Here is a 72,089-nt window from a genome sequence, read left to right on the forward strand (position 1 = left end):
CATTTTTGCCTAAGCCGCCCTTTCGGGTTTTCAACTTAGCGAGCTATTCTTTTTTTCATTTGCATATACTTTTTTTTTTAGGCAAAGTATCTCTTGACTGCATCTGAATTCACAGGACGAGTGAAATCCTCCCCATCCATTGTTGTAAGCATCAAAGCTCCGCCTGAAAAGGCTCTCTTAACAACATATGGACCCTCGTAGTTTGGAGTCCACTTGCCCCTGGAATCGGGCGCGAAAGACAAAACTTTCTTGAGCACGAGGTCACCTTCTCGGAACACACGAGGCTTGACCTTCTTATCGAATGCTTTCTTCATTCTCTGCTGATATAGCTGACCATGACACATGGCAGTTAAACGCTTCTCTTCAATCAAATTCAGTTGGCCGTAACGACTCTGAATCCACTCAGCATCAGTCAACTAGGGACTTGAGGGTATAATTTTTCTTTTTTCCCTTGGAAAAATTTTGAAAAAATTTTCCTGGTTTTTGATTTTTTTCATCTTTTTCACCCTCTCTCTTTTTTTTTTTTTTTTTGATTTTTTTCTTTTTTGATATATATATTTTTTTACATTACATTTGTAATGCCCCAGTTTGACTGTTTTGCTGATTTTCATGATACAGCTGAATGATCTCCTCTTTGTGCTCAAGAAGACGGGTAATCTCATCAGGAATCCCCTTCAACATCATCTTCCTCTCCCTCAGATACAAGGAATTCAAGATTGGGAGATGGCGTTGGATCATTATGTTCAATGGGTTTAGAAATCCCTGCATAATGATTCTGGATAATGAAAAGCTTTTGAATTTTAAACAAACAAATCATTGATGCAGATGAAAAAGCTGTTTTTGTTTTTCATGGTTTTTTTGTGATCACTGATTTCATGCAAAAAGCAAAACGTGAAAATAAATGGAAAAACAAATGTTTAACAATGCATTAATTGAATGAAAACATCATTGTATTAAATGCTGCCAACAATGTCATCACTTCTCCTTTTGGCATGGGAGAAGGGTTTTGAACAAAGTGAACAATTTACTCAGATTTATGAATGACCGTAGGAACATCCACAGCGACCCAATTGTGGCAGACACCACCAGGAATGATGAAATTGTTCAAGTCCTCTGCATGCTCTTCCAAGATAGCAGCAGCTTCTTCAGGTTGATCATCATGGATGAATCCTCCACTTGCGAACAAACCTTGCTCATTAAGTGCCCCAGAACAGCAGCCAATGCCAGCCCGGGATCGGTTAACCAGGAATAAATCCATCAACAGTACTAAGTCTGGCAAAATCCTCTGAGTTCACAGCTCTAGCTCAGGATGATCCATCAATCTGGCAGAGTTGGCTCTGGTATAATACCGGCAAAGTGCGTCTTCAAAATAAATGAAGGTCGCAGGGTCAGACCACAGGACGGGAGACCGGAACAAAACACCTGCTTATACAAATGATGCATGAAGTGTTTATGCATATGCTTGTTTTTTACTTCAAAGGAACTCGAGGGTTTTATTTGCAAACCTTGAAATATTTAAGCATTTTGATCATACATGAGAATATCTCATCAGATATATAAGGTAAAAAAATTTTCCCGGTTTTTTCATGTTTGAAATTTTTTGCAAATAAACTCCTTTGAGTTCCTTGAAAATTTTCTTTTTATCTGATGATATGGATGCTGATGAATGCATGAATGTATGAATGCAACAAACACACTCAAGGATCAAGCAAGACACACCAAACAAAGGTCGTGGGAAAGCTCTATGTATCCCTAATATCAATCATCCATTTTGGTGGATTTAGGTTTTCACCTTATCGACACCCAAGTTCCATTGATATTAACGGTACATGAACCGGCTCTAACATTCTTAATATCAACCAGCCGCTTTGGTGGATTTTAGGTTTTACACCTGATCCGGGTTCCATTGATATTAACAATGTTTGAACGACTCAACCACGAATCACGGGTTTGTTGAGAGTCACGAGCATGGAGTCTCGGTTAAGAACCACCCAAAGGGAGTGTACTAGGGTTTAAACCTGCCAGACATGTTCTATCAGAGGTTCCCATAATCATCGTTCCATCTTTCGAGTATTATCGGAGGAACGAATACTCGTATTCCAAGAATATTCTCAAGAGAAACTCTTATGAGTGTAGTATCGCGTAACAATCGTATCAGAACTGACATCTGAATGACCTCCGCACTACGGTCCTAAAAAAATAGGCCAAGATGGGTTTGGTAAACTAAGGTCCTTGGCTTCTGCGGAACATGATTGAAAGAATAATGCCTAACCACAAATAACTTGTGTGACATTATTAGTTCAACATGACCTCCACCAAGTGAATGTACTCGCAAGTCAACTGGCTAAGGAATACTCCACACCAATCAACAAGACTATGCCATTCTCCTATCCTAGAGTGCACTCGAGTTCGGGTATAGAACTCATCTCACAGATCACCAAAGCAAACAGCAATTGTATATCAAGCAATTCAAACATTACAATCAATACAGTGATCCCAAATTGTACAAAAATATGTCATATAACAGATAACAATATAGCACAACAAGGGTGAAAAGTAGGCAATACCACCAAGGATCGATATGCTTCCCCAGCAGAGTCGCCACTTTTCTGTGACATCCCCAGCAGAGTCGCCACTTTTTCTGTAGCGGTGTATTCGTCGCTATATGATCTATCGGTTAAATCATAAGCAAGGGATACAATGATTTTCGAGTCGCCACCGCACTTTTATTTATCCAAAGGACTGGCTAAAAAGCGAACAAAAGCCTAAGAAGTTTTACACGTAGAAAACTAATAAAAAGATCAGAGAGTCTGGGTAAGGGGTAAATTACGCAATGGGAAGGTGTTAGGCACCCACTACGTCCTAGGTACTCCTAGGGAGCCCTTTTCACACTTGTTGTATTAAATTGTTATTTGTTATGACATAAACATTGTGCAAACATGATTGGGATGATGAGAAAAGAATGTACAAGTTAGTTATTTTTGTGTTATTGGGTTTGAACGGATGAACCCGCTGCCTACGTACCTTCCATCAAAGGTAAGGATCAAAACGCCGTAGTTCGGCTAAAAGATTTCCAAAAGTTGGTGGATTCAATTTTAAACACAAGCACTGAGGCTTTTCATTATCAATGGGAGAACACTCGACCAAAACCAACATCCACCATGCGAGGATAGCTTCGACGTACTAGAGGGGTTAGCCCTGTTTTCAGTACGGAAGTCTTACTGTCGACTCACTAAAGATACGGTGAGGTTTACATCAACCACAATGATAATTGAAACCTATGGCTAATGCATGAAAAGATTAACAATGGACAAAGCCAAAACAATTGAATGAGTGAAGTTAATTGATTGTGATTATGAAAATGGGGTCAAAGTATGATTAAGATTGATTCAAAAGAAGTGTTATGAAATGGAGTTTGAAAAAAAGTCAAGGACTTGGGGTCCAGGTTTTTAGTTTGAAAACATGAAGATGTTTGCACAATATCTATGTCAAGTTTGAAATCAAAGTGTGAAAAGGTTTAGGACATAATGGGGATGAATGGATGAAGATGGATTGTAAAACTTCTTAGAAGGTTCACCTCTTGAAATCATATAGAAGATGATTCAAGTGTGTCCTTTGGAATAAGCAATGGATAATAACAAACAAACAAGGAAGCCAACAAAAGCGGATATCGGATGCCAATCACTGGGCTTATACCAATCTCCTAAAACAGAACGGGATATCAGAGGCCACTCTATGGACTTACACTAATCTCCTAAAACAAAAAGAAACTTGGATACCGGATGCCAATCTGTCTGGACTTACACCAATATCCAACATATGATCATAGGAAAGCAAATGCCAACTTACAGGGACTTATAATTGCATCCTCACATAAACAAAGAAAAACAAAACATGGATGTCAGATGCCAATCTGTCTGGGCTTACTCTAACTTCCACAGTATGGTCCTAGGAATACAAATGCCAACTTGCAGGGACTTACAATTGTATCCTCACATACAACAAACAAAACAACATGTGATCATAGGAAAGCAAATGCCAACTTGCAGGGACTTACAATTGCAACCTCACATACAATCAAATGCATCAAGCAAAGATAAAATGAGTGGCCAAGGTGATAGTCTTATACTCACTTCCATATCCTAGGAACAATGGCCAATGGATGGTCTTACAATTGTCCTCAATGGGCAAACAACAATGATAATGTCACACAGACAAATGAGATGATTATGCACTAATGAGCAATTAATGATGATAAATGCATAGAGCATACAAGCAAACATGTGCATATGAGATAAACAATCAATCCAATGAAGTCAATCAGCACACACTATAACCAAACAAGGAGGCTCATACAAAAGGGTTAGGCACTGAGGCCAACTGGAATAGGTTCAAAGGTGCTCTTAACCTTGCCATTGAGGGGCTAAGGTGAAGCAGATGAAAGGAGATGAGGGGTGTGCCTCATTGCTCTTATCCCTGGTCAGGGAGAGCATTAAATATCAGAAAGTGTGGGAGTTCAGAAAGTAGGAACTCTCTCCACATATTATTGACTCGATTGATCTTGGGTTTTGATCTCAATGCTACAACCATGTAATGGGAGCAAGGAGAAGACTCACAGAATAGTAGGGGATAGGTTGCTTATCCCTTTGATCTACCAATTGCCTTATTTAAAGGACTTTTCCTGCTTGGGACAAATATAAACACACACAAGCATTGCCTCTTAAGGAGGACTTCAGACAGTTGCCTGGCCAAGTAACAGGCCAGGTCTTCCAGACTACATGAAGAAAAAGGGATTATACCTCAAAAGCAAGTTGCTAAATATCAAAGCAAAGCAAGTTCAAAGAACTTAAGCAACTAAGGGTACCTGAAATAGTCAAACAAATCAGTACACAGTTTAACAATTAAAGCAGAAGGAGGTAGAAACCAATCAATCAAAACAGACAGGCAAATGTGCAAAGCACAAGACTCAAATCACATGAGTCAAGCCACCTACAAAACCAAGAGGTTAGCACATGATAAACAATCAAGCTTAATCAAATTTGTATGATCTCTTTGAAGCATTGGTGCTTAACCTGAAACAATGAGCTCAAACATAAGCAACAGGACCACTAGGACAAGCCTAGGGTCAAAATGAGATGAGAAAGTCAAAACAGCAAGGGATAGTCAACCAAAATCAAGTTTAAACAATCAAGAAGCAAACTCAATTGGTCCCACATGCATATCATTCATCATCATGATTTCATAAGCAAAGGAAGTCAAAGCATGGCAAATGAAGGCTCATAGAAGTCAACAGCAAGACTTAGCTCAAAAGCAATCATAATCAATTCCAAAAATCATCAAATAATTCATGCTCAAACATAATCCACATAATGACATGCATAAAATTTCAGCTCATTTGGATCATGGGAAGATGGTCAATTAAAATCAGGAAGTCAAAACAATTTCAAGCATGCACAAAGAAGTCAAACATACATGTATCAACTTCAAAAAATCATAACTTCATGCCAACAGATGAGAAATGGACGGGATCAACACCAATGCAAAGATTAAGATGTCTAGTATGCACATGTAAAATTTCATGATCATTCAATAAGGTATGAGAATTTCACAAAGGAAATGGCAAGATGTATCACACAAGTCAACATTTTGGTCAAACAGGGGATAAAATCTCAAACAATTTGGAAATGCCATAATTAATTCCCAGAAAATTCACACACAAACTAGACATATAAGAGAAGGTTCATGCAAAAATTCACATCAATTGGAGGTCAGGAAGCATGTCAACAAAAATCATGAAATTGCATATCAATGGTGTGATACAAATTGTCACACCCTAGTTCAAAAATTCATATCTTAACAACCACATATGATAAATCCAAGAACTCTACATAAAAACAAACATGAATGAGTGTAGATTAACCACAAAAAATTTCAGGGTCATTGGATACATCATCACAATTTCACAAAAGAAATGGCAAAAGGTACAAAATGTGCATACATGTCAAGAAACCTAATACCATTTAAAATCCAGCCAACCAAAAATTCAGCAAAAATCATGATAAAATAATAGACATTCATGTGAATATGATGGAAAAAATTTCATGATTTTTGGAGTTGAAATGAGTGAGAAATGATTTTTAGAAGTTGAGTAACAATTTGGAATAACATGAACAACATAACATGATTTAGTGAGTCAAACAAGTTGACCAGTGGCAATTTCGTGAATATGGCCTCATTAACCAAAATGGTGCGCATCAGCAAAGGCAAATGAAATGTTCTGATTGGCTATCACCAATAGAACAGTAACAACACGTGAAAACACCAAGTTCTGGAAATTCAATTAGGGCTTGCTACAGTAACAATGACATTCATCATCTCCAACAATCGTGGAAAATGAAATCGCCCAGAACATGAAATCGATTACACTAATCTCATCAGCAAACCAAACATGATCATAATCCAACATCCATTTTAACAAAATCAGTTTCAAACAGTGTGAATCGAGCAAGACATCATTTCACTTTCAAACTTAAAAACAACATAACTCAAGAAATAATCAACCAAATCAAGTGATTCGAGTTTCAGAATGACCAGCAAGAAGAGATTTACACAAAGCATAGCATCACTTTAAGAAACTAGAGATTCGATTACTTACTTGATTTTGAAGAAACTCGTGAAACAGTGGTTCTTGGGATGTTTAAAGCTCAAACAGATCCTCCTTGTGGTTGATATTGATGGATTCTTGAAGAAATCGAGCTCAATGATGCTTGGAATCTTTCAAATTGAGAATCACCATTGTTGGTCCATGGAGAAAACAGAGCTCGATGCTGCAGTACAGGTGATGAATGATGCTTGAAAAAGCTTCCAAATGTTGTCCAGATGATGGAACAAACAAAGTTGCTCGTGGTTCTTTGGGAGTTTTGTGCAGAAAAATGCAAATCGTGAAAATGCAAGTTGAGAGAGAATGAGAGTTTCTGATCGTGTTATGGCTGCAGCTAGGTTTAGAATGACAGAAAATATCTTTAAATACTTCTGTTTATTGTTGGTTAATGATGTGCTAAACTTGTTTAACTCAAATGGAACCATTTGCACATTTTGCTAATTTGAACCAATGCACATGGAGGGTGTGAGGTCTGGCCGAGTTTGGGCCTTGAGCATGCTCCAAATACCATCTAAAACAGATCCCAAATGGCCAAATTGTTTAAAAATTGCTAAATCAAAAAGTCAACTTTTGCACACACTTGAATTTAAAGAAGTCAAGTCCAAAAATGGCATTTCGCATGGTGAGGTTTTGGTGAAAGATGAATGTATTTTTGGAAAGAGGGGAACAAATAGGACTTGTAGGAAAAAACCCCACCAAAATTGGCCAAATGGTTCATGAGATATGGCCTTTTGAAGTTCAAGAAATTGTGAAAATGAATTGATCATATCTTGCCAACAATACATGGGATTTGAGAGTTCTTGGACTTTTTGGAAATGGGAAAACAAGATCTTCAACTTTCATGTTGGGAAAAAATTCATTTGAAGCTTGTATCATGATGCAAGTTTAAGATCAAGAAGTTTCCATTTTTGGCAGTTTGAATTACAGGTCAAGTTTCTATTTCTGGAAATTTTCTGTTTGACTTCAAATTCTTCCATGATGAGGTTGGACATGATATATGAGGCTTGTATAAGCATGAATGAGACCTCTCAGACCAAATCCCATCATCAAATCACTGATTAAATGGACAGTTGACCAAGTTTGACTTCAGTTGACTTTTCTAGGGTTTTGCATGATTGAACCACTTCTGATGAATTCCAAACCCTAATTCCTTGAGACCTTGACTTCAAATGATGTCCCAAGTCATATGAACTCTTGATTATTGATCATGGTGCCCAAATTCTGCAAGAATGGCCACCATCCACTGCTTTGACTGACCAAAGACTGACTTTGACCTATTTGCTGATGATTGTTTCAACTGCAAGCAACAAGGTTAAACTGACAATATTTTTGTACTTTTTGGTTAGTAAACATATGAAAAGCAAAGATATACAAATGCAAAACAATGCTTGGTGATCAAGAACCACACTCACAAGGCAAACCACCCACTAGGAGGGAAACTAGGGCATGCAATGATCCTTGAGGCCATGATATGATATGATATGGGCCATGAGGGATCTTAGGGCCAAAATTGGGGTCTTACAGAAAGCTCCCCAGGGACCAATACTACTCAACATATCCTATCTCAAGCAAGCTCTGAGACTCGGATGGAGAGCTTATCACACAAGGTTTTAATTGCAATCATTATTAACCATTTTTGTCCTTCGTCATAGAGCCAAAGTCAGAGACAGACAAAGAATAAAATATGCAGGTTAGTATAGTAAGCAATATACAAATATAAACACAGAAAAAATAAATAAACAAGATAAATCCTCATATATGCCAAAAGGATAACCTAGACTAGGTCCGACTTGCTTAAGGAAATCGGGTCCCAACAGAGTCGTCAGTTGTCACCACTGGGGTTTTCGGCAACGAGACCGGACTGACTGTGAAAAGGTGTGCCTCTTCTAAAGAAAAAGGCAAACACAGAGCCGCCATAGAATTTTATTGGATTTCCTCTATGAGAGAGGAGAGGGAAAATAGTCGATAAAACCCTCAAGAAAAAGAGAATGCACGCAGGAGGTGTAAAAAAGTACGGATAAAGAATCGGTATCGCAATCGAGACTTGGGTTCGGAAGTCAGTTACGTAAGGGAAAGATATTAGCATCCCTCACGTCCATGGTACTCCATGGGAACCATCTAAGTTGTCGGTGCATATGGGTATTTATCTTATTTATTGCTTTAGTTTTCTAATTAGTATGAAAGAATTGGGTTTTGAGTTTTTTATTATTGTGCTCTTCAAGGATTGTGCCCTTGTGTCTACGTATCATTCATCGGGTGATGAAGAATCAGAGCTCCGTAGTTCGGAGTAGAAAATGTTTATGTGTTAGTTGATTTTACCTTTGAGAAAAGGATTTTCGGTGTGAAGCCCTAAGGCACAAAAATGAGGTTTGATGGGTTGTGTTGTTTTTACCTTGAATAAGGGTTTATGAAAATAAAGTGTTTGTGATTAGATTGCACTAAAGTTTTGGGGCAGAGGTGAATATTCTAGACCAACAAACCAACCGTCTTGTGTCCAAAATAATTAGAGTAAGGGTAGGAAAGCTCTATTCTTACTCATTCTCCACCACTTAAGGCTCGTGGCGCACAATACTAATCTTAGTTTTATTATTTTTTGAATTTGATTAGGAAAATGCCACTTGAAGATGAATCAAAGGTTTGTTTATTTGATTATGAAATTGGTGATGTAATGGATGTACAAAGTAACCAAACAAGAAAGTAAAAGGTCTCATTGTAAGGTAGCCCAAGAGAAAGCCTTGTGTGTGCAAAAGTGACCTAAGCTAACAAAGGATAATCGTATTACAATCATGTCTCCCTAGGGCAGTGCCATGATGCCATTCATATAACAAGTATGTAAGTTACAAATGAAATCCAAAGTTGAAACAAAGTATCACAAGATAAGGGTAATGTCCTCCAAGCAAACGTCCTAAGATGAAATCCTCTAAGTCCAATTTGATTACAAGTGGAATAAGTCTTTTTGGTCTTATCATTTTATCATGTTTTTTGTTATTTTTAATTGTATGATGATAATAAGTAAGTGACAATAAATGAACATGCATGAGGAGTTTATACAATGATTATGATGATGATGAATACTTGAATGTAAATTATAAGGTAAAACATAAAAGTGAATCACAAAGTAATACAAGTAAACTACAAGACAATGGTAACAAGATCATAATAACAATGATCAATGGTAATCAAAGTTAGTAAAGTAAAGTTAATGGTTAGTAGTATGTTCAAGTTAAACAGTTGAGGATTATCTATCCTTTGGTCAAAAGATTCAAAATATGGTGCATCATGTGATAACTTATTACTGATACAAAGTATTGAAGATGATCAATGATCAACTAACAATAGATTTATAACAATGAAAGTTATGCAAACCCTAGGTCCAACTATCAATAGCTTGACAAAAGGAAGATTATATCACTCTAGGGTTAAAGATTAACAAGTTGATTAATAGGTTAAACAAGTTATACAATGATTAATGTACAAAGTAAACAAAATGGTTAGAGGGTTAGTATATATAATGGAAACAAAATGAATCAAATGGAACCACAAGTTAGTACATACAAGAAAAGCCTAATCTATGTGTCAAATGATCAAATTTGGATGATATAGAGGCAACCTATCTATGCCTCAAAGTATCGTGAATGATCCATTGATCATTCATTTATCGACTTGAAACATAGAAGGTTTAATCAACCCTAATCAATCCATAATCATGACCTAATGGACCTCATTAGATGTCAATGTCCAAGACATCAAAAATCAATAAAAAATGCTCAAATGAAATGAAACAAAGTTTAATAAAATAAAAGAGGAAAAAATAATGAGGGTTTATGTTGGAAAAAATTTAATCAAAATTAAAATAAGTGGGAAAAAAATAAAATGAAAATGAAAATAAATAGGATTAAAAATAAGAAAAGAGAAATAAATAAATAAATAAATAAACTCTAGAGTACCTTTGAGTACGGGACGTAGGCCCTAACAACTCAGAGTATTCGCCTTTATTCATAGACTTTAGTACAACTCAAATCAAATGATTGTCAAGTCTCTTCTTCACAAGCAATATTGCATCAACAAGATCAACAAGCAAATGGGTATCAACACTTGCCCGTCATGATAAGAATTGTGCGCCACGAGCCTTAAGGAATGAAGAATGATGAAAAGGATTTTTCATATCCTTGTCTAGAGTACCTTTGAGTATGGGGTGTATGCCCTAGCTACTTAAAGTATCCGCCTTCGTTCATAGACTTTAGTGCGGTTCAAGTCTAACAACTGTTAAATACTCTTCTACACAGATGAGGCATGTAGATTTAAGATCAAGCTCTCAACCTCCAGGGTTTCTTTTTTCCTCTTTCTTTTCTTTATCATGTAAGACTAAAACCATTTTGTACGTAAAATCAAAAACACTTAAATATACGGTTAGAATTGTGCATCACGAGCCTTAAGTAATGAAGAATGATGAGAGTGGTTTTTCCTATCCTTGTCTAGAGTACCTTTGAGTATGGGGCGTAAGCCCTAACTACTCAAAGTATTCGCCTTCGTTCATAGACTTTAGTATAACTTTAATCAAAACAATTTCTTTTCAGAATAAAAGCATACTCAACTCATCAAATTCATTTTTGCCTTTGGGCATCCTTTTCTTTTCAAAACTTTTCAGAAATGACATGTTACTCCCGTTCTACCGTGAATGGAGCTTAAGCCTTCATGCGTGAGCATACAAGAAATGTTTAACTGCTAGAGTGTGATCCAAGCGTATTCATTCTATCTCAAACAAACAAGCGCTTAAGCCTCCCATGCCCGAGCATACAAGCAAGTTGACTATAGAACGTGAATGTTAACATTGTTCATTAAAAATAATTAATGCATCCGTATTTTGTACCACGAACTATGGAACTCTGACTTTCTCATTGCACGATGAGGATACTTAGGCACAAGGGATTGAATCCTTTGCGAGCACCCTAATTATTATCTTCTTTTCCCTCTTATTCAAACCTTTTTCTCCTTTTGCGAGTAATATTTAGATAGTAACACCCATTCTTGCAAAGAACAATCGAAATGGTTCCCATTGGGTATAACAGATGTGAGGGATGCTAATACATTCCCCTTGCATAACCGATTTCCTTACCCTTTTTCTCTTCCCCCAGGTTTTATCGATGTTTTCCCTTTCCTTCGGGAATAAATAAAGTTCGATGGCGACTCTGTTGTATCTTCGAACGTGCGATGTGCTCGGGTATATTTCACGTAGCTTCACTTTCCACTTCTTAAACGCATGCAAAATGCCCAGAATAATTAATGAACATAACGAAAGTTTATAAAAGAAACTTATACATATCTATAATAGATAATAGTTTTAGCACAAGTCCCACTCGGCGTGCCAATTTGTTTACGCTGAAAATTGGTAAACAACCGCTAGTCTCTTATTTCAAGGTTACTTGCAAGATCAACTAGAGAATCCTAAGACATAGTGCTAAAAAACTGTACTTTTATAGTGTTGGTTAAGAAAAGGTTAATTTCGACGTAGTCGAGATAGGGTTAGAAAGATAGAAAAAGAGTAACTTCGACAGTAATGAAAAACAAAAGTGTTGTATGAACAAAAATAAAGTGACAATGCAGGCAAAATAAAGATGAAAGCAACTGGGTAAAAATCATAAAAGGAATTGAAAACCTTGCATTGAAATAAATGTGGTGTTTCAGGATTCATACATTCTCTCAGTCAAACTCTTTTCTCTAACGCTGATACTTTGAGTATATGTGATATTCTATGATGAAATCAAATGAACACCTCAAATTCTAACACTAAAAACTCTATTTATACTAGTATGAAATAACTGCTTTCTAACGTTCCATTCTTCAACTTTAGCCAGGTAGACTTCTGCATGCATTTTGTCCTTGAATTCCCTCCACGTGTCTTCATGATAAAACTAAGTAGTTATTGATTTTGAACAAAACATCTTTGCACGCTCAAATAACCGGCATTTCGACACGCTTGGCAATGTCGACATGTTGTTGTCGAAATATCTTCCAAATATATTCCAAAAAATACTAAGTTCATTTTTTCTACTTGAGACTTCAACAATGTACACGTCACCAGACGTTTAATTGCCCTTGACTTGTGCTTATGCTGGAAATTTTCCTTTGTCGAAAATCTTAACTAACAACTGTCTGATACTGTTCTATCTTGTCTAGTAATGTTCTGTCAAATACTTATGATTTTGCAAATCAAACGCCATTCTAGAAGTTACCGAAAATATTATCCAAATCGGGCTAATGTTGACAATTAGTATGGTCAGAAAGAAACTTTAAAAGTGTATCCAACAACTCCAATATAGCCCTATAAATGACCTTCATTTTATCTTTTTTTTTAATTATTAATTTACAAATGACCTATTAAGCAATTTTATTAAACTTAAACGGTTATCTTGCAAAATTAAGTAAAAAAATGGCAAATATCAAGTCTAAAACTTTTCCACCTACACCCGAAAGTTGTGGGAATTTTATTAACCACTTTAACAATCCGGTTTCAGCGCAAAGAGGGACTCTCCCCAAACCGTTACTCTTAATTAACATCCGCGCATATAAAAGAAACCACCGTCAACAGAAATTCCCACAACTTTTCCGTTTCTTTCTGTGACAAAACGCAAACAACAACCGCTTTTGGTTTGAACTTGTTCCTGTTAAAATAATGGGCAGTGATGCAATGAGAAGCAAAGAGTACTATACGCTGAAGGATTTAAGTTTCGATTTTAAGGAATATGAAGGAACTTTCTCTTTCTGCTTATGGGTTTATTTCATGAATTCCACTTCGTTCCCTTCTGTCATTCTTCACCAGGTCAATTTTTCTCTTCTTTTCTTTACGATTTCATTTGCTTTTTATAAAGGGTTTAACATTTTGATTATAGCTGTGTATGTAGCTTTAAATTTATATGCAACAATTTGTACTCATTGTTTTTCTTAACAGTAAATTGAACATTTTGAATTAGGTTGATCAAACTTGCAAATCATTAATTTGTTATGTGTATGGCATTCTCACTTGAATATCGATGTCTATGTTTAGTGTTAGAAGAGCAGTCCAAGTTAGAAGAACAAATTCGTATCTATTTATTCTCTCTTTTTTATTCATCTCTAATAGCTTTTCATATTATTATTATTATTATTATTATTATTATTATTATTATTATTATTATTTAAACTGTCTTCTATTGTAGAGATTTAAACCCTAAGCCTCTATCTTTTTACTTTAATTTTAATTTTGAATGTACTCAAGAAACACAACCAAGGGCTAGTACCAAGATCATGCTTTTTACGGATGATATAGTCCTTTTTGGAGAGTCAAAAAAGGATTTAAATGAGAGGTTGGAGACGAGCTTTAGAAACGCTTGATTTTCACCTAAGCACAAGTAAGACGGAGTATATGAAATATAAATTCAACAAAAGAAAAAGCGTTTCTCGCATAGAGGTGAAAGTTGGAGACCATATCATCCCTCAAGTCACATGGTTTAAATATCTTGGGTCTGTAATACAAAATGATGGAGAAATAGAAGGGGATGAAAACCATCGAATTCAAGCTGGGTGACTGAAATGGAGAAGGAATTTATGTGTATTATGTGATGCGAAAGTACCACTCAAGCTGAAGAGAAAATTTTTTCGGACTGAAGTAAAACCTGCGATGTTGTACGAGACAAAATGTTGGGCGATTAAGAATCAACACGAGAATAAAGTAACTCTAGCAAAGATGAGAATGTTGCGGTGGATGTGTGGTAAGACTCGACAATATAAGATTAGAAATGAAAATATTAGAGAGAATGTTGGAGTAGCGCCTATAGTAGAGAAAATGGTGGAAAATAGACTTAGACGGTTTGGACATGTAGAGAGAAGACCCATAAATTCTATGGTAAGGAGAGTAGAACAGATGGAGAGAAGTCAAACCAGAAGAAGAGGAAGACCTATAAAGAGTAAAGACTATAAGAGAAGTTATTTAGATAAATTTCAAGATTAATGATTTGAATAGAAACATAGCTCTTGATAGAACATTATGACGATAATTGATTCATATAAATGATCTTATTTAGTGGGATAAAATTTGGTTAAAATTTGGATGTTGTTGTTATCAGGTTTATGTAATTCCCAAGTCTCATGGTGGAGTATTTAAGTTATTTAATTCTTTTATCAATATTCATTGATGGTTAGCTTTTAAGAGAGAATTTCTCAGGGGCTTGAATAATTTTCAATTGGTATCAGACGTGATTGGTGGTGGCTTCCTACAGAGGTGTTGATAGGAAAGACTAAGTAAAGTTTATAGAGTGCAGCTATCGAGACGCCGGCTCTCAGGATAGTGCTATGGGATTGTAGGGTGCTCAAATTGAAGAATAAGCAATGTTTTGGTGGAATAGTTAAGTGGCTTGCTTCTTGATAGGATTTTCGAGGGAGTCTTAAACACTTGAGTAAAGTATTACATTGGACTAAGATCAATCGTATAAATGGATTTAAACACCACATCTTAACTTAAAACTTTCATGTATAAGTTAAACACTATATTTTAACTCAAAACTTTCATATATATATATATATATATATATATATATATATATATATATATATATATATATATATATATATATATATATATATATATATATATATATATATATATATATATATATATAAATTATGCCCGTTCTCCCACTAAGTCAAACTATACTCTCATTCCACTTGGGAAGTCTAAAACATTGAGGTGAATCATCACATTGAAGTAAAAGTTACGCCGGTTCTCCCACTAAGTCAAACTATACTCTCATTCCACTTGGGGAGTCTAAAACATTGAGGTGAATCATCACATTGAACTAAAAGTAACAACACATGTGAGTTTGTACACCATATCTTTACTAAAAACTTCTTACTTAAATATTACGCAACATCTACTTTTTTTTAATCTAATGTTGGACTTCTAATACTTGACAAATCAACATTGTCTCCCTCAAATGTGAGTCTTTGCGTGTCCCTGATCCATCCTTGATCCATCAGTTGGAATCACTCCTGCTCCCCTAGAACCCACCATGTCAAGCCAGACTCCAATACCACTAATGTGATGCCCGAAGAGACTAAAACCTATGTTGGCAATAGCATGCTATAGCGGCACTATGGCGTAGCAGTGGTAAGGTTCGACTTGACGCTTTTGGTCTGCGAGCCACCGTCAGCAATAGCGGTTGTTGTGTCCCTCTAATTGCTGCAAAACTGCAGTTTCAAACAGCTATCGCGTCTACTATTAGGTTTTTAGGGAGAAATTCCTCTGTTTTTTTTTAAACGGTTGTCTTTTTTTAAGGGTATAAATTTCAATCCGATTCCTTTTAAGAATCATGTTCTGTTCTTCATTCTGTTCTTGCTCACAACAGTCGTTTGGTTATTCTTCTTACTTTTATTTTAGTTCTATTATGTTCTTCTTCTCTGCATAAGTTTTATTCTTCATTAATTATTAAGTATGATGGTCTCTTTATTTTTCTAGTTGAGTGTTTTTTTTCCTATTATTCATACACTTTTTTTAGGAGTTATCTCGTTATCCGTTATCCACTCTAACATTTGGGGGGTAGGTGCTACGGAATGCTATCTAACATTAACAACATAGCCTAGAACTCAGGTTGAATCATCACAATGGACTAAGAGCAACCACATAAATGGATTTGGACACCACATCTTTTGAACCAAAGACATATTTAATTAAAATACCTTCCTTCTCATCCCTTCCACTCCCCTTCCATTTGTTGAATCAACGGACCCTAAGAAATTAAGTTTATCTATAATCTGACTTATATGTTGTTTAACACGTGTTTTTCCATTCATTGTAAGACTTCTGACTCACATATGACACATCAACACTAGCTGGATTTTAAGGGAGTGTTCTTAAAGTGATTGAATGCTTATCATAATCAAGGTTTAGTATATCAAATATTTTTAGTTTGTAACATACTATTGTGTGCTCAAATTGAGTCATTAGGAATTTAATGGTCATAGCATTAATAGGATTAGTCCGGCTGCTTTTTTTTGGGTTGACAATAGTGGCGGTGTTAATTTTGTTTGTGTGCATTTTTTATTTATTCCAGACACTATTGTTATGTTTTTATTTTATTTTTTCATTTCTCTTTTGTATCTCCTTTTGTGAATGTTAAAGAGTTCCACATTGAAAAATGATAAGGTCTCAATATATATTTATAAGTGGGACAATAATCACCTTACAAATCGGTTACAAATCGGTTTTGTAGCGATGAGTTAGGTCTAATCCAAATTCTAAGATGGTAACTGAGCAAGATTTAAACTCCGTTGGACCACTGGACCACCTATGTTATTGGGCCACATACCATTTATGTCCATGTTCCAGATATCCAGTCCGGTGCACGAGGGATGTGTGTTAAAAGTCCACATTAGACAGTAAAATTGAGTTAGGCTCAACTACAAGTCTATACATCCCTCACACCAACAATTGAACATCTAGAGCGTGAACGTAAATAGTGGGTGGTCCAATAGCGGATACTTGATACATTTTAAAATTTAGATTGGATCAAACTAATCCCTTTCAATGTGGGACCATATCCTTTTTAATGTTGGATCATGTCCACCGTCTGATGCCGTTTCTCTAGTGCAAGCCCAAAACAGGTTTCGTTATCTGTCTATACCAATTTGGCAATGTGGCTTCCTTAGATACCTATGGTTGAAAACTTTTATAACCAAATTTTTACCTGCGATACTTTATCATCATGTCCTTTTTTGTGGTATTATTCTGTTTTTAATCTTTATTTAATTAGTAAAAGTGCAGGTAGCTAAATAAGTTTAATTGGTTTTGCAGGTTCACGATGACATTTCTGAAAGTGCTCCTTTTCTCGTTATTAGCGATAATAATAGAATCAATGTTTTCCCAGTTCTTTACTTACACGAAGGAGCTCCTGCAACTTGCATGAGTTCTTGGACAGAAGTTCCGCATGCTACTGTTGATTTTGAGTTTCCTTTGGAAAAATGGGTTCATATTGGATGCGAGGTATGTTATGTAACTGCTTGAGGATTAGCTCTTGCTATTTTTTTTATATATTTCTATGTTTTATGGCTTTCATTTCACTAAAATGTCATTTGCACTCTACTAGATTGTTTATGAAGCACGGCCCGAACATGACACCGACACTGACACGGTAATACCGGTAATAATGTAAAAAAATAAATAAACTAAACATAATTGCAAGTGTCGGTGGCGGTGTCCGACATCGACACGGACACGGACACACATTTTTTCAGAAGTGCTACATAGTTTATTACTACTTATTATAAGCTGAAAATAATATTCGTCTCTAATTATTAGACATATTTACATTGGAAATTCCATTTTTATTGCGGTCTGCCTCTAGTCCGTCTAAATTGCGGCATTTGGCTTGTGTTCATTGCAACCTTCAACAACCTTATTGTCTTGGGTGTGAAGTGGTGTATTTAGTCTCACATTGTTTAGAGATATGAGATGTGTAGTGTTTATAAAGCTTGAGCAGCCCTCACTTTACAAGTCAACATTCTAAGGATGAGTTAGACCCGACCCACACTTTCTAATATGGTATCAAAGTCTAGTTCAAGATCCATTGAGCCACCTCCCACATTGGACAATAAAAGACTTGAAAATATGTTTATAAGCGGAGGTAGTTCTCATCTTACAAACTAGTTTTGTAGGGATGAATTAAGCTTAACCCAAATTTTGGTAAACACATGGAACACGTTCCTTGCTGATAATTGTTGATATTACTATTAGTCCATTCCTTTTTTCTTATCAATTTTTTTCGATGGGGGTATATAAGAGGGCTACCTTCTTTTGTCATTACAGGTTTGTCCAAATTATATTCGGCTTCACATTAATGGAGAGGTTGTAGGAGAAAAGTCAATGTCTTCCTTATTAAACAAGGAATCCAATTCAAATAATTTGAAGGGAATAACTTTGGCTAATGTATGTGGAGACAGAAATATTGTGCAGGGTTATGTGCACAATTTTGAAGGATTCCATACTGTTTCTTCTATCAAAGATCATCATTTAAAGGTTGATTATGTGCATGCGATTGTAATTTTGGTTCTTGAAATTCAACGTTAGTTTCTCATTTGTTTGTCTGTATGTTCTTAGATTATTAGAATCAGCACCATACTTCATTCCTGTGTTGACAACTATACTTTATCTTATATCAGGACCCTCCTCTGAAGTTATCAATCGATGAATCATCTGTCTCTGAGGTTGAAGAAGAAAGTGACGGTGTTTGGGGCATTGTTGGTGGAAAAGTAAGAAATATATTCTGTCCACAACATACTGTTAGTCTAATTTATGTCTTCATTTTTATTGTTATGAGCCATAATGACAGATCTAGGGTAAGCCTTCCATTTTTTATTGGAGTTTAACTTGGAAATATGTGATTCACTTTATGCTTGTAGTTTTTGAACTGTTTATAATCGAACCCTATAACTTTATAGATTAAAGTGGAGCTACTTTATTTAGGTACTCACATACTGATTGTAGTTCTAGAAATGTTCTTAGTAATTATTAATGTTCTTGGTGCTCACATACTGATTGCAATTTTAGAAATGCAACTATTGACATTTCACCCTTTTCTTTCCTATGATTATACTTTTGAGAGCTTTACAAATTTTGTCAATTTTTTAGTGCTTTAACTTTCCCATCTGGTTTAAACTTTATTTTCAACTTTGCCTTTTGTATAATTTTGGCACAGGCATCATGTCGCAGGAATTTTTCTTTAGACGTTGTTTTATCAGATGCATTTGGACAACCTGTACATAATGATAACGAGGTTTTTAATCCTGGCTTGAAGACCTCTCAAGTTAATGCTTTCTACTTGAAACGAAGTTGGAATTTTTTTACATTCACATTACCCTTTTCTGATTATAGCAGGTTTTTGCTTCACTTGTATATGCTGACACGGGGGCTCCAGTGGAGAATACAACTGACGATGAAGCTCCTCTTTTGTCTAGCTATGATGGAATTGAATTTTCTTCTTGTGAAAGACCTAGTAAGTTTTTGTTGGGTCGTGCTTCGTTTAAGCTCAGGATATCTCAGGTAAACATACCGTGTATGATCGTTGGTTCTATTTATAATACTTCAATATCTGATTTTATTCACTGATCAAGTGGAGAAACAATGCACTTATTGAATCAAAGAATCCCAAACACTTGGAATAAGAAACAATCAAAACTATATATCAAAGATTAAAAAAGGAAATCATGAAAGAATTATTGAAATGAAATTTCAATCCACTTTCCCTCAAGCTGTAGCATATGTATAATATGTATTTAGCTTATTACATATGTAAGTTATCCTATGACCCCATGATGATTTACTGACAATGTTTGCGGGGTTGATGATCCTTGGAACTTGCTAAAAAGACGTCTTAATGATACTAGAGGGATCTTTTCTGGGATAAAATGACAATCTACTTATGTGTTTATTCCTCTCATAAAAAATTAAATTTGAAGAGAGTTACAATGCGGATTGATTATTACAATCGAGTTCCATAGAACCTGTATCTCGTAAAACATTAATTCTTGAAGCAAGTGTTTCAGCTACCAAAGTTTCCATAGTATGAGCTGTCCAAAGCATGATAGTTGACCACTGTGCTTGACCTAACGACAACCAATTTCTTTTTGCTCTTCTTCGAGATTCATTTCATCCATTAAGTACACAATACCCTAAACTGGATCTCTTATCACTAGCATATCTACTAGCTTTGCTTGCATTAGAATATTAAAAAAATTTAATGTGTCACTTATTCACACAAATGAACACCGTTTCGGATGACCCTTGATATAAACTAGATCTGAAAAACTGTATCACGGTGATTAATTCAAGACAAGTTGATGAATTGACTTACAATGACCTGGTTTACTTTATTTTATTTCAACTTCAGTCTAAATAATTTGTAAATGTAACTTCTTTCTATTATTCTCTGACTCCATCATTAATTATTGTTTCATTTGCCAGCTTTCATCCAAGTGTGATAACAGGTTGTTCCTCATCAGATTTTGTGTGCCAAAATTAGGAAATTATCCTTTCCTTCAGACACATACCCATCCAATTCGATGCATCTCTAGGAGCCGTAATAGTAAATTATCCACGTTGGTGTGGAAAAAGTCAACACATGCTCTGCAAAGACTCAATTTGTCACAGTCTTCAGCAATTGATGATGCGTCATTGGAATGTATGAATTCTAGCCATGAAGAAAAAACCAATCCACTAATGAAGCGGTATAGAGTTGGACTTGACAAGATATCAGTATCAGTTATGGCCGTGCCCACCTTAAAGCAGTCTGGTGTGGCATGTAATTCTCACGTATCGACTGCTAATCAGGTGTTTTTCTGTTTCTTTTTCATTATTATTTAATCAGGTATTGTAAGATTGTGTTAGGCCCAACCACAAATTCTACGAAGCTTTTATGGTTATTACACTCACAACGGAGTGGTGTGATCGTCACCAGAATATCTTGTTTTTCCAAAAGCTTTTCACACATTTTATGTTTGTGACTTCTGTACTTTAATTGTAATTGGCGTTTGGAATTTTGAGAATATTGATTGTGTTAAGAAAGTGTGGTTTGGCTTAACTTAATCATACAAAACCTACTTGGAGAGTGAGGATTGCCCCCACTTATAAACACATATTCAGGTTATATATTGTCCGATGTAAGACTCTTAACAAATGTAAGTGGGGTAACCTTGACATTTTCTGTCTAACATTCTTACTTTAAAAACCTTTCCAGATGTTTCCTTTAGCTATTTCTTTAGGGTATTTGTCTTTCATAAATAATCTGTCTCTTTTAACTATATCTCTAAACTTATATAAAATTAGGTTGAGAATGGGTTTCCTGTAAGCTTGGATGACAGATCTCTTAACTATGAAGAAGCAGACGACTCTCCTTCTGAATCATCAGAGAGTACAGGGGAGAGAAACTCTCCTCCAAATAATATGGAAAATAGAGGATATCCAATATCTGATATGACCATTTTCAAATACTGCCTAGCAGGCTTGGCTGAGAGATCTCATATGCTTAAAGAAATTGCCATATCTGCTTCTGACGAAGACATTTCAATGTTGGCTTATCATGTTTCACACTATTCAGGATGTTCCCACCATAGGTAGGTGATATTTTTCATCCAGTGATATAATTGTGAATAAAGTAATGGGATAATACTTTTATGTCTTATTACTACAGCCTTGAACTGTTTATATAGGAAAGAAATTACAATAATAATGGACCATCATAATTATGCCAGTCAGCTCTGTTAGAAGATGATAATTATGAAGAAAGAGAGAGAGAAGAGAGAAAGGAGAGTTGAGAGTATGTTGGAAAATGAAATGTAGTTTATTGATTCAGATTCAGTTAACAATCCACATATTTAACTTGGTTATAGAAGTCCAACTTATAACAGAATTCATAACTGAGTTCCTAACATAATTCTTAGAATTCATAACTTGGCTATAGAGTTTCTTGGAAACTGAAATGTAGGTTATTGATTCAGATTCAGTTTACAATCTACATATTTAACTTGGTTATAGAAGTCCAACTTATAACAGAATTCATAACTGAATTCCTTACATAATTCTTAGTAGAATTCTGACAGGGAAGGGGAGCGAATTGGGCATCATTACAAGACATCTGGCCCATATTCCTAAAAAAAAAGTGAATAGTGCATATGTGATGAACAGTGATGCGGGCGAACAATATTTTTCTGCGACAAACAATGTTGCGGATGAACAATATTTTTCTGCGAAGAACTGTTCCGTGGACGAACAGTGTTTTCTGTGATGAATAGTTCCGCGAATGAACAATGTTTTTGGATCTAAAAACCAGCAATGAAGGCGGAGAAACTGAATAAACCGCAACGAAGGCAGACAGATACAATGTAGTGCAATGAAGACGGACAGATACAATGTATTGCAATGAAGGCGGAAAAAAAAAGAAAATGTAATGAAGGCGGACAAAAATAAGATACCGCAATGACGGCGGCTAGGGTTTAATTGGAAGCAAGACCCCCTAAGATCAGGAGCTCTGATACCATGTTAAATCTGAATAATATATTTTGAGTATTAATAAAGTACAAGTACAAACACTAATCTCTTTATATAAGACTATTTTAATTTAACGGGCCTAACTAATGGACTAAAGGCCCGAATATAAATTACTACTAACAATAGTGAAAATAACTTATTTACAATAGTAGATTATGCACCTCTATGCCCAAGTAGTCAAGTTGGCCCAAGTTCTTGAGAAGAATCGAGTTTGGTAATTAGTTGTTGGATAAAGGCCTTTGATGTACCTGTGATGATTATGTCATCAACATACACAAGGATAAGAGTGCATTTTGTGGGAGTGTGTAACATAAACAAGGATGGATCACATTTGCTGGCAATGAAGTGTAGAGAGAGGAGAGCACCTTTTAACCTGTAAAACCAGGCCCTAGGATCACCTTTCTCAAAATCAGGGGATGCACCATATAAACTTCTTCATTGAGAAACCAATTGAGGAAGACATTGTTGATCTCCAACTGTTGGATTGCCTAACCTTGAGTGACTGCTAGAGCACGGTTCTCACAGTGACAGGTTTAACATCTGGTGAGAATGTCTCATTGTAATCAAAATCCTCAATGTAATGGAAACCCTTAGCTACCAATTTGGCTTTGTATTTGTTGATGGTCCAAGATCTAACAGGCGGAACAAAACTACTATTCAAAGAGAACCTTATTCCATCAAGGGGAGATTTTCGTTTATTCAGGGTCCAATCATGATTTTCTTTAACTCTAAACACCCATTTTCAACCAATAGGTTGTCTATGTGTGGGTGGAGGAACCAAGGACCAGGTGTCATTTTTCAATTAGGGCATCATATTTGCTTGACCATTCAAGAATAACCAACGCTTGTTTATAGGTGGCTGGCTCAACATGTGAGGAGAAGAGTAGGATGAAGTCTTGGTTGGACAATGCCATCTTTGACTCTGGTAGACATAGGATGTGTTTTCACAGGGTGAATTCTGGGGGCAGGAGGAAGAGCCAAGATGAATGAGGAATTGGCTAAGTTATTGGTTGAGATAGGAGTGACGTTACCAAAATTTTGGGTTGGTGTAGTAGGTATGGGTGTTTCGAGGTTAGGAATTAGACTCCATTATTTTTTAAGGAGGTGTTAGAGGATGATTCAGATTGAGGTAAGTTAGTTGAGGTGTTATAACCTGTAACATTAGGGGTGAAGTCTGCAATTTGAGCAGAACTTTGGGTGGAGGAGGTTGTAGGTGTGTGTTGTTGGGAGGAGTTTGTAGGTGTGTGCTGATGAGCAGGAAATAGGTGTTTGGATTGGTTGACAGAGTAGGTCTGAAAAACGAGTGACATGACAAGTTGTGACTGGTGTGAACTGATGTGGACACACTTGATGATTTGGAGTCAAATAATTCAGTGTAGAGAAACCTCATTTCATTAAAGAACACTTCTTTTGACACAAATATGTTTCCACTGGGATCTAGACATTTATAGCCTGTGTGTAAGAGAATAACCTAGAAAACGCATTCTATTGAATGCATATCAAGTTTATGAATATTGTAAGGTCTTAGAAAGGGAAAGCAAGCACACCCGTGGCAATCTATTGATAAGATATGTTATGTTGCTCTCAAAAAGGCATGGTCTCAAAAGGATAAAGGAAGGTTAGCTTGAGCTATGAGGGTTGGGCCATTTTCAACTATGTACCTATGCTTGCGTTCTTACATAACCATTTTGATGGCCAATGTGAGACATGTGAGTCTATGTGTAGTAGTGCCAAATTTAGCTAGGTTTTGAGTAAAGGGTCTGAACTCACCACCTCCATCAGTTTGAACAACCTTAATTTTATTTTTTAATTGCAACTCTACAAGGGTTTTCAATTAAGTGAATATAGTTAAGGTTTGAGATTTATGTTTCAAGGGATATATCCATGTGTATCTACTATGTGCATCAACACAGGTTAGGAAATATGTAAATCCACATGAGGATGTTACAGGTGCAGGTCCCATAAATCACAAAAAATAATTTCAAGTGGCTTAGTGTAGGTTGCAGTAGAAGGGTTAAAGGGGACTTTATGTGCTTTTCCTAAACAACAAGCATTGCAGAAATCAAATAATTTTTTATTAGGGATTTGAATGTTACAAGTTTGATGTACATGTCTAAGAGTATCATGTTGGGGATGCCCTATTCTACAATGCCAAATTTGGTAAAAATTAGGAAGGGGTGGAGCCAATACTAGTTGAATTGTTATTACAAGGGAATTGAGAAGCACGACATGAATTAAAGCTACTACTAGAGCTGGACTGAGAGGAATGACTTGAGACATGCATGACTTGAGGTGAGGTTAGGGCATGACTGTCAAACTTGTAGAGACCATCCCTCCCAAGAAAGCCTCTTATCAAGATTTTAGAAGTATCCTAACATTTGACAAAGCACACATCAACATGAAATACAAAGAAAAGTGAATTGTCCCTAGCAAACTAACTTACACTAACTAGGCTTTTTTGTAATGGAAGGCACAAGTAAGATTTTGTTTAGTTTTAGGGACTGTGTTAGGATAATACGTGGAAGGAAAAATATTGGAAAAAATAGGTAAAAGTTGTTATATATTATTCGCCAGTCTTAAGTTGATTTATATAGTGAAAATATAATCATTACAAATGATTTTCTCCTTAATGGAGAATAAAGAAAAATAAAGGTAGTATTAAAGGCAATAATAAAACCGGAAATAATATATTTTCTAACATCCCTCCTTAATTTGGTGCATAGATATCTATCATGCCTAACTTGTCTATCAAATACTCAAAAGTAGGTATTGTCAAACTTTTGGTCAGGATATCCGCAGTTTGTTGACTTGAAGTTACGAAGGGTAGACATATGATTCCCGCATCTAACTTCTCCTTTATGAAGTGTCGATCAATCTCGATATGCTTGATTCTATCATGTTGAACTGGATTATGAGCTATGCTAATAGCATCTTTACTGTCAAAGTACAATTTCAATGGAAACTCAATTTTCATCTTAAGTTCTTCTAGGACTCTAAGGATCCATAATCCTTCACAAATACCTTAAGACATAGCTCTAAACTCGGCCTCTGCACTACTCCTTGTTTCTTGCTTCTCCATGTCACAAGATTACCCCAAACATAGGTACAATATCCAGAGGTTGATCTTCTATCTGTAATTGAACCTGCCCAATCGGCATCGTTGAAGATAGACACATTTCTTTCACTAGTCGTCTTAAAAAATAATCCTTTTCCAGGATTTCCCTTCAAATATCTCAGTATCCTATAGACTGCCTCAAGATGTTCCTCGAAAGGAGAATGCATAAACTGACTCACTACACTAACTGAGAAAGCAATATCAGGTCGGGTGTGTGACAAATAAATCAGTTTCCCAACTAATCTATGATATCTCCCCGTATCAACAGAAACATTACCTTCTCCCCAAAGTTTAGCATTAGGATCCATAGAGGAATCTGCAGGACGACATCCACTCATTCCTGTTTCTATCAACAAGTCTATAATGTATTTCTGCTGTAAAACCACAATACCATTCTTTGACCGAGCAACCTCCATACCTAGAAAATATCTCATGAATCCCAGGTCCTTGATTTCAAAGTCTACCGTCAATTTCTCTTTTACTCTTGCCATTTCCATTGTATCGTCTCCAGTAAGGACAATATCATCAACATAAACAATTAGGACAACAACTTTTCCATCGTGGGAGAACTTTGTGAACAAGGTGTGGTCAGTCTGTCCTTGGATGTACCCTTGTTTCTTCATGGACTGAGTGGATTTTTCAAACCAAGCTATAGGGGACTGCTTTAATCCATACAAAGACTTATTTAGTTTGCACACATTTGATCCAAATTTGTTTTCAAAGCCAGGAGGAATGTCCATATATATTTCTTCTTCTAGATCGCCATTAAGAAAGACATTCTTAACATCTAACTGATGCAAAGGCCAATCCATGTTAGCAGCAAGAGACAAAAGAATTCTGACAGTGTTCAATTTTGCAACATGAGCAAATGTCTCTGAGTAATCTATACCATAGGTCTGAGTAAAGCCTTTAGCCACCAAGCGAGCCTTGTACCTTTCAATTGACCCATCTGAATTATACTTCACAGTAAACACCCATTTGCATCCAATTGTCTTCTTGCCATCTAATAGTGACGTAACACTCCAAGTTTTGTTCTTTTCAAGAGCTTTCATCTTCTCAAGTACAACTTCCCTCCACTTTGGAGTTTCTAGAGCAACCTGTACACTTTTTGGAATTTCTCCACTAGACAATTTTGAAGTGAAGGCAGACATAGATGAAGAAAAATTTGAATATGATATAAAATTGGACATGAAATGTTTAGTGTAAGATCTGATAGGTTTTCTAATGGCAACAAGATCATCTTTATCAAGATACAAAATACGACTCTCAGAAACAAAGATAGACTTATCTTTTCTTTTGTTAGGAAGTTGATCATTCTCCGGTTCATATTTCCGACAGTGTTGAGATGTGGACTGATCCTTTTCTTTATGGTGCTTTTTCACAGAAATCTTTCCTTTCCAAATTCTGTTTCCTAAATTAAATTTGTTTTGTTGAAGTGACTCATTATTTTGTGGCATTTCAATTAGATCATCATTATCAGGATTCCCATTGTTTTCTACAAGAGAAAATGTAGGTTCAAATTCACAAGGTTCCTTACTCATAACAGGAGTAGGATCAGATAAAGAATCATGAGCATTTTCTGTTGGTGCAGGTGTAAAAATCTCAGAATTGTGATACTGGCAAATATAAGTTATTTAAAAAATTCATGTCCTCAATTTGAAACTTTTTGGGTTGGGGAGTATCCAACAAAGACACATTTTATAGCACGTGGCTCAAGTTTTTCAACATTTTTATGTTCATGAACAGAGGTTGTGCAATCAAAGATTTTTAAAGTCAAATCAGTTAAAACACGAGTATTAGGAAAACATTCTTTGAAGACATTAATAGGAGTTTGAAAATTGAGAATTTTGGAGGGCATTCTGTTAATTAAATACGCAGCTGTTAAAACAGCTTCGCCCCACAAATAATTTGATACTTTATTTGAAAAGAGTAGAGCTCTAGCAACCTTTGGTAATGGCTATTTTTCCTTTCGGCCACTCCATTTTGTTGAGGAGTATTAGGACATGAACTTTGATGTGCAATCCCATTTTTTAGAATAAAATCATCCAGGATAATGTTAAAATATTCTTTGCCATTATCACTTCTAAAGATTTGGAGATTTGTTTGAAATTGGTTCTGCGCCATTGAAAAAAAATTCTTTACAGCTTGACAAACATCTGATTTCCCCTTTAACAAGTACACCCAACATACTCTTGTATGGTCATCTATAAATGTGATCAACCATTTTTTGAGAGAGAGTGTATTTGTACGGTTAGGGCCCCAAACATCATTGTGAATAATAGAAAAAGGTTTTGATGGTTTATAAGGTTGTATTGAAAACTGGGAACGATGATGTTTTGCAAACTCACATGCTTCACATTTAAACGAAGAAAAGTTCTTATTGTGAAATATCTTAGGAAACAAGTGCTTTAAGTAATGAAAACTAGGATAACCTAATCTTAAATGCCATACCATAATGTTGTCATCTTTATTATTCAAAACAGAAAAAGACTCACAGCAGGAACTTATTGTTTTTGAAGGTAGTTGTGATGCAGATTCAATGTCAAGGTAGTAGAGTCCTCCACTCTCCTTAGCACTGCCAATCATCTTCCCCGAGTTCAAATCCTGAAAAACATAGTGAGATCGGAAAAAATTAGTTTGACAATTTATATCTTGGGCTAATTTACTGACGGACCTTGAATTACAAGATAAATTTGGAACATGAAGGACATTTTTAAGAGTTAACATTGGAGACAACACAACGGACCCTTTACCTGCAATCACTGAAAAAGAGCCATCTGCGATTTTTATTTTTTGATTACCTGCACATGGACTATATGAAGAGAACAAAGTAGATTCACCTGTCATGTGATCGGAGGCACCTGAATCTACTATCCAAGTATGACTGGGATTGACACTAAGAAATGCAGAATTACCTTTTGTTACTATAGAGCAAGAAAGGGTTGGAGACGCGAGGAGTTTATACCGTCTGTCTAGTTGCTTTGTAGTGAGTGGAAACTGAGACGGAGGAAGTTGCTGTCCTTGATCAGAATTACTAGTCTGAAATGCACGACCACTTTTCTTCTTCCAGTTAGGAGGTTTGTCTTTGAGCTTTCAACAAATTTCACGTGTATGTCATTCGCGCTTGCAGTGATCACACCAAGGAACTTTGTCTGACCTTCTTCCCTCGTCAAGGTTCCTAGTAGCCAGAGCAGAGCCTTCAGATTGAGTTCCGTGGTGTCTTGCCCATCATAATTCCTTGGCGTGCTTCTTCCCTTCTTATTTCTGCAAAAGTTTCACGAAGAGTTGGCAATGGTACTTTTCCTAAAACTCTACCTCTTACCTCATCAAGGTCTTTATTGAGCCCAGCGAGAAACATGAATACACGATCATTTTCTTGCATCTTGAGAAACAAAACATTGTCTTCTGTACACCTCCAATTGTCATCATAACAGAGATCTAACTCTTGCCACAATGTCAATAACTCATTGTAGAAACCAATTACACTCCTGTCACATTGTTTCGCATGTCATAACTTTGATTTTAAACCAAAAATTTGAGAGGAGTTTTGAATATCAGAGTATGTTTTCTTAACAGCTTCCCACACATCCTTTGCGGAAGGTAAAAACATGTAAGGCTTACCTATTTAAGTTTCAATAGAGCTTACCAGCCACACAATAATCAAGGAGTTTTCCGACTTCCATTGTTTGTAACGAGGGTCTCCTGTTGTCAGTTCAGCTACTGCTCCTGTTAAGAAACCAAGTTTTCCTTTGATATCCAATACCAACCGAACGGTTTGAGCCCATTCATTATAGTTATTCCCATTCATTTTAGGGATATTGACCTTGAGGGAGTATGAGGAACCCTCTTGATCATTACTGCTTATGTTGGAATAACTGTTACCAAAAACAATGTCGTTCCTGTTTCCATTGTTGCCGTCATTACTGCCATTGTTTATGACCACCGGTGGTTCCTCTCGTACGTGGTTTCTGCGGCCACCTCCGTTTCCGCGGCGGATGCCCGACTCAGGTTGCGGTTGTTCGCCATAGTTGGATCCAGTGTAGGTCTGTGATGGGGAAGACCACATGTTGTTGTTATTCGCCATAGGAGGCTAACTGGTATGTGAATCCCTAACCCAGTGCTCTTAACCCAACAAAAATAGGTTGAGGAAAACTTTACGGAAACCCCTAACTCAGTGTTCTTGATACCATATTGAAAAAATTAGGTAAAAGTTGTTATATATTATTCGTCAGTCTTAGGCTGGTTTATATAGTGAAGATACAATTATTACAATTGATTTTCTCTTTAATGGAGAATAAAGAAAAATAAAGGTAGTATTAAAGACAATAATAAAATATAAAATAATATATTTTCCAACAAAAAGCCATTGAGCAAAAAGATGTGATAGACAAATATGGTGTCAGCCTATTGAAGGAGTTACTTAAGTAATGTTGTAGGATTTATTTAGTAAGCTCACCGTAGGATTGATGTATACTGACATAGCTTTATAACTAACCGTAACTGAACTGTCTAATACAGTTAGTTATAGTTAGAACCGACCTAACAGCTTGTAACTAACTAATAACTTTGACAAGTGTCAGTCAGCCCTAGATCTTACCTACTACAGCTGGTCACCAACTAGATCTATAAATAAGATCTAATCTAGTGTAATTAACAATCAAACAATTACAATTCAGATTTCTCCATTGATTCCAAGAGAATTATGGCTAATATTGAACATTTTAACATGGTATCTGAGGATTGTAAAATGATGGATATATCTCCCCACAAAATATGATTGTAAAATTAACTCAACCCTACAAAATAGGATTGTAAAAGGATGGATATCTCCCCTTTATAACACTATTCCAGGCCATATCACATCAACTCTGGCACTCTTAACACCCCACTTCACATCTAGGACTGAACGTTTGAAGCATGATCAGTGCAGCCCAGTAACGTGCAGCCCAGTAACGAGTGATCAAACAAATCTTTAATAAGTTCTATACCATCTAAAGTTTAGGCTGACTCTAACTCAAATCTAAAAACTTGGCCAATGAACACTTTTTCAGAGCATATTAAATCCAATATGAGACTCTTCACACAAATAAATTTGCTCCAACACCATTCTGTCATTGTTTGGCTAGTATAACAAGAAGTACTAATTTCTTAAATTTTATTCAATATTAAGTAACTGTGTGCTTAATGCAATTACCCAGCATGTTTCCTCATTAAAATTACTGGCATTGTTTTTAAATCAGAAACCAAATATTAATTTCCAAGAGGCTGATAGAAGATGGAACTAATCTTTGGATGGCGATGTCTCCTAACAAAAACCATGTTCCTTGGGAAAGAGCAGTGTATGAGATTGAAGAGAAATTCATGAAGATTGCTTCTTGTGGGTCAAGATCTTTCTCCCATCAGGTCCTTTTTTTATTTTTTATAATTTGGTTTTGTTTTGTAAGGAAAATAACTATAATAAATTTATATAACATTTTACTACACCTTTGATTGTTTATAACTTGTGTAAGTTACTTCTATTAAAAAAAATTGAGTTCCTGGTGGGAATTGTGTAATTTGTATTACATTACACTAGTACTTCACTATGGTTACTAATATAATGCTATAAATACATTATAGTCCGAGTCTTGCCAAAATTCCATTGTTTTTGTAATGGTTGCAGGACTTCGAGATTCTAAGAAGGATTGCTGGATGTGAAGAGTATTTAACACAAGAGAATTTTGAGAAGTTGTGGTGCTGGTTGTACCCTGTAGCGTGTGTATTATCGAGGGACTGGGTAAATCCTATATGGAATTCCATGTCACCTAAATGGATTGAAGGATTCATCACCAAGGAGGAGGCAGAAGCTTCACTTCAAGGTCCGGGAGGATTTCATGAACCTGGTACTTTTATACTACGGTTTCCAACCTCAAGAAGCTGGCCCCATCCAGATGCTGGTAGCCTGACTGTTACTTATGTTGGCAGTGACTACAAACTTCGCCACAGGCTACTTTCGATGGATCATATATATGGGTAAGGTTTATATCTTTTTTATTGAATCCGTTGCATATTTTCCACATAGTTTGATTTTCCTAAGTTGTGAATATCATTCTTCGGGTGGAGTTGATGATCTATCCGCGTGACTTATGACTTCTGTCCGCTCGACCAAACTGTTTTTCCTTAACTGAAATATTAATCACATTTTCTGTTTGTGTAGCTCTGATAGAATAACTAATGTGAAACCGTTGCAAGATATGCTACTGGCAGAACCTGAACTGACTCGGTTGGGGAGGTAATTTACAAAGCAGTTTTATTGTTGTTTCTTATATGTATTAAACTAAATGCTTAACATTTCTTTAATATTAACTGTTTTTCCATCATTGGCAATCATCTTCAGGGTAATAAGAAGGTATTAAGCATACTGATGTTATGACAGATTGTCCTTAAATATCCAGTCAAAGCTGTTTTTCAAGGTTGTATTGGCAATCTTGACTCAAAAAAAGAAGGATGTGGTTATAGGTTGAGGTTGAATTATGATAGTTTATTTTTCATTTATTTGTCACCCCTCACACAATAGTTGTAACATTTGCTTATTTTAAGGAATTAACTTTATTAATATTATCATAAATGTAAATTAAAAAAATATTAATTTAAAAGTGATAAATATAATACTCCCTCCGTTCCTTTTTAAGTGTCATTTTTTAATTTTTTACGTATATCAAGAAAGTTAATCATTATTGTTACTTTTCAAATAATAATTCTTCTTTTATGTATAATATCCTTAATTATTTACTACATTCATTTTACTTTTTCTCTTTTTTAACTTGAAATCGTTGCTTCCAACTCGAACAAAACTTTTGCTTTGAAATGGAAAATATATTTCACATAACCCTTACATCTGCATCTGTCTTGAACTCAAAGTTGTTGAACTCATTCTTTCCTCCGTTTTCAATCGACAGCGAACGGTACTCGAGTTTCACAATTCTTCGATTATCGCCGTAAGTCAGGAGATTATGAATTTCATATTTAATATCTGCAAGAGATGTGTACTCGTTGAACTTAAACTTTGCACGAGAGTCACGCTGGAGAATGAGTGATTTGTGACATATCAGTTGATGTTTATTTGTGATATTTAAGACATTTTCGAGTTCATGTGAAATAAAAAACAAGATCACCTTAATTTATAGAAAATGTATACAAATGTGGACCATTAAAAAACAAGAGCACCCTATTATCTTATTCCGGAGATATATCAAAACAGAATCTTTGAAAATAGAACTTAATCGAAGACATTTTTTTGCCAAATGAACAAATGTTATGGGAAAAATAAAAAAATATATTAAAATATCAAGAAGTTGAATATATTACACGTCATTTGAGACACAATTACACACATTTATTTGTCCGGGTAAACAGGAAATTAAAACGAATAGAAACATTTGTCATTGGCTAAATCTATGGGTGATACCCCATTTGACTTTTATGCATTTGATTCTCTTCCAATGTTGCTCAATTTCTCGAACTCTTGCATCATTTCTATAAAATGGTTTGGTCAAGTCTCGACTTTTGTTGTTGAATGAGTTGTGCACTCCGGCTTGTGTTAAAATCATCTATGTAATATTTATTTTATTTTGTCAAATTACATGTTTTTGGTGTCTGCTTCTGCTATTTGTATGTAAATGCTTTGGAAATGAATCTACGGATAACTACCGGAGATGCATCTCCGGTATTAAAAAAATTCAATTTATATGACGTCATTCAGAATGACTTACGTTGAGTGTGTATTGGATGCGTCCGAAAATATATCTCCGAAAACTAAAAAGTATTTTAGTATTTTCGCATGTAAATAACATTAAAAAATTAATTTATTAAAAAAAGTATTGCAAGTATGACATTTTTATTTTATCAAAAAATTCAAAAGTACATTTCCAAAATATTCCAAAAATACATTTAAGTAAACTTTGTTTTTTTTTTCTTTCAGTTTTGGTACTGCTATGAAAATCGATAAATATCTATAATTTCATAAAGAAAAAATATTGAACAAAGTTGGATAAAAAACGATTTGGGTCTTCCGTGCCTCGTCAAAATTTTAATGCATGTATAAATTATAATTGAAAAAATAATTTTTTTAAAATAAATAAATAATTAAATAAAATTTTAAACATAAAAAATTATACATAAATTAAATTATTCTTATATGCAATGATTTTGGCTCACTTTTAATTCATTTTGAATTTTGAATTAGAATGTTGCAATTAATTTACGACATTGTTAATACCATTGTATTAAATTAATCTTATATATAATATTTTTAGTTTATTTTTATTATTTTTATAATTAATTTTAACTTAAAAATTGACCATTTCACTTTATGAATTTGTAAATATTTTTCAAAATTAATAATATTTTTTATTTTAATATCTAAAATATACTTTATCCATTTTACTTCTTTAACTCTAAGTGAATGTTTTTAGTTATTTTAAATTTTAAATTCAATTTCATTTTTTAGTGCATATTAGTTTTATTTAATGATATTTTTAAGGATCTCATAAATATTATTAGAAATTTCAAAAGTTAAAATAATGTATTTGTAAATAATTCAAAACTAATAATTAGAATAATATATTATTAAGTCTCATTAAAGCCTACAAAATTCCACTTATTTTCATTAAGGTACTTCAGTTGATAGTTTGATAGTTGTGGTGAGCGTCATTCGAATATGCAACATTCTAGTTGACAAAGTAATTAGTAAGTAATATTTTAGTTTCCTAAATATGTTTTTTTAACTACTTTTTTTTTGTTAATCACTTTGAAGAGGTCGCAAGTATACATCTCTTTTACCCTAACCTAAGCAAATGCAGTACATCGCTATCAGCATTTCTCACAACCCTCGTATTTCTCTCTTCTCTCCGTAAGTTTTCTCATTCCATTTTTTTCCTTGAAAACCCTAAGTTATCTTCACTTTTACGGAGCATTTTTTACCATCTAGAAGTTGAAAGGAAAACTATTTGTTACTCTTAAATCCACGAGCTTCCTATTCAACTTGTCGATTTTGTGTTTCGGACAACTCACCATTGAGACTCTTTCTACTGCGGTAAGCTTCCTCTGATTGTTCGTTTTGAATTTATTTTCGATATGATTATTACTTTTGATTCTCAGCTTTGGAATCCTTTCCGTGACTAATTACTTTTGATTCTCAGCTTAGATAAATGTGCTAATTGATTTTTTTAATCTAGGTTACTCTTGTTGATTTTTGTTGTTATTACGATTGATTATAATGGAGTAATTTTGGTTGAATAAATTGATGAGATAAAACTTGAGAGTATCTATGATTTATTTTGACATTATCCACGACTTTATCATCAACAAATCTATAGTATATTTGTTTTAATTTAAAAAAACATATATTTTTATAATATTATATATTTTTATTTAAAAAAACTATAAATAATTATTTAAAAAATCAATTAAAAAATTGATTTAAACGGTTATTTTTAAAATTTTACTTTAGATCATTTATTATTTTATTGTAATTTTTTTGGATATTAAAAATTAAAAAATCTCTTAAGTTTGAAGCTATTTTAAATGACTTTCTAAAAAATTATTTGAGATACATTTTTTTTACAAAAGAATTATGATTTTAAGTATGTTTTAATCTTTAATATTGTATATTTATGTTATGTTAAAATTAGTCTTTCAATTTATGAAAAACAGATTTAAACTTTTTTTTTAATATTGTGAAAAACAATTTTATAAAAATTATTGCTAAAAATTAAATAAACACAAATATTTTTTTTAATTTAAAACAGACGGACCACGATTTATCTCGTGACCTAAAATGTATACTTATTTACTTTTCTATAAAATTTCAATAAGTATTATGTAATAAAAATATTTTATACCTACACAAAGAGCAATGATTCTGGATGTAGTCCACAACTTTAACTTTTAGCTCCATGAAGAACAACTTAAAAATCAAGTTCTTAAAATTTGAGAGAAAATAAAACAAAATATTTTTGTACTAAACTTACTAGAGTGAATAAGAATCATCTATCTACAAATGCGAGTACATCACAAGGACAATCACAAATTAGTTCATAAAACTCCAAGTGAAATTGACGTTGTTGCGTAAAAGAGGTAGGGAGAAGAAAAATGCACACAAGATTAACAGTGGTCTATCTTATTCGTCTTTGTTAGAGTTTAGTCTACTCTTCAATGGTTAAGGGTGACTCATAGAGTATACCTGAGAAGGTGACAAAAAAGATGGTCGAGACAATAAGAGAAAGTATACAGGGGTAGAAGAATCACTAAAGAAGAAAAGGTCTCCTCGCTAGAAGAAGTTGTCCACCAAGAAAACTATTGAGGTTGTGATTGGAGCAAGGGAAAAAAGTCAACAATAGTGAAGAAGAGGAAGATCGGAAAGGAAAATGTCAATACATCACATCCATTACTAGTGGTCTTCCAAGGGCAAAGAACCCCTCCAAGGGGACGATGAAGAGAAAAATCGTTGGGTTGATGGTTGTAAGTTGTTGTTCCTTTTGGATTGACTGCATTATGCAAAACAACATGGTATGTTCAAGTTGTTTTTGTGAAAAGGGGACACATGTGAGACATGATGTTCTAGCAGGTGTGGCACATCTGTCCCCTACATCTGCTTCTTCATTGGCACATTTTCTGAGTGCGATTTTGGATTTGTTTCTGATTGATTTGTTGCTATCTTTTAGTAAACTAATTAATTAGGTTTGTTTAATGATTTATTAAGATCGAATTTAAAGATTTGGAAATTTAAATTTGAATTCAAATCAAATTATATCTTGCTGCAGAGCTATTTTGGAAGAACAAATCTTAACCAAATCTCCACTTTATCCGCTGATCAAATCTTTTTCCCATTAGAGAAAATCTCAGCAGAGTAATTCTATTTAAAGAGACTTTATTCCATCTTTGAAGGCCATGCGCTGAATTGAAGATCTTTAGAGCTAGGGTTTTTATTTGAGCCATTTGTTTGTGTTGATTGTACATCACGCTAGTACCCTAATGCATTAGGCATAACGTTAGTTTGTTTAATTGAGTTTTAATTTAAGATTCTATATGTTGTTTATTGAAGGTACAATCACTGGGGATTAGTGGTTGAAATAAAGTAAGAGGGATTCTCATATTTAGGGGGAAACCTAAATAGAAAGTCACTAGGAATAGGAAGAGGTGTAACATCCCAACTTATTATTTAAATTTTATTTAATTGGTACGTGATTTGACCTTTATATGAGAATTATGGTATTTTCAGAGTGTAGGGATAATTTAGTAAATTACTAAATACTGGTGGTTAAGAGTTGTGAGAGTCGGTAAATAGTATTATTTCATTTATTAGTTAATTTCTTGATAATAAAATAAAATAATAGGATATGGAGAATTGTGATTAAATAATTATTTAATTGAATATTTATTTAATTTAAATATTTATTTGATTTAAATCATTATTTAATTGATTAAATGAAAGAAAGGGGTCAATAATGTGATTAATAGAAAATAGAGGGTAAAAGGAGAGAGAATTGGATTTATTTTGGGCAAAAATTATAGTTTTGAAAAATGAGTCCATATAAATACTAAAAGTTGTGGCAAAATTAGGTTATACTCTAGTTTTGTCAGAAGGTGAAAGAGGTAGAGGTTTTTTGGGATCGTGAAGGTTTGGGAACGGGGAATCAAAGGGATTTTCAGGGAGATCAACTTTACAAAAAATTGGAGGTAATGGGGGGATAGTTCCTTACCCTTCTATCAACGTCCTTAGGGATTTTAATAGGTTTTCCCTAATTTTCTTTTTTATGAATTATGAGTTACGTTGTTTCCTTATTTGTGATTGAATCATGTGAAATTGTTGTTGGTATGTGTTGCTCGTAGACCATAATGGGGCATTTGGGACAAATCCCCTCATGGTCTCTATACCTCATGGTTGGAGGTGATAACCTCATATATAGCTTGATTGCATTATTATCCTTTTTTATTGATTCTCTTGATTCCCAGACAACTGTGTTAGTTTCACTTGATTTCCCAGAATCTGATTCTGGGATTTGAAATGGTTTCTCCAAAAAAAATTCTTAGGTCACTAGGTTTTCTAAAATTTTCCCATAATTAAAAGAAAATATTTTTAAGCTATCTTATGAAGAAAATCACTTTTTGATAGAGATTTCAAACTGTAAAAATCATTTTTTCTTTAAAAATGATTTTTTGGGAAAAAAGAAAAAAAAATTGTGTTTTTGGCAAAGAAAAATCAAAAATCGTTCGTGGGGTCGGCCGCGTGGCAGAGTCGTGGCATCGAGCGGTCGGTTTGGGCTGAAGAGCCGCGGCGACAATCCAACAAAAAAAGGGGCCGAGCGGCGGAGCTGTGGCGGCGTGCGAAAGGCCGCCAGAGTCGAACCGTGCGGTGGCAGTGCCACGAAGGTCGATCGATCGTTGAGAAAAAAAATTCGTGTCAGACGGCGTCGGGCAACCGACGGGTGGCCAATTTTGGCCCAATTCCGGTTCAGGAAATTTTTTAGCGTTTTCGGACGATTTTGGTGGTTTTCTAGCGAATGCTTGAGCATTCCTGGAATTCTTGGAGTTTGGGAGCCTTTAGTGGAATTTTGGGTTTTAAAATACGACCTGCGTGTCGTGCCTCTCTCTTAATCTCCCAAATGTAACTTCTTTTCTCATCTCACTCCCTCGTATGTAAAACGAGTTTCTTTCATGTAATGTAATGATATGAAGAAAGCAAAGAAGTCAGTGCCAAAGGAGGACAACCTTGAAGATCTTGCTTGGAGAAGCTTAGATCTTTGTTAGGTTAGCTTAGGTTCTCCCATTGGCTTGGGAGAACAATTGCGCTAGGGGCCATAACTGTTTCATTATGTTTGTATGTATGTTGATGCATGTGAATGTATCTTGATGCATGTGAGAGACGGTTTATATGATAAACAAGCAGATGAGATCATAAAAATTGCAATTCCCTCAAAATAAATATTAAGTTTATGCTTTCCAAGTTTTAACACTCATCAAGACTAGTATCGAATAATGTAGGTTTCGCCTACGCGAGGTGCATGTTCTATATTAGTAAGGTGCGATGGGATAATTGTAATATCCAATTGTTAAAACAATGGGTCAAACTTAATTAAACAAATTATAATAAGATTATATATATGTTTAGAAGCAACAGTTGGGAATGATCCATATGATGGATTGGAATAAGGAGTTATTCATCCAACTGAAATTTTCGAGAATTGTATGAGATACAATTGGAAGGAGTTCCTACCTAAATAACCTATTTTTGTGTAATCCGCCTACGTGGACTTAGAACGAAGTGAAATATGGATCTCGACCCACTAGAAAATCTTCTAACGGGATTTTCCGAATCAAATGATGAGGGTCATTTGTTTTGAGTAAAATAGTGGGAGCATATTTAATTAAAGGCCTAATTAAATATGTTAATGATACTTATATTTTCATTAATCCTTGTGTAGATTACCATGACAGCAAACACCTCTAACAACATCCTGCGATCAATCCTTGATAAGGAAAAATTGTCTGGGACAAATTTTCTGGATTGACACCGAAACCTGAGGATTGTCCTCAAACATGATAAAAAGCTGTATGTCTTAGAGACACCTGTTCCTGAAGAGGAACCTCCTAGTTCTGCACCTAAGGCAGAAAGAGATGCTTATAAGAAGCATGTCGATGATGCCAATGAAACTGCTTGTCTCATGCTAGCTACCATGAACTCAGAATTGCAAAAGCAACATGAGAACATGTCAGCGTTCGATATGATCGAACACCTGAAGATGCTCTATCAAGAGCAAGCAAGGCATGAGAGGTTTGAAGTTTCAAAAGCCTTTTTTCAAGGCAAGTTAGCTGAGGGAGCCCCTGTAGGTCCCCATGTACTCAAGATGATTGGGTATGTGGAAAACCTTGAGAGATTGGGTTTTCCCCTCGAAAAGGAACTTGCGACTGATTTGATCTTGCAATCGTTGCCAGATAGTTTCAGTCAATTTGTCCTAAATTTCAATATGATTGATATGGACAAATCTCTTCCTGAACTGCTCGCCATGTTAAGAACTGCCGAGTAGAATCTGAAGTCAAAAGGGAAGTCCATTCTGATGATCGGAAATGGAAAGAGACAGAACAAAAGGCCCACTAAGCAGGGTGATAAAGGGAAAGGCAAGGAAGTTGCCAAACCCAAACCCACCGTTGCTGCTTTAAAGCCTAGTGGAGGCATAGCAAAAGAAGGCACCTACTTCCATTGCGGTAAGACCGGACACTGGAAGAGAAACTGCCCAAAGTACCTGGAAGATAAGAAGAATGAAGTAGAGACTTCAACTTCAGGTATTTTTGTTATTAATTTATCTACTTCTGCATCACGGGTATTAGATAGTGGATGCAGTTCTCACATTTATACAAATGTGCAGGGGCTGAAAAGAAGTAGAGATTTGGCAAAAGGTGAAGTTGACCTACGAGTTGGCAATGGAGCAAAGGTTGCTGCTTTAGCCGTAGGGACTTATGTATTGACTTTACCTAGTGGTTTAATAATTCAGTTAGAGAACTATTATTATGTACCTGCAATTAACACGAATATTATTTCCGTTTCTTGTTTGGACAAGTTTGGTTTTTCATTCATAATAAAGAACAATTGTTGCTCAATTTATTTGAATGATATATTCTATGCTACTGCACAAATGAACAATGGATTATATGTCCTTGATCTTGAAATGCCTATTTATAACATTAATACTAAAAGGATGAAACCTAATGAGTTAAATCCAACTTACCTTTGGCATTGTCGATTAGGCCACATAAATGAGAAACACATTTTCAAACTCCATAAAGATGGACTGTTGGACTCTTTTGATTATGAATCATATGAGACATGCAAATCTTGTTTAATTGGAAAGATGACAAAGTCTCCATTCACAGGAAAAGGTGAAAGAGCTAATGATCTTTTGGCCCTCATACATACTGATGTATGTGGACCACTGAACATGCCAGCCAGAGGAGGTTTTCAGTACTTCATCACATTTACTGATGATTTCAGTAGATATGGTTACGTGTATTTAATGAAACACAAATCATAGTCCTTTGAAGAGTTCAAGGAATTCAAGAGTGAAGTACAAAACCAACTAGGTAAGAATATTAAAACTCTTCGATCAGATCGAGGTGGTGAGTATTTAAGCCTAGAGTTTGATGACCATCCGAGAGTGTGTGGGATCCTATCCCAACTTACTCCTCCTAGAACACCCCAATGGAATGGTGTATCTGAGAGAAGAAATCGAACCCTGTTGGACATGGTCCGATCCATGATGAGTCACGCCGATCTTCCAAACTCCTTTTGAGGACATGCACTATTGATATCAGCTTATACACTTAACCGTGTTCCATCCAAAAGGTTGAAAAGACACCATATAAGATATGGAGTGGTAAGAAACCAAATATGTCTTACATGAAGATTTGGGGTTGCGAAGTTTATGTGAAACGACAAATTTCAACTAAGCTTGAGCCCAACTCTGACAAATGCTTATTTGTGAGGTATCCTAAAGAAACAAGAGGGTATAACTTCTACAATCCTTTTGAGGGCAAAGTGTTTGTCGCTCGAACTGGAGTTTTCCTAGAAAAGGATTTTATTTCCAAAGGAACCAGTGGGAGGAAAGTAGAGCTTGAAGAAATTCAAGAATCACAAAGCATCGATACACCTATGGAGGAATTAGAGCAGGAAACACAAGTAGTTGTGTAAGAGCAACCTGCTCAAGTAGAACAAGACCAGTGTAGGTCAGGCAGGATACGTCACCTACCTGAGATATATGGATATCTGATCAAGGTGATGTATTACTCATGGATCAAGATGAGCTTGTGACCTACTCATGGAATCTTCGTTTTGATGAAACAGTAAAACAATATGGATTCATCAAGAACGAAGATGAGCCTTGTGTCTACAAGAAGGTTAGTGGGAGCATGATCGTATTCCTGGTATTATATGTAGATGACATATTACTCATTGGAAACGATATCCTTACCCCGCAACAAGTAAAGTCTTGGTTGGGGAAATGCTTTTCTATGAAGGACCTAGGTGAAGCAGCCTATATATTAGGAATCAGAATCTATAGAGATAGATCATAAAATGCTTGGCCTAAGTCAGAGTACATAGACAAAGTGCTGAGACGCTTTAATATGAATGATTCCAATGGTTATGTATTTTGCTTAAATGGTGGCGCTGTGAGCTTGAAAAGTTCAAAGCAAGATACAGTTGCTGATTCTACAACCGAGGTCGAGTATATTGCTGCCTCAAGTGCAGAAAAGGGAGCTGTTTGGATCAAAAAGTTCATTAGTGAACTTGGCATAGTCCCTAGCATTGTGGATCCCATTGGTCTCTATTATGATAACAATGGTGCTATCGCACAAGCTAAGGAGCCTAGATCTCACCAACGATCCAAACACATACTCAGGCGTTATCATCTCATTCGAGAGATAATAGATAGAGGAGATGTGAAAATATGTACCTACACTTGACAATATTGCTGACCCACTGACAAAGCCTCTTGCGCAGTAGAAGCATGATGACCATACTAGATCAATGGGCATAAGGGGTATGCCTGATAGGCTCTAGTGCTAGTGGGAGATTGTGGTGTAAGCCCTAGAAGCCAATACTTTTGGTACTTGTATCGAATTATTTATTAATAATAAAAGGCATTTTCTTTATTATGGTTGATTAATAAAGTCCCTGGAATAGATAGTCCGTTTAATGTATTAAGTGTGACTTAATCATGAGAGCACATTAAACATAAGGACACTATTCTTAAAGTATTCGTAGTCGAGCTTTAGTGTGAAGTGGGATAACATTAAAGCATTAAGACTATTATGTTTGTAGACTGATGATCACATATCATGGATCATGGATAAAGAGTTATCAAGTCTTAAACATAGGTATGAATATTAGGAGTAATATATATACCGGATTGACCCGCTATGAGAATACTATATAGAAAGTTATGCAAAGTGTCATAAGTTATTCTCATGGTGATAATAGTTTATACCACTCTTCGACCTGAAACCACTATGGATCCTAGATGTAGAGTCAAGTGCTTTATTGTTGATCCAACGTTGTCCGTAACTGGATAACCATAAAGACAGTTGATGGGTACTCCACAAAGCATGCTGAGGGACATGAGTGTCCTAGATGGAATTTTCCCATCCTGCGTAACAGGATAAATGTCTATGGGCCCAATATTGAACTGGACAAGGGTGACACGGTCTATACCTTGTGTTCAATATAGACATAAGGGCAAAGGGGTAATTATACACATAATTATCATCACAGGAGGTTTTGTCAGATCACATGACATTTTCGTGACTTGGGTAGCAGTGATGTGTTGCTAGATACCGCTCACTGTTTATTATGTTAAATGCGTGATTTAATATAATTGCCAACGTCGCGAAAACCTACAGGGTCACACACAAAGGACGGATGGATGAGAGATAGAGTAACTAAGAAACATCGTAAGGTACGGTGCACTTAAGTGGAATACGAAATATGGTAAAGTACCAAATACTTAAGTGATTTTGGCATATTATGAGACATGGGCCAAAATACACTTAAGTGGGCTTTTTAGCTTGAAGCCCACACAAGTCCATGACATTGAACAACATGGGGTTGTTGTTCCTATAAGAATAATTGTACTAATTCAAGATAGTGAATTTCCTTTCTTGGGTAAAGTGTGCCCTAACGTAGGTGTTGTTTCGCCAAACTGGGTTAACAATTCCTTGTGTCCTTTTATTGCTTTCTGAATTGATTATCTTGGTTATCTTTTGTTTGTTATTTCTGGTGCAAGATGTTGAACACCTTTACTTAAGCATCAGGTCCAACATCTACCCCTTAAAGAACATAATTTCATAAGAAAATAACAAGGGAATGCTTCGACCGAGGAGCCAAAAGACCTATCTCGGATTCCAGGATAGTGAAAAGGTAGGTAGGATCCCGAATAAAATCTTTCCTCTAATCATAACGGCTACCATGTCTCCAAGATCCTCATTGACATAAAAATCTCACCTAGCATCGTGCACGCATAACTTTCAAAAAGTTAGGGCTAAAAGGGGGAAGTTATGATCTTATGAGTCGTCTGACCTACAGACTTTCAATTATATATATATATATATATATATATATATATATATATATATATATATATATATATATATATATATATATATATATAAGTATGTATGTATGTATTGAGCTGGTTGTCATCTTGGGAGAAAGGAGAGACACCAAGATAGTTAACCTATAGTTTCTGATGGTTCCCTGCAAAGGGTTTGTAAATGTATTTTGGACAGGCCTTTCTCATCAACTTTAGACGCAATGGCCTCCTAGTATATCTCAAGTTTAAATATCACTATTTTTACGATGAGTTAGTGATAACATGTGTCGACCTATCTAAGGCAAGAAGGATACACAAAGCCCTGCATAGTTATCAAAAGAGGATAAAGGAAAGGAAGTGGAGATCAATATGGATTCCCTTATTATGTAGTAAATAAGCATTGTGGTTGAGATTGCATCAGGTAAAATTAATAATTCTAACTTGACAACGAAGGAGAATTGCGATCCAAAACGCAGCGGAAATTAAAATTTTCTCCTTTAGTGATCCTTAAAGATGGGCATGCTCAGTGATAGAATCGTTACCTCTTGTGACAATTGAAACCTTTGATGGAGATCTAAGGAGTGATCATGAATGTTGAATGGTGACAACGCCTCTACTCAGTCCACACGAATGGATTCCTTCAATCTCAGTGATAGCTGCTACGAATGAAGGCTTTGAGTGAGTGAGAGAGAGAGAGAAACTAAATTTCAACTGCACAAAATCCTTCTGCACAAGGGTTCTATTTATAGAACCACTTATATGGGCTGCAAGCTAAAAAGCCCACTTAAGTGTATGTGGCCCATATCTTATGATATGCCAAAGTCACTTAAGCGCATGGTACCTTACCATATTTCGTATTCTACTTAAGTACGCCGTACCTTATGATGTTCTACAATTCACTTAAGTGCACTGTGCCTTACGGTGTTCCTTATTTACTCTATCTCTCATCAATCCGTCCTTTTGTGTGGGACCTAGTAGGTTTTCGCGACAATAACAATTATATTAAATCACGTATTTAACATAATAAACAGTGAGCGATATCTAACAACACATCACTGCTACCCAAGACACGAAAATGTCATGTGATCTGGAAAATCCTATTGTGATAATACTTATGTGTATAATTACCTTTTTACCCCTATGTCTATATTAAACACAAGGCATAGACCGTGTCATCCTTGTTCAGTTCAATATTGGGCCCGTAGACATTTATCCTGTTATGCAGGATGGGCAAATTCCATCTAGGTCACTTAATTCCCTTAGCATGCTTCGTGGAGTACCCATTGTAGTGGTAAATTCATGACCATTAAGTTATGGATAAACTTAACGTCAATAAAACCAGAGTCGCCACCGCACTTTTATTGTTTCCAAAAGAAAAGGGAAAAGTACGAACAAAACCCAAAGATAAGAAGTTTTCAAATCAAAACTAATAAAATTCCAGAGATTACAGGTAAGGGGGTTGGTTACACGGAGGGAAGGTGTTAGCATCCAAAGTGTCCTAGGTACTGCTAGGGAGCCCTTTTTTATGTGTGTATGCGTTTTGGATAAAAGATGTTTGTAATAAATAGAGTGTGGGGATGATAAAAGAATTAATTAATTATATTTTTGTGTTTGACAAGACCTTCAGTCTTGTGCCTACGTACCAACATAAAAATGAGAGATCAAAACCTCATAGTTCGTGGTATCAATTTCAAAATGAGTTGATTGCTTTTAACAAAAAATTTAATTTTAAGAGAGACACAAAAGGCCTAAAAGACTTTGAATGAATGTTAGTTATTTTGGTCTTTTCGAAATTTCAAGTCAATATGGTTAAGTTCATTTACAAGTTTGATTTAAGAAAAGAGTTTAAAAATGCAATGGTATAAGGCCATAGTTTCTAATTTGCAATAAAGTCTAAGTTTAGAAATCAAAAGCAAAGAAGATTTTGAAAAGGGGGAGAGATTTTGAAATTTAAGAGAATGGGAGGAGATGAAGAGACTAATCCTAAGCAAAAATTAAAAAGTTAAGAGTTGAAAAGATCTGACTAGTGGGATGCAATCAAATAGACAAGAATGTCATATAGAAACCCACTTTTCCTTTGGACTTTAAATCAAGCAATATCAATAAGCAAGTAGCAAGATGAAGAGAAAGGCATCAGATAAAGATAGCCACATCCAAGCAAGCAACTTCATAGTATTCTCCTTAATCTTCCCATGCATCAGATGAACTACTCCTTGATTGGCTCAGAATAAGGCATCAAACACAGATTCAAAGTAACATTTGCATCAAGACCATGTAGCAAATGAATTCATGTAGATCACAATACTTGCATCAGATGGAGGCTCAAATCACAATAACTTCGTCTCAAAAAAGTTGGCATTGGCCAAGTCCTTTTGCATAGGGAATGTGAAGGAGAATTGCCATCCAAGGCGCAGCGGAATTTAAAAATTTCTTCATTTAGTGATCCTTACAAATGGGCATGATCAGTGATAGAATCGTTACCCCTTGTGGCGATTCAAACCTTTGGTGCAGATCTCTTGTAACGATCAAAACCTTGGATACAAATCCACGGAGCGATCACGAACGTTGAACGATGACAACGTCTCTACTCAGTCCACACGAACGGGTTCCTTCAATCTCAGTGCTAGCTGGTTCGAATGAAGGCTTTGAGTGAGAGAGAGAGGGAAACGAAATTCCAAGTCTTCACTTGAGTGTTAGTCTGAGTGGAGTGACAATGCTTCTACCCAAGGGGTTCTATTTATAGAACCACTTGTGTGGGCTTCAAGCTAAAAAGCCCACTTAAGTGTATTTTGGCCCATAACTTATAATAAGCCCAAAATCACTTAAGTATTTGGTACCTTACCATATTTCATATTCCACTTAAGTGCACCGTACCTTACGGTGTTCCTTAGTTACTCTATCTCTCATCAATCCGTCCTTTGTGTGTGACCCTGTAGGTTTTTGCAACGTTGGCAATTATATTAAATCACGCATTTAACATAATAAACAGTGAGCGGTATCTAGCAACACATCACTGCTACCCAAGACACGAAAATGTCATGTGATCTGACAAAACCTCCTGTGATAATAATTATGTGTATAATTACCCCTTTGCCCTAATGTCTATATTGAACACAAGGTATAAACCGTGTCATCCTTGTCCAGTTCAATATTGGGCCCATAGACATTTATCCTGTTACGCAGGATGGGAAAATTCCATCTAGGTCACTCATGTCCCTCAGCATACTTCGTGGAGTACCCATCAACTGTCTTTATGGTTATCTAGTTACGGACAATGTTGGATCAGCAATAAAGCACTCGACTCTACATCTAGGGTCCACAGTGGTTTCAGGTCGAAGAGTGGTATACACCATTATCACCATGAGAATAACTTATGACACTTTGCATAACTTTCTATATAGTATTCTCATAGCGGGTCAATCCGGTATAAATATTACTCTTAATATTCATACCTATGTTTAAGACTTGATAACTCTTTATCCATGATCCATGAGATGTGATCATCAGTCTACAAACATAATAGTCTTAATGCTTTAATGTTATCCCACTTCATAATAAAGCTCGACTACGGATACTTTAAGAATAGTGTCCTTATGTTTAATGTGATCTCATGATTAAGTCATACTTGATACATTAAACGGACTAGCTATTCTAGGGACTTTATTAATCAAACATAATAAATAAAAAGCCTTTTATTAATTAATAAATAATTTGATACAAGTACCAAAAGTATTGGCCTCTAGGGTTTACACCAACAATCTCCCACTAGCACTAGAGCCAATCAGGCATACCCCTAATGCCCATTGATCTAGTATGGCCATCATGCTTTTGCTGCGCAAGAGGCTTTGTCAGTGGGTCAACAATATTGTCAAGTGTAGGTACTCTACATATTTTCACATCTCCTCTATCTATTATCTCTCGAATGAGGTGATAACGCCTAAGTATGTGTTTGGATCGTTGGTGAGATCTAGGCTCCTTAGCTTGTGTGATAGCACCATTGTTATTACAACAGAGACCAATGGGATCCACAATGCTAGGGACTATGCCAAGTTCACTAATGAACTTTTGATCTAAACAACTTCCTTTGCTGCACTTAAGGCAGCAATATACTCGGCCTCGGTTGTAGAATCAACAACTGTATCTTGCTTTGAACTTTTCTAGCTCACAGTGCCACCATTTAAGCAAAACACATAACCATTGGAACCATTCATATTAAAGCATCTCAGCACTTTGTCTATGTACTCTGACTTAGGCCAAACATTTTGTGATCTATCTCTATAGATTCTGATTCCTAATTTATAGGCTGCTTCACCTAGGTCCTTCATAGAAAAGCATTTCCCCAACCAAGACTTTACTTGTTGCAGGGTAGGGATATTGTTTCCAATGAGTAATATGTCATCTACATATAATACCAGGAAAACGATCATGCTCCCACTAACCTTCTTGTAGACACAGGGCTCATCTTCGTTCTTGATGAATCCATATTGTTTTACTGTTTCATCAAAACGAAGATTCCATGAGTAGGTCACAGGCTCATCTTGATCCATGAGTGATACATCACCTTGATCTGTTATGAGATATCCATATCTCTCAGGTAGGTGACGTATCCTGCTTGACCTACGCTGGTCTTGTTCTACTTGAGCAGGTTGCTCTTTACACAACTATTTGTGTTTCCTGCTCTAATTCCTCCATAGGTGTATCGATGCTTTGTGATTCTTGAATTTCTTCAAGCTCTACTTTCCTCCCACTGATTCCTTTGGAAATAAAATTCTTTTCTAGGAAAACTCCAGTTCGAGCGACAAACACTTTGCCCTCAGAAGGATTGTAGATGTGATACCCTATTGTTTCTTTAGGATACTCCACAAATAAGAATTTGTCAGATTTGGGCTCAAGCTTAGTTGAAATTTGTCATTTCACATAAACTTCGCAACCCCAAATCTTCATGTAAGACATATGTGGTGTCTTCTCAACCTTTTTGGATGGAACACAGTTAAGTGTGTAAGCTGCTGTCAATAGTGCATATCCTCAAAAGGAGTTTGGAAGATCGGCGTGACTCATCATGGATCGGACCATGTTCAACATGGTTCGATTTCTTCTCTCAGATACACCATTCCATTGGGGTGTTCCAGGAGGAGTGAATTGGGATAGGATCCCACACTCTTTCAGATGGTCATCAAACTCTAGGCTTAAATACTCACCACCTCGATCTGATCGAAGAGTTTTAATATTCTTACCTAGTTGGTTTTGTACTTCATTCCTGAATTCCTTGAACTTTTCAAAGGACTCTGATTTGTGTTTCATTAAATACACATAACCATATCTACTGAAATCATCAGTAAATGTGATGAAGTATTGAAAACCTCCTCTGGCTGGTATGTTCAGTGGTCCACATACATCAGTATGTATGAGGGCCAAAAGATCATTAGCTCTTGCACCTTTTCCTATGAATGGAGACTTTGTCATCTATCCAATTAAACAAGATCTGCATGTCTCATATGATTCATAATCAAAAGAGTCCAAGAGTCCATCTTTATGGAGTTTGGAAATGCGCTTCTCATTTATGTGGCCTAATCGACAATGCCAAAGGTAAGTTGGATTTAACTCATTAGGTTTCATCCTTTTAGTATTAATTTTATAAATAGGCATTTCAAGATCAAGGACATATAGTCCATTGTTCATTTGTGCAGTAGCATAGAATATATCATTCAAATAAATTGAGCAACAATTGTTCTTTATTATAAATGAAAAAACCAAACTTGTCCAAACAAGAAACAGAAATAATATTCGTGCTAATTGCAGGTAGATAATAACAGTTCTCTAACTGAATTATTAAACCACTAGGTAAAGTCAATACATAAGTCCCTACGGCTAAATCAACAACCTTTGCTCCATTGCCAACTCGTAGGTCAACTTCACCTTTTGCCAAATCTCTACTTCTTTTCAGCCCCTGCACATTTGTATAAATGTGAGAACCGCATCCAGTATCTAATACTCATGATACAGAAGTAGATAAATTAATTTTAATAACAAAAATACCTGAAGTTGAAGTCTCTACTCCATTCGTCTTATCTTCCAGGTACTTTGGGCAGTTCCTCTTCCAGTGTCCGGTCTTACCGCAATGGAAGCAGGTGCCTTCTTTTGCTATGCCTCCACTAGGCTTCAAAGCAGCAACGGTGGGTTTGGGTTTGGCAACTTCCTTGCCTTTCCCTTTATCACCCTGTTTAGTGGGCCTTTTGTTCTGTCTCTTTCCATTTCCGATCATCAGAATGGACTTCCCTTTTGACTTCAGATTCTGCTCGGCAATTCTTAACATGGCGAGCAGTTCAGGAAGAGATTTGTCCATTTCATTCATATTGAAATTTAGGACAAATTGACTGAATCTATCTGGCAACGATTGCAAGATCAAGTCAGTCGCAAGTTCCTTTTCGAGGGGAAAACCCAATCTCTCAAGGTTTTCCACATACCTAATCATCTTGAGTACATGGGGACCTACAGGGGCTCCCTCAGCTAACTTGCCTTGAAAAAGGGCTTTTGAAACTTCAAACCTCTCATGCCTTGCTTGCTCTTGATAGAGCATCTTCAGGTGTTCGATCATATCGAACGCTGACATGTTCTCATGTTGCTTTTGCAATTCTGAGTTCATGGTAGCTAGCATGAGACAAGCAGTTTCATTGGCATTATCGACATGCTTCTTATAAGCATCTCTTTCTGCCTTAGGTGCAGAACTAGGAGGTTCCTCTTCAGGAACAGGTGTCTCCAAGACATACAGCTTTTTATCATGTTTGAGGACAATCCTCAGGTTTCGGTGCCAATCCAGAAAATTTGTCCCAGACAATTTTTCCTTATCAAGGATTGATCGCAAAATGTTGTTAGAGGTGTTTGCTGTCATGGTAATCTACATAAGGATTAATGAAAATATAAGTATCATTGACATATTTAATTAGGCCTTTAATTAAATATGCTCCCACTATTTTACTCAAAACAAATGACCCTCATCATTTGATTCGGAAAATCCCGTTGGAAGATTTTCTAGTGGGTCGAGATCCATATTTCACTTCGTTCTAAGTCCGCGTAGGCGGATTACACAAAACTAGGTTATTTAGGTAGGAACTCCTTCCAATTGTATCTCATACAACTCTCGAAAATTTCAGTTGGGTGAATAACTCCTTATTCCAATCCATCATATGGATCATTCCCAACTCTTGCTTCTAGACATATATAATATTATTATAATTAAGTTTGACCCATCGTTTTAGCAGTTGGATATTACAATTATCCCATCGCACCTTACCAATATAGAAAATGCACCTCGCGTAGGCGAAACCTACATTATCCGATACTAGTCTTGATGAGTGCTAAAACCTGGAATGCAAACACATATAATATTATTATAATTTGTTTAGTTAAGTTTGACCCATTGTTTTAACAGTTGGATATTACAATTATCCCATCGCACCTTACTAATATAGAACATGCACCTCGCGTAGGCGAAACCTACATTAACCGATACTAGTCTTGATGAGTGTTAAAACTTGGAAAGCATAAACTTAATATTTATTTTGAGGGAGTTGCAATTTTTATGATCTCATCAGCTTGTTTATCATATAAACCGTCTCTCACATGCATCAACATACATTCACATGCATCAACATACATACAAACATAATGAAACAGTTATGGCCCCTAACGCAATTGTTCTCCCAAGCCAACGAGAGAACCTAAGCTAACCTAACAAAGATCTAAGCTTCTCCAAGCAAGATCTTCAAGGTTGTCCTCGTTTGGCACTGACTTTTTTACTTTCTTCATATCATTACATTACATAAAAGAAACTCGTTTTACATACGAGGGAGTGAGATGAGAAAAGAAGTTACATTTGGGAGATTAAGAGAGAGGCACGACACGCAGGTCGTATTTTAAAACCCAAAGCAGAATAAAGGAAGACTAAGGCCATAACCGATCACCACAAGACAATAATAAACACTTTATTATTATTATTATTAATTCCTTTAATTAATTAAAACCAAATTAAATTTCGCCGACTGATCACACTACGCAGAGTTAGAAGGCCGAAATTTTAATGAACAATTCATTTAAAATCGACGTCGTTTTTCGCATCAACACTTGATACTTTTAAAGCACTGAGTTAGCCGAATGGGTGAATTTTTCCTTGCGTTAACCGGTTAACCATATGCGTTAACCGATTAACACTGTTCGAAATCTGTTCAAAAATTGTTTTCTGCCTTGCGTTAACCGGTTAACCAAATGCGTTAACCGTTTAACACTGTTTGAAAATCTCTTGGAAAACTGTTTTCCGTCTTGCGTTAACCGGTTAACCAAATGCTTTAACCGGTTAACACTGTTTGAAAACCTTAAAATTTTTATTTCGTATTGTGTTAACCAGTTAACCATATGCGTTAACCGGTTAACACAGTTCCAAAAAGTGTTTAGAAAGCACAACTCTTGTGCAGTCATAACCCCAATCGCATAACTCTTTGACAACACAACCCTTGTGCCGTCACTAACCCTGATGCACCAATTTCAGACCGTCAAACACATCTCAATTGTTGGTTCAGTATGATTGATCAACACGTCATTGCTTCACCATACTAATGTCGGATCAAGAAGCAAATGACCATTGATCGCTCAAAGGAAAACAATCATTGAGTGTTTGAATGAACGAAACGAGAACACTATATCATATATAATGTATTTTGCATCAAGATTACATATATCATATATATGACTTGATCGATCTCAATTTAATCTTTGATTCATTCTGTATTTAATCATATTAATACAGAAAAAAACAGTTATCAGATTCATGGTTTCGTAAGTGGCTCTGATACCACTGAAGGAGAATTGCCATCCAAGGCGCAGCGGAATTTAAAAATTTCTCCATTTAGTGATCCTTACGAATGGGCATGATCAGTGATAGAATCGTTACCTCTTGTGGTGATTCAAACCTTTGGTGCAGATCTCTTGTAACGATCAAAACCTTGGATACAAATCCACGGAGCGATCACGAACGTTGAACGATGACAACGTCTCTACTCAGTCCACACGAACGGGTTCCTTCAATCTCAGTGCTAGCTGGTACGAATGAAGGCTTTGAGTGAGAGAGAGAGAGGGAAACGAAATTCCAAGTCTTCACTTGAATCTCAGTCTGAGTGACAATGCTTCTACCCAAGGGGTTCTATTAATAGAACCACTTGTGTGGGCTTCAAGCTAAAAAGCCCAGTTAAGTGTATTTTGGCCCATATCTTATAATATGCCCAAAATCACTTAAGTATTTGGTACCTTACCATATTTCATATTCCACTTAAGTGCACCGTACCTTACGGTGTTCCTTAGTTACTCTATCTCTCATCAATCCATCCTTTGTGTGTGACCCTGTAGGTTTTCGCGACGTTGGTAATTATATTAAATCACGCATTTAACATAATAAACAGTGAGCGGTATCTAGCAACACATCACTGCTACCCAAGACACGAAAATGTCATGTGATCTGACAAAACCTCCTGTGATAATAATTATGTGTATAATTACCCCTTTGCCCTAATGTCTATATTGAACATAAGGTATAGACCGTGTCATCCTTGTCCAGTTCAATATTGGGCCCATAGACATTTATCCTGTTACGCAGGATGGGCAAATTCCATCTAGGTCACTTATGTCCCTCAGCATGCTTCGTGGAGTACCCATCAACTGTCTTTATGGTTATCCAGTTATGGACAATGTTGGATCAGCAATAATGCACTCGACTCTACATCTAGGGTCCACAGTGGTTTCAGGTCGAAGAGTGGTATACACCATTATCACCATGAGAATAACTTATGACACTTTGCATAACTTTCTATATAGTATTCTCATAGCGGGTCAATCCGGTATAAATATTACTCTTAATATTCATACCTATGTTTAAGACTCGATAACTCTTTATCCATGATCCATGAGATGTGATCATCAGTCTACAAACATAATAGTCTTAATGCTTTAATGTTATCCCACTTCACAATAAAGCTCGACTACGGATACTTTAAGAATAGTGTCCTTATGTTTAATGTGATCTCATGATTAAGTCATACTTGATACATTAAACGGACTAGCTATTCTAGGGACTTTATTAATCAAACATAATAAAGAAAAATCCTTTTATTAATTAATAAATAATTCGATACAAGTACCAAAAGTATTGGCCTCTAGGGCTTACACCAACAGAATGTTGCCTAAATCTAAGTCCAAGGCTCAGATCAAATCCAACAGTCCACACAAACATTTTTAGGGTTTTTATTGTGTATTAAATATTTTAAGGTCCTAAGACCACAAACACAAACAAGATACACAAACAAATATATAATCACAATATATGGCTCAAGTGAGCAAAGTGAAAATGACGTAAACATAAACAAATTAAATGATATGTAAAATGGCAAATGAAATGGTAAATGGATTGAATTTAAATTGCATAAAGTAAATGACTTGAAATTAAAAGCAAGAATAATAAGAGTTAGTCAAATGTTAGTTGATTAGATGTCAGGGAAGTTTTGCTTTTCAATTGATTAAGTCATTCCTTAGAGAACACTCAACCCTCTATTCACAGGCATGGATCCTTGAACCAAGACATCTGCCAAAGGAAGGAAAAAAGGCTAAGTTTCCACACAGTACCATGAAATGGGGGAGACTTACAATCTCACTTACTAGAATGTTATGCTTTTGGATCAAGATTTAGCGCTATGTTAAGAAGTCGTAATTGGACTTATGTAGAAGTCACAACTATCTAAGGTCGAGCAACAAAAATTTTGATGTTAATGCATGTTAGAGATATGGTATAATGAACCATACTCCTAAAACATACCATACACAAAAAGAAAATGATAAAGGATGGACCTAGTCTCATCCATACTTGTATTGGTTCATCTAACATAAAGTTATTAATGAACCAATTAGCCTTAGGATATTGAGACTTCATTGGTCAATGAAAGGGATGGGATAGAAAGGGATTGAAGATGAAGAGGGATGTGAAATAAGAGAAACACAAATTGGTCATGGGTGGAATTTTATCAAATTAAAATCATTCATTCATTTTGGAAGATGAAATGTACATTTCATCAATCCCCAAAATCCAATGATTTTAATCCAACAAAAGTCAAATCAACCTTGACCTAGACCCAAACACATAGTCAATCTTCACAAGTCAATAAAAATGGCTCAATATAATTTCTACATAATTAATCAATTAAAAATCAAATTAAAATGCATTTAAATTAAATTATGTTTGATCAAAAACCTAAAACCTCTTCAAAACACCAAATAAATGGCCAAGAGATTTATCCTAGGTCAAACAAGGTCAAAGGACCTTAGACAAAAAAATTCATTATTTTTGAAAAGTCAAAAGTATTTTTAAACAATTAAAAATATGCACAAAAACAATTAAATCATAAAAAATATCAAAATTAATCCAAAAAATAGTTTTAATTCAGAAAATGAAAGAGAATAATATTAGTATTTTTTTGGTGAATGTCCCATATTTTTTGGATTAAAAATGTAATTAATATGAATTAATCAAAATAAATAGATTAAACACAAAAATGAAAAAATAAAAAAAGGAGGGCCATCAGATATCCCTCATTAATTGAGGTGGCAGATTAGATGGCCAAGAGTGCGCATTCCACATGCACACAAGTCAGATGCGCTGCAAGCATGGTAATCAGTTTGGACACATGAGATTAAAACATTTTAACTGGATCAGATGGCTTAGATCGATCCAACGCACCACCGGAGCCCTAGCTCCGATCATCTTCTTTGGTGAGAGCCACCGGACTGGTCCAACTAAAACCTTATGAAAAATGAAAAGTGGATACACTAATTTGAAGGAAAAATGCCTAGGAGCACGAATATGGCCTCAATTTTGTCAAATTCCAAGTATATAAAAAGATACAGGGATTTGAATTTTGAGGATCATGAACTGAGTTGCTTCAATTTGACCTCAAACCAACTCAATCTTCTTGCCTACATTGATAAGACTTTAGACAACCAAAAAAAAAAAATGGTGAAGAATTGAGGGAATATCGAAGAGATGAAAATTCTGAAAGTTCACCTTCAATGGAGCTTCAGATTGACACGATCTTGCATTCAATTATGCTTGGCCTTGCTTCAGATGCTTAATGGAGGTGAAATGGATCAAGGAGAAATATGGACTCTTGGAGTTTCAATCTCAAAACAAATGGAGAATTGAAACTCGATTTTCAAAGTAAATCCTCAAGTTTATCCTTCAATGGTGTGGGTTTGGGGTTGCAGGTTCAAAGCTTGGGCATGAGGTCTTCAATTCTGAGCAATGAGGGTCTTATTTATAGGCCATGAGATTGATTTTTTCACACTTCTAAATTTGGAAAATTTTGAAAATCCTCTTTGCATGGTTGCACGGGCGCGTGCTAGGCCCATGAACTGATGTAATCTAATCCATAATTGAGTGTGAATCATGCTGAATTCATGTTGGAAGGCCATGCAATTGTGTATGAAAAGTGGAAGTTGAAATTATCCAAATGGTCCTTCCACTTACACCCATGCACAAGGCCTTCATACTTTGGCCAAATGAGGTGATCTTAGACTTTTTGGAAAGGTGAGATCAAGGGGAACAACTTTCATGTTGAAAACTTTTTCATTTGAATCTTGGATCATGATGAATTTTAAGGTGGAAGTTTTGGAAAGCAAACATATTTGAAAATTTTCTAAGTCCCAAGTCAAATGTTCATGTCTTCCACCTTGAATAACGTTTTCTATGGACTTCAAATGAGAAAAGTTCCTTCATCAAAGTTGTATCTCTTTCAATCCTCTTCAATTTTTCACAAATTTGACCTCATTTGGATTTGTCATGAAGGAGTTATGGATTTTAGAAGTTGAGGAAAATCACGTGTTCAATCGTATTGGTCCAAAATGACCTATAATGTTTCCTCTTGGTACATGCATTTGAAAGTTGAACTAGAACTTCCTCAAAACATCAAAGTTGAATTAGACATCTTGAAATTTATCATTTAATTTTAATGGCTTTCAGCTTATATGAATTGAGAAAGTTATGGTCTTGGGAAGTTGACCTCCAAACTAGAGTTCAGACAAAATGACCTATAATCTTTCACCATAAAAATTGACCTTCCAAGCCAAAATAGCCCTTGACTTCAACATGAAAGTTGTTTGGAATGTCATTTTTAGTAACTTTGATCTTGGAATCATTTTCATATGACAAAAAGTGTAGGAGATAGGGTCTTGGGAACCCCGGTTTTGACCAGTTGACTTTCTCTGGTCAACCACCATGAACCATCTTGCTTGCTTGATATTATCTTGACTTTTGGGACTCATGGAGGATCATATATGCATAAGATGATGAAATATTAATTATCCCTTGAAATATTTGATCAATTGTTGAAGAAACTTGTTGAAGAAGTCACACAAGATACCTAGATGAATTAGAGTTTCCAAGGAAAACAAACTCCAAATTCTTGATAATTTCTTGATCAAAATAACATGTGAAGACCATGGGGATCCATATATGATGCTAAGAGCCATTTTGAACCATTTCTTGATTGTGCTCCTTACATTGAGGGTCTCAAACCCTAGATATGAGCTTGATGGAGCATAGGTGAGCACACACACTACCTACAAAAGAGTTAAACTATACATTGACATATTTTTGGTATTTTGGTTAGTAAACAAAGAAAAATAAAGTATGATACAATAAAAAAGTGTGCTTGGTGGTCTCTCCCAATGCAAACCCAATGAATGAAGGGGTAAGGAGGATGACAAGGTGTGATCCCAATGCCAATGCATATGATGAGATAACATGAGGGATCTTAGGGTCAAAGTTGGGGTCTTACAGCTGTCCCTATTTAAGGATGTTATAGTTGAGGAGATGAAGGTTTAAATCTTCATATCGACTTAGTAGAATGGGCTTAAATAACAACATATAGAAATAAATTTTGCTCCCTGAGAGACCTCACGATGCATATGATATGAAACATTAAAAATAATCTCTATGGGGAAAATATTGCCACAAAGGAAAAGAATCCGGAGAGACTGAAAGTCCGCAGGAGCATAAAGCATTCAATAAGGAAAATTCACTAGGGATATAGAGACTCTAGGGGATAAAAAGTTATGCCTAGGCCAGGCTACGACTTAAAACTGTTGGGGGACATGGGGGATTCCATGAAAATAAATCAATTGAAGGACTAAGCCGGGGATAAAGGAAAAATCTACAGGGGAAACAGGTAAATCAGGATAAAACTAAAATACTCGATCCAAATAGGGGATGGCGATTTCACTGAGGAAATACGCACTCAAACTCAACTGGGGAAGAAAAGAAATTCATCACAGGAGTGACAGAAATATATCATCTATTACCGATTACTGGGTAAGGAGATAACATAATCTGACAGAGAGAACACCCGTTACCGGTTAGGGTAAACATATCAAGGATGACTCGCTGAGGGAAATAGGAGGTGTGTCCATTTTCAGTTACTGGGTAAGAATAATCTACTTGAGAAAAGTCAAATAGGATTTATAACTACCGACTACTGGGCAGAAGACCGAAGAGAGAGAATACTCGTCACTGGTTAAAGTGAACATATCAAGGATAAACTCAAAGGGAAGAATATCCGTCATTGTTTAAGATGAACATATCAAGGATAAATTTCCAGGCAAAAAGCAGGAATTACATCTATCAGTTACTGGATAGAATACCGAAAAGAGAATATTTGTCATCGGTTAGGATGAACATATCAAGGATAGACTCAAAGGGGAGAAGCATGAATTACATCAATTAGTTACTGGATAGAATACTAAAAAGAGAATATCCGTCATCGGTTAGGATGAACATATCAAGGATAGACTCCATAAGGGAAAATAAGATTTACAACTACCGGTTACTGGGCAGAAGACCGCAAAGAGGAGGAAACCCGTCATCAGTTAGGATGAACATATCACGGATTAACCCTATGGGGAATGAAATAGGGATTACAACTACCTTTTTACTGGGTAGAAAACCACAAAGAGAATATCCATCATCGGTTAAGATGAACATGTCAAGGATAAACTGCTTGGGGAAACGTAAAACAAATCCGCTGGGAAAAATAAGAGGAAATAGATTACTGTTACCAGGTATTCGGTAAGAGTAAGGTACTCGCAAATCGAGAAGAGTATTACCAGTTACTGGGTAATAGACCCTCAGGGGACCAAAAGCATCGATATAGGTAAGATCTAGAAAGAAACGGTCAATCAAAGACTCGACCTGATGAGGATATAACTCAAGAGGAGTGGTTCCGTCCAGATAATCGACTGGGAGGAGGCTAAAATAATAATCATCCATGAGGAAATAACTCAGTGGGGAATGAGAAAGGTTAGATTTTTTCTGCTTAGAGGGCTGACACTATACAATTGAGGGAGGACAGACACACCAAATCTGCATTGGGGGAAAGGATACCACCATAGAAGAGGATCAAAAATAACGAATCACAAAGTGTAATAATAATGCAAATAATGAAATCTATGAATATATATGTATATGTATATGTATATGTATATGATGATTATGCTGACAAAGTAATCACAAAGGATACACATTTCACTGATCTGAATCATCGCTACAACACTCGGTTAGTCTCGACAGGATGGAGGCATTAATGGGAGAAAAGAGTTGGGGATGGATATAAAACCATCTATCTAAAAGGTTCGACCCCGACTGGGGAAAGGGAATAAATCGCTGAGGATTTGAATTATCAACTCTACGGGGAATTTTAGGTCAACATCATATCAAATGAGAGACAACCTCGCAGGGGGTACTACCAATACTGCTCAAGAATCAGTGCTGACGGGGGATCAGGAGTGAAATTCGCTGGCGAACTGAGAGGAAATGAAATCTTGCGCTGGAACTATACAAACTGTTGAGAATAAGTGCTTACAAATCAGCTAGGGGAACGATCCCAAACTTAGCTGGGGAAACAAACTCCAACTCAGCTGGGAAACAAACTCATACTCAGCTGGGGAAACAAACTTGCTGAACCGATTGCTTGGGGAAGACCCACAATGCTTCGCATTTTGGGACCTACCTTTTCTCAGACTATTGTTGATATTCCTTACTGAAATCGATTGATTAAAAGTAATTGCTTTTATTTTTAAGAAAAATGATTTTGATTTTAAATTCAATTTCAAAAATGATCATCATAAAATTTAATTCTATTTGGTTGAAAGATAAGTAAGAGTAGAAACAATTGGATAAAAAGCTCAACTTTATTTAATATAATGGTAGTCTGTAAATGACAAGACTCCATAGATCTTTACAAAAGTTGAAAAATGGTAATTTACATGGAAAAGGGATACATTTAATACAATTATCACTAATCCTTCTACCAACTTCAATCTCCACTGTGCTCTTGGCTTCGGTTGAGAGTGACGAATCAGAACCAACTAACGTGCTCAAGAATGTCTACAAGACTGAAGATCAGCCGAATGCAGTTACTTTCCATAATCCCTAATTTTTGCATAAATTTCCCTAATGTGAGGTACTCAATTTATCGGGATAATTTTTTTTTTCTGTTTTATGTCTCTAACTTTTTCCTGGATCGCCCTTTCGGGTTATCAATCCACCGAGACGCTCATTTTTGCCTAAGTATCCCTTTCGGGTTTTCAACTTAGCAAGTTGTTCTTTTTCTTTTTAGGCGAAGTATTTCTTGACTGCACCGACATTCACAGGCCGAGTGAACTCTTCACCATCCATAGTTGTAAGAATCAAAGCACCGTCTAAAAAGGCTCTCTTAACAACATATGGGCCCTCATAATCAGGAGTCCATTTGCCCCTAGAATCTAGTTTAAAAGATAGAATCTTCTTGAGCACCAGGTGACCTTCTCTGAATACACGAGGCCTGGCCTTCTTATCAAAAGATTTCTTTATTCTCTACTAACATAACTAACCATGACACATGGCAGTCAATCTCTTCTCTTCAATCAAATATATGGTCATATCTGGTATGACACCATTCAGCCTCAGTCAACTTGGCTTCCATCAAAACACACAATGATGGGATCTCAACCTCTACAGGGAGCACAACTTCCATACCATAAACAAGTGAAAAAGGGGTTGCCCCTGTTGAAGTGAGGCCAAATGTACGGTACCCATGCAAAGAAAATGAGAGCATCTCATGCCAATATTTGTACGTCACAACCATCTTCTGAATGATCTTTTTAATGTTTTTGTTTGCAGCTTCAACAGCCCCATTCATCTTGGGTCGGTAGGGAGAAGAATTATGATGTGCAATCTTGAAGTCTTTGCAAAGAGCTTCCACCATATTATTATTCAAGTTAGATCCATTATCAGTAATGATCTTACTTGGCACACGATACCGACATATAATCCGATTCTTGACAAACCTCACAACAACTTGCTTGGTTACATTTGCATACGATGCCGCTTCAACCCACTTTGTGAAGTAGTCAATAGCCACCAGAATGAAACAATGTTCGTTCGAAACTTTTGGCTCAATCATGCCAATCATATCAATTCCCCACATGGAGAAGGGCCATGGAGAGGAAATGACATTCAACAGTGCCAGGGGGACATGAATCTTATCTGCATATATTTGACACTTATGGCATTTCTTCATAAACTTGCAACAGTCAGATTCCATTATCAGCCAATAGCAACCTGCTCTTAACATCTTTTTAGCCATAACGTGTCCATTGGAGTGAGTACCAAAGGAACCTTCATGTACTTCAGTCATCAATAAGTCTACTTCGTGTCTATCCACGTATATGAGCAGAACCATATCGAAGTTTCTCTTGTACAACACATCACCATTCAGGTAGAAGTTGCCGGCTAATCTCCTCAAAGTCTTCTTATCTTTCAAAGATACCCCAGGCGGGTAAATCTGACATTGGAGAAAACACTTGATATCAAAATACCACGGCTTCTTATCTTTGGTCTCTTCAATAGAAAACACATGATCTAGCCTATCAAGACGCATCACAGTCAAATTAGGAACTTCATTCCAAAATTTTACCACAATCATTGAAGCCAACGTCATAAGAGCATCTGCCATCCGATTTTTATCTCGAGGGATATGATGAAATTCAACCTTTGTAAAGAAAGTTGAAATCCTCCTCGTATAATATCTATTTGGTATCAAACCGGGTTGATTCATCTCCCATTCACCTTTAATCTGATTCACGACCAAAGCTGAATCTCCATAGATGTCAAGATACTTGATTTTGAGATCCAAAATGCAAGCTTCATACTCAGTCATATTATTTGTACATTTGAAAGTCAATCTAGCTGTAAATGAAAAATGAGTGCCTTGAGAAGTAATAATCACTGCCCCAATGCCATTACCATACTGATTAATAGCTCCATCAAATACCATGCCCCAATGGGAACTAGGTTCTATCCCTTCTTCAAGAAACGGTTCATCATAATCTTTCATCTTCAGGTACACTATCTCTTCATTAGGAAAATCATGTTGTACAGACTGATAATCTTCAAGCGGCTGGTGAGCCAAATGGTCAGCCAAGACACTACCTTTAATCACTTTCTGAGATCGGTATTAAATATCATACTCGGATAACAACATCTGCCAACGGGCAATCCTCCCAGTTAAAGCAGGCTTCTCAAAAATGTACTCGATTGGATCCATTTTGGATACCAACCAAGTAGTATGATTCAACATATACTGGCGCAGACGCTTAGCAGCCCAAGCCAATGTGCAATAAGTCTTTTCAAGCATAGAATACCGAGTCTCACAGTCGATGAACTTCTTACTGAGGTAGTAAATTGCATATTCTTTCTTTCCAGTTTCATCTTGCTGACCAAGAACACAACCCATACTTTCATCAAGCACAATCAAATACATGATCAAAGGTCTTCCTTCAACAGGTGGAGACTGAATCGGAGGCTCAAGCAGATACTCTTTGATAATGTCAAAAGCTTTATGGAAATATTACGTCCAATCACAAGACTGATCTTTCTGAAGAAGCTTGAATATAGGTGCACACGTGGCAGTCATATGCAAAATGAATCTTGAGATATAATTCAAGCGACCGAGAAAACCTCTGACTTGCTTCTCAGTTTTGGGCGCAAACATCTCTTGTATTGCTTTGACCTTGGCAGGATCAACCTCAATACCCTTCTCGCTGACAATAAAGCCCAACAATACATTTATTGGGATTCAAGCGGAGCTTGTACTTCCTCAAATGCTGGAATAACTTCAACAAATGCTCAACATGTTCTTCTTCATCACTTGATTTGACAATCATATCATCAACATAGACTTCAATCTCTTTATGCATCATATCATGAAAAAGAGTGGTCATAGTTGTAACACCCCTTTTTCTACCCCAAATTACTTAGCATATAATCAGAGTAAATAAGCACGCATATAAACAAAAGGGCGTCACATCGACGTTTTCAAAAACTAAAAGTTTTCAAAAAACCAAACATCATTCATCATCAATATACAATACACCTAGTCATTTCAAATAATACCTTTCACTTATCATCAATATTCAAGGATATGCGTTCGCAGCGGAAAATAATGAATACTCATGCATTTCATAAAATGAACCATGTCCCATACCATGATCATCTCTCAATAATCTCTTCAATTAAACACGTTCACAAGTAATACCATAAAGCATATCCAAATAAGACACGAGTTCGATACTACCAATCTTCCCAGTGTTACATGACCAGAGCATTGACTCACTACTTAGTCTCTAAACGAAGTACCGCAGCTCTCCAGCTAACCTCGAGTGAGCTACCGTCCACTTACTTCAGCGATACTACTCCTGAGTATCTGCGCGATATCCATGTAAAGGTAACATTCAAACAGAAAGGGTGAGAATTCAAATCATTATGAAGAAGTACAATCAAGCACAATGATTAAATCAGCAATTAAAGGAATTCATCACACTTCATATAACCATGTAAATAATATTCATCAACATCTATTTCACATGTTTCAAACATCCATCAAAACTCAAGAAGCATAATATTCAAATCCAATATTATATTCCCAAATATACACATAACTACAATTATCAAATAATCACATATTCAGTCAAGTTATGTATCCAAACATCACCAAATTCAATTACCATATCTCATGCACACATCACAATCACACCAATGCAAACATTCAATTATCACCTAACTCTAATGTGACTTAATGCATGACATGTGACTCTATGCATGTGGTACCATCTACTACCACGCCTATTTCCAATTAAGGATCAACGTGTGCAACATCTACCACGGCTATTTCCAATTAAGGATACACGTGTGCAACATCTACCACGCCTATTTCCAATTAAGGATCAACGTGTGCAACATCTACCACGCCTATTTCCAATTAAGGATCAACGTGTGCAACATCTACCACGCCTATTTCCAATTAAGGATCAACGTGTGCAACATCTACGACGCCTATTTCCAATTAAGGATCAACGTGTGCTACGTCTATTTCCAATTAAGGATCACCGTCTATGTGAACCCACAGTTTCACCGCTTCCACAATGAAGCCGACCATGCCATGAATGAATGTACAAATACCAACACATATGCAATTAAGATCATCTCTACCATCTTAACATTCCACATATCACCATAATTCAACTCTATGAAGTATCCACCAATGGTACATATACACATTCATAACAATATATCATTCACAAATCCACCAATGGCACATATACACATTCATAACAAATACACCATTCACATAATATGAAATTAACCAATTCATGTTACCACATGAATAATATCAACAAATAACAACAACTCATCAACATCTTAACATTATCGACATAATTATCACGCAATCATATTACAACAATGCAACGATTCATCAACCAAACGTATAACCCAATATATTTATCATTACAGTAGGCATGTGAATATTATTAAAACATATTAACAATCAACACCATGTTTTAGGTACGAACATTAGCTTTCTAACGCTTCAAACTCCACCAAAATTGGACTTACGAGTTAAAAGTTATGATCAAAACCGTGCACGAAGGCATTACTAAAAGTTGTTGTTTATTAAATTTTCCAACATAATTTTCATCTTCTTCAACCCCCAGAACGTCCATGAAATAATCTCCAAAATTATTTTATTCCTGAAACAAAGTTATAGCCCTCTGTTTCAGCTATCCAACGCTTCGAACGGCACTCGATTTAGACTTAGGATCAAAAGTTATGACAAAAACGATTTAGACAATAAAACATAAAAATAGGCCGCGAGTGTGACGGACAGCATGCAGAATTTTCCGCGGTTTTCATCGTTGGAGGACTTCCGGACCTCCGATTTCAATTCCGTAAAAAGCCAAACGTTCAGAAAATTATAACTCACATAAAACTCCAAATATATAACGTTTATTTGCAGTTTTAACACAATCAATCACCACAATCAAGCATAATCATCAAAACCTAACAATCCTAAAATCATGCAAATTAGGGATTTTAACCTAAGCATACATCTACCCATTGACCCAATCATACTAACCCATAATAATAAGGATTCCCCCTTACCTCTTCAACTTTCTGGAAACCCTAGCTCTCCTCTTTACTTTTCCTCTCCTCTTTCTCTATTGCCTTCAAATGATCAATGAATCCTAATTCTCACTCTCCTCCCTTTTATTTATAGTATTCTATTTGGGCTCAAATCATGATACTCCTCATTTAATTAATAGGCCCAATAAGACCTAATAATTTAAATATCCCTATTTAATTCCAATAAATTAAACCAACTCAATATACCCACCAAGTTAATTAATTCCCTTATTCATTATATCTCATATCAACTAAATTATTAATTAACACACCAAATTAATTAATATAATCGATTATTATTCTACTTAACAACCAATTAATTAATTAACACTCCAATTAAATAAAATAAAATGTCCTAATAATAATATAAGAATTAATTACTAAAATTGGGTTGTTACAACTCTCCCCCACTTAAAAGATTTTCGTCCTCGAAAATTCACCTCAAACGAACAACTCCGGATACGATTCCCTCATCTTATGCTCGAGTTCCCAAGTAATATTGCCATTGGCGACTCCGCCCAATATCACTTTCACCAACGCAATTTCCTTACCGCGAAGCTTCTTCACTTCTCGTTCTTCTCTAATCTCGTCAAGAATGCCACACGTAAGCTTCAACATACCAAGCTTCACACACGAAGACGTCGCTTCACAAACCAATCTTCCTTAGCACCAACCTCAGGAAAAATAACTGTCTTCTCGAAACAGCTAACTAGCCAACACTGCACTCTTGCATGCAACAACCTAATGTCCAAGCTCTATACAATTGGAACATCCAAGATAAGCAGACTCTTCTCCCCCACTTATCTCATTCCCAACCTACAATGGAAATAAAACAAGCATCGACAGTGTTCTCACACACATGTCGCATACTTGCTCTGATATCACTAATGTATCAGACTAACCCTAATGACTATTGACCAACTGGTCAACCAGGCTCTGATACCACTAATGTAACACCCCTTTTTCTATCCCAAATTACTTAGCATATAATCAGAGTAAATAAGCACGCATATAAACAAAAGGGCGTCACATCGACGTTTTCAAAAACTAAAAGTTTTCAAAAACCATACATCATTCATCATCAATATACAATACACCTGGTCATTTCAAATAACACCTTTCACTTATCATGAATATTCAAGGATATGCGTTCGCAGCGGAAAATAATGAATACTCATGCATTTCATAAAATGATCCATGTCCCATACCATGATCATCTCTCAATAATCTCTTCAATTAAACACGTTCACAAGTAATACCATAAAGCGTATCCAAATAAGACACGAGTTTGATACTACCAATCTACCCAGTGTTACATGACCAGAGCATTGACTCACTACTTAGTCTCTAAACGAAGTACCGCAGCTCTCCAGCTAACCTCGAGTGAGCTACCATCCATTTACTTCAGCGATACTACTCCTGAGTATCTGTGCAACATCTACCACGCCTATTTCCAATTAAGGATCAACGTTTGCAACATCTACCACGCCTATTTCCAATTAAGGATCAACGTGTGCAACATCTACCACGCCTACTTCCAATTAAGGATCAACGTGTGCTACGTCTATTTCCAATTAAGGATCACCGTCTATGTGAACCCACAGTTTCACCGCTTCCACAATGAAGCCGACCATGCCATGAATGAATGTACAAATACCAACACATATGCAATTAAGATCATCTCTACCATCTTAACATTCCACATATCACCATAATTCAACTCTATGAATTATCCACCAGTGGTACATATACACATTCATAACAAATACACCATTCACAAATCCACCAATGGTACATATACACATTCATAACAATATATCATTCACAAATCCACCAATGGCACATATACACATTCATAACAAATACACCATTCACATAATATGAAATTAACCAATTCATGTTACCACATGAATAATATCAACAAATAACAACAACTCATCAACATCTTAACATCATCGACATAAGTATCACGCAATCATATTACAACAATGCAACGATTCATCAACCAAACGTATAACCCAATATATTTATCAATACAGTAGGCATGTGAATATTATTTAAACATATTAACAATCAACACCATGTTTTAGGTATGAGCATTAGCTTTCTAACGCTTCAAACGCCACCAAAATCGGACTTACGAGTTAAAAGTTATGATCAAAACCGTGCACGAAGGCATTACTAAAAGTTGTTGTTTATTAAATTTTCCAACATAATTTTCATCTTCTTCAACCCCCAGAACATCCATGAAATAATTTCCAAAATTATTTTATTCCTGAAACAAAGTTATAGTCCTCTGTTTCAGCTATCCAACGCTTCGAACGGCACTCGATTTAGACTTACGGATCAAAAGTTATGACCAAAACGATTTAGACAATAAAACATAAAAATAGGCCGCGAGTGTGACGGACAGCATGCAGAATTTTCCGCGATTTTCATCGTTGGAGGACTTCCGGACCTCCGATTTCAATTCCGTAAAAAGCCAAACGTTCAGAAAATTATAACTCACACAACACTCCAAATATATAACGTTTATTTGCAGTTTTAACACAATCAATCAACACAACTAAGCATAATCATCAAAACCTAACAATCCTAAAATCATGCAAATTAGGGATTTTAACCTAAACATACATCTACCCATTGACCCAATCATACTAACCCATAATAATAAGGATCCCCCCTTACCTCTTCAACTTTCTGGAAACCCTAGCTCTCCTCTTTACTTTTCCTCTCCTCTTTCTCTATTGCCTTCAAATGATCAATGAATCCTAATTCTCACTCTCCTCCCTTTTATTTATAGTATTCTATTTGGGCTCAAATCATGATACTCCTCATTTAATTAATAGGCCCAATAAGACCTAATAATTTAAATATCCCTATTTAATTCCAATAAATTAAACCAACTAAATATACCCACCAAGTTAATTAATTCCCTTATTCATTATATCTCATATCAACTAAATTATTAATTAACACACCAAATTAATTAATATAATCGATTATTATACTACTTAACAACCAATTAATTAATTAACACTCCAATTAAATAAAATAAAATGTCCTAATAATAATATAAGAATTAATTACTAAAATTGGGTTGTTACAACTCTCCCCCACTTAAAAGATTTTCGTCTTCGAAAATTCACCTCAAACGAACAACTCCGGATACGATTCCCTCGTCTTATGCTCGAGTTCAATAAGCGTATCTTTATCCTTTGACTCAAGCTGCAACTCATCATGCTTTTGGCTCAAAGCATGGAACCTCTCTTCCCATATATATCTCTCTCTTGCTTCATATTGATGAATGCCTCTTCCAACTTCTCTACATCTTGATTAGGGAGAGTTAATGGCTCAGCCACAACGAAACATAGGTCTCTCACAAGCATACAACATCTTCAATTCCAAAGCTCTCTTTTTCATCCAAGTAGTGTAAGCTTCCAAAGCTACACAGTTGCACGAACCAAGCTCAAATATTCCTTTCCTATGCACATTATGCCACACATGAGCGATCTTCTGCTTCAAATGTTGAGGATATTTACCCTCTTGATAGAGAAAACCTTCTAACTGAGTGTTATTAGGCTTGTCTCTCAAGGGGAACCCAAGTTGACGAAGAGCTAAAGCAGGGTTGTAGTTGATTCCTCCTTGTGTACCAATGAGGGGCACATTACATAATTCACCACAACTGTCAATAATATACAAGCTACTCAATGCGGAGTCATACCAAACTATATCATCATTAGTGAGAGACATAAGTCTCTGAGACCACCGTAGACATTGCTTATTCTCCACATAAGCAGGCGTCTAAGGCAAGTGAGAAATAAACCACTTGTACAGAAGAGGAACACATCAGACAATAGTCCCACCACCTTTAGAATTCCTTAGATGCAAAGAGAAATACATATCACCCAATAGAGTAGGCACAAGATTCCAAATCAAGAAGATTATAATGGCGTTAACATCAACAAAACTATCAATGTTAAATAACAAAGCTAAACCATAGATGAGAAACACAATGATGGCTTCAAAAGCATCCACACTACCGGCTTGAGCAAAGGCAGTAGCTTTCCCAATAAGGAACTCAGAAGTCAACCCAAATATTCCTCCTTTCTTCACCCAATGAGCCTCAATCTCAGACTTTTTCAGATGAAGAGCTTCAACTATAATATGAGATTTGGGAATCTCCTCCAATCCACTAAAGGGAAACTTGTCAGAAACAGGTATTCCCAAGAGATGGGCATATTCCTCCAATGTAGGCATACGCTGATAATCGGGAAAAGTGAAGCAACAGTAGAGAGGGTCATAAAACTTAACCAACACACTCAAGAGTCCTTCCACTACATCAACAAATAATACATACAGAAGCTTCCCATGACGTTGCTTGAAACCCAAGGGATCTAATACAAAAGATGATATCTTCCTTATCTCTTTCAAATTAGGACATCTGAAACTTTACTTCTTAGTGTTCCTTCGTCCACAATCCATGGTCTGAAAATATTTGCAAATAAAACCTAAGTTCCTTGAAGTTATTTTTCGTGTGATGAATGTTATGATGCACATGAATGCATGAATGCAACAATCATAAATAAGGGATCACACACAAGGCATATAAACAAAGGTCAAGTGATGAATCAAGTCATTGTCAAGATCAATCATCCATTTTGGTGGATTACAGTTTTCACCTTCTCAACACCCAAGTTCCATTGATATTGAGAAGACTTGATTGGATCAACCAAGAATCAAGGGTTTGTTATGAGTCACGAGCATGGAGTCAGGTTAAGAACCATCCCAAAGGAGTGTACTAAGGATAAAAAGCTGTAGATCATGTTCTAAAAAGTTCCCAGAGTCTTAATTCCATCTATCGGATATTATAGGTTAGGATGACTGACTCATCAACCCATAATATTCTCAAAAGAAACTCGTCTGAGTGTAGTATCGCATAACAACTGTTATCAAGTTTACACTTGAACAGTCTCCGCACTACGTCCTAAATAGGCCAAGTTGGGTTAAATGTTCTATGGTCCTCAGCTTCTCGGACCCCAAATCAGAGAAAGTAATTCCTAACCACAAATAACTTGTGTGACACCAATAGCTCCAAAAGGGTATCAACTGAGTAGATGGGTCTCAAGCCAACTTGTTAAGGACTACTCCACACAAGTCGAACATGACTATACCATCCTCCTATCTTAATTGCACTCAAGTTCGGGTTAGAACTTATCTCACCACTCAGAGATCACCAAGCACAACAAGCATATTATATAATACAAACAAGTATACAAACATCAAATATACAATTACATACACATAAAAAAGTAGGCTAAACCCACCAAGGACTACTCCCCAGTAGAGTCACCACTTAATTTTTGTAGCAGTAAATTCATGACCATTAAGCTATGAATAAACTTAACGTCAATAAAACCAGAGTCGCCACCACGCTTTTATTGTTTCCAAAGAAAAAGGGAAAAGTACAAACAAAACCCAAAGATAAAATGTTTTCAAATCAAAACTAATAAAATGCCATAGATTACTGGTAAGGGGGTTGGTTACACGGAGGGAAGGTGTTAGCACCCAAAGTGTCCTAGGTACTCCTAGGGAGCCCTTTTTTATGTGTGTATGCGTTTTGGATAAAAGATGTTTGCAATAAATAGAGTGTGGGGATGAGAAAAGAATTCATTAATTATATTTTTGTGTTTGACAAGACCTTCAGACTTGTGCCTATGTACCAACATAAAAATGAGGGATCAAAACCTCGTAGTTTGTGGTATCAATTTCAAAATGAGTTGATTGCTTTTAACAAAATTTTTAATTTTAAGAGAGGCACAAAGGGCCTAAAAGAGTTTAAATGAGTGTTAGTTCTTTTGGTCTTTTGGAAATTTTAAGTCAATATGATTAAGTTCATTTACAAGTTTGATTTAAGAAAAGAGTTTAAAAATGCAATGGCATAAGGCCAAAGTTTCTAATTTACAATAAAGTCTAAGTTTAGAAATCACAAGCAAAGAAGATTTTGAAAAGGGGGATAGATTTTGAAATTTAAGAGAATGGGAGGAGATGAAGAGACTAATCCTAAGCACAAATTTAAAAGTTAAGAGTTGAAAAGATCTGACCAATGAGATGCAATCCAATAGACAAGAATGTCACGTAGAAACCCACTTTTCCTTTGGACTTTAAATCAAGAAATATCAATAAGCAAGTAGCAAGATGAAGAGCAAGGAATCAGATAAAGTTATCCACATCCAAGCAAGCAACTTCACAGTCTTCTCCTTAATCTTCCCATGTATAAGATGAACTACTCATTGATTGGCTCAGAATAAGGCATCAAACACATGTCCAAAGTAACATTTTCATCAAGACCATGTAGCAGATGAATTCATGTAGATCCCAATACTTGCATCAGATGGAGGCTCAAATCACAATAACTTGGTCTCAGAAAAGTTGGCATTGGCCAAGTCCTTTTGCATAGGGAATGTTGCCTAATTCTAAGTCCAAGGCTCAGATCAAATCCAACAGTCCATACAAACATTTTTAGGATTTTT

At 35.9% G+C, this 72,089-nt stretch overlaps 1 protein-coding gene and 1 long non-coding RNA gene across 4 annotated transcripts; both read left to right on the top strand.

Moving 5' to 3' along the window:
• Positions 1 to 13,118: 13,118 nt before the first annotated feature.
• Positions 13,119 to 32,518, top strand: LOC127075390 (SH2 domain-containing protein A). 3 transcript variants are annotated; one of them, XM_051016864.1, is made up of 12 exons: positions 13,119 to 13,481; positions 17,487 to 17,675; positions 18,498 to 18,707; positions 18,851 to 18,940; positions 19,387 to 19,464; positions 19,563 to 19,730; positions 20,652 to 21,017; positions 21,513 to 21,799; positions 31,089 to 31,251; positions 31,511 to 31,860; positions 32,045 to 32,119; positions 32,225 to 32,518. In XM_051016864.1, exons 1-12 carry the CDS (start codon positions 13,335 to 13,337, stop codon positions 32,241 to 32,243), a joined length of 2,142 nt encoding a protein of 713 aa, XP_050872821.1. In that variant the 5' UTR covers positions 13,119 to 13,334; the 3' UTR covers positions 32,244 to 32,518. The 3 variants fall into 3 exon arrangements, with proteins under 3 accessions (XP_050872821.1, XP_050872822.1, XP_050872823.1); XM_051016865.1 differs by having other exon boundaries at positions 19,566 to 19,730; XM_051016866.1 differs by lacking the exon at positions 13,119 to 13,481 and adding an exon at positions 15,640 to 15,803.
• A 1,996-nt stretch (positions 32,519 to 34,514) lies between these two features.
• On the top strand, positions 34,515 to 36,617 carry LOC127075391 (uncharacterized). The gene is made up of 2 exons (XR_007786426.1): positions 34,515 to 34,921; positions 36,025 to 36,617. It is a non-coding gene; the product is annotated as an uncharacterized LOC127075391 (long non-coding RNA).
• The last annotated feature ends 35,472 nt before the right edge of the window (positions 36,618 to 72,089 follow it).

This window comes from Lathyrus oleraceus, chromosome 4 (assembly GCF_024323335.1).
Source record: "Lathyrus oleraceus cultivar Zhongwan6 chromosome 4, CAAS_Psat_ZW6_1.0, whole genome shotgun sequence".
Taxonomy (NCBI): Eukaryota; Viridiplantae; Streptophyta; class Magnoliopsida; order Fabales; family Fabaceae; genus Lathyrus; species Lathyrus oleraceus.

Bases quoted from the DNA above. Each gene is read 5' to 3' on its own strand.
- LOC127075390 (XM_051016864.1), top strand. From the start codon at position 13,335: ATGGGCAGTGATGCAATGAGAAGCAAAGAGTACTATACGCTGAAGGAT. The intron at 18,708-18,850 runs GTTGATTATGTG...ATCTTATATCAG, and splicing joins TCAAAGATCATCATTTAAAG to GACCCTCCTCTGAAGTTATC. The intron at 18,941-19,386 runs GTAAGAAATATA...ATTTTGGCACAG, and splicing joins GGGGCATTGTTGGTGGAAAA to GCATCATGTCGCAGGAATTT.